At 39.1% G+C, this 72,089-nt stretch overlaps 1 protein-coding gene across 1 annotated transcript; it reads left to right on the top strand.

The window, feature by feature from the left end:
- Positions 1 to 4,845: 4,845 nt before the first annotated feature.
- On the top strand, positions 4,846 to 58,930 carry LGR5 (leucine-rich repeat containing G protein-coupled receptor 5). The gene is made up of 17 exons (XM_010011062.1): positions 4,846 to 4,910; positions 20,647 to 20,718; positions 22,343 to 22,414; positions 34,987 to 35,202; positions 37,918 to 37,989; positions 40,543 to 40,611; positions 43,390 to 43,461; positions 44,264 to 44,335; positions 44,443 to 44,511; positions 44,664 to 44,735; positions 47,072 to 47,137; positions 47,353 to 47,424; positions 48,325 to 48,396; positions 50,219 to 50,344; positions 54,847 to 54,992; positions 55,961 to 56,044; positions 57,840 to 58,930. Exons 1-17 carry the CDS (start codon positions 4,849 to 4,851, stop codon positions 58,928 to 58,930), a joined length of 2,505 nt encoding a protein of 834 aa, XP_010009364.1. The 5' UTR covers positions 4,846 to 4,848.
- The last annotated feature ends 13,159 nt before the right edge of the window (positions 58,931 to 72,089 follow it).

Here is a 72,089-nt window from a genome sequence, read left to right on the forward strand (position 1 = left end):
CTACAAATAAGACAGTGTCAAATTTTGCTGTAACTGAATTAAGGAAATTGTCTTAGTTAAGGAGCTGTTCTTAGCTGGGAAGAACTCAGGAACTGCATTCAGTCTGTTGGCAGTATTTTAATGTGAGCACTTCGTCTTTCAAAAACTTCCATAAAAATAATCATTAATATATCTTGTTGGGCTAAAGTAGGCCTAGAGGAATCATAACTAATAATCCTAATAATAAATCTTGATCTTTTTCTAAAAATCTAATAGGTTGCAACTGTTAAAAAAAGATAGGCTACAAAACTCATTATCTTTAAAATTCGATTATTGTGTTAGCCCTACAATGGGTAGACAGTTTGTACCATTCAGTATAATAGAAGTTTAGCATAGTAGTAGATTAACAGGTTGGTGAAAGCCAATAGAAGCCTTGCATGTATCCCAAGATAGATTTTTGTTCTACTTTAAAAGACATAAATATAATGTGGAAAACTGATCTTCCAAGATGAATTGTCACTGAAACATCTCTTGCAATAACAGCTAATAACAGGTTAGTAACATTGCCTCTAGACTTGTCTATTGTATGTTAAGAACTAGTTCATTTAACTTGTTTTTCTGGCTTCTGAGAATTCATTGTGAACTACTCACTTTTCAGATAGTAACTGAATATTTTCTCAGAATGTATATGCTCGGACAACAAAATTGGAGAGGAGAGAGACCTGTTGTGTTTGCCTTCTTGGACTCTGTTTTGCAAATGCTCAGAAATTGCCCATATAGTCATCAAGAAAAAACAGATGCATTGTGCACTTTGCAATATTTTCCGTTCTTCAAAGGTTTCATCACACATAGGATTGCTTTTGCAAGTCACCAGAGGCATGGCGCGGTGATTGATCAGCACAGAGTATAATTAAGATATCATTATAGTGAGCTGTGTTGGCATTGCAATCATTGAAGCAAAACTTTTTATCTTTTGAAAAGATGAAAGTTTCATTTGCACTTATGTTGCTTTTATAGTCAGCAGCTGGAAAGAGGCTGCAGGAATGCCAGTGGGACAACAGGTAGTATGTTCATCTGGTTGTTAAAAATTGTGTATCACCTTTCCAGTACAGTGTGTCAGCTCATGGTGCAGGTAGCTTTCATTAAGGCAGATCTGGTACTATTGCAGTTTACATTAGGAGCATTTTAAAACTCACAGTATACTCTTACAGTGCTGCTCCTACTGATATCAGTGGCTTTTGCATGTGCTTTGGTATTGGGATATAGGAGTAGTTCTGTTACACTACCTTATTTAAAGGTTTTCAATATTCTAGTAACTGTTCAGTTTTTCATCCCTGTAGCTTGTAAGAGTCTACCCAGTTTGACTAGAAATGTTTGCAGTTTCAGCTGGTTTCTTCCAAGTGTACATGCAGTGGCACACAAAGGAAATTGGGGAATGGATCTGATATAAAATCAGAACCATTCCAGTGAGGATAGTTAAAGATCTAGTACTTTGGTTTTAATATTTTTCAGCATTACACTATGAATTCTGATGTGCAAGCCATCTTTCATCCCCTTCTCTTTTCTAGAGAGAGCAAATTGCTGATTTTGACAGGCTAACACTGAAAGGAGAGATCAGAAAACCTGTTTGATGCACTTTTTGGAAAGAAACCATTGCAGGTACAACATACCCATTACAGTTGTTACTGTTCTTCACAGTAGGAATATATAAGCCTACAATTTACCGACTAGCTTTTTCTGGCTGTTAGCTGTGCTTGATCTAGCTAACAGCAATAAATCTAATCCTAGCTATGTCTTCTTGGCAATATGATCCAAAGGCTGACATATTTGCTGAGAATCACCTTTATTTGTCTCTGGAGAACTGTGAGGAATTTCTGCTCAGCAGCCCTAACTTTGCAGTATTGCTCACATGAGACCCAGTGACTGATTGCATTGCATTAACTCTTTTTGTTTATTTCACTTCTCCAAACATCCCCTCAGAATATCTCTGCTTCATGAGACTTCTCTCATAACTCCCTTAGCTACTACAGTGAACAAAAATTGGATTAAATGCATTCATGGCGATGGTGACCCAAAAGAGTATTCTGAATCTAAAACCTGTAAGCCCAGATGACCTGCTTTGCCAGTGAAAGCAATGTGAGTTTTTTTAGGGAGAAATAATGTCACCTCTTTAGCCAACTGGTACAGTTGGAAGAATTAGAGGGTTTTGATTTTTTGTGCCTGAAAGTTACTTAGTTTTTCTTTTTATCAGCTAGCCTTATCAGAGAGATTACCTCTCCCTACAGTAGTCTCCCTTACATTCTTGAACCCTTACAGCTACAACAGCAACACATCACAGACATAGACTGAAATGGCCTCTGTACTAGTTACTAGTGTGTTAAAAACTAGTTTGGAAAAATGTTATTGAACAAATTTGGAAATAATCCCTGGAGGTATTTAGAAGACGTGTAGTGGTTTAGTGACGGACTCAGGAGTATTAGGTTAACAGCTGGACTTGGTGATTGTGCGGGTCTTTGCCAACCTAAATGATTTTGTGATTCTATGAAATATGTGTAAGTAATGTTTATTAGTTCTGTTGCACAAAACCATCTTTGTGCTTTATATGCCAATAAAAGAATAATCTGGAAAAAAAGGAACCTATCTAGCAGAATGAGAGTATTTAACTGGTAGGTTTAGAAAGAGCTAGCAGTTGCTGCAATGTAAACTGGGGGAAAAAAAGAGGTTCTCCTCCATCATATGATATGGAGCACATACTTTGTCATGAATGGAGTCCAAAAAGGAGACTAGGATTTGGAGTTCACTGTTGGTAAATCCACCTGAGGGGTCTAAAGATCTTTCTAAGGAAAATGTGTGCATTACTTATTTTCTCAGTGTGCATTAAGGCATGTAACAAAAGCCACCTTCTCTTCTTCTGATCCTTTTAGAATACTGGGGTCTGGTTGGTAGATTGTTTGTGGCTTGGCGTCATCGTGGGGTCCCGTGGGTGATACAAGCAGACAAGTACTGCCTACTAGAAATATATATGCGAGAAAAACAGGCTTAAGGTTCCCCTGGTCAGCCAGAGCAGTGGTTAATGCTGGCTTTCTCTAGAAATGCCTAAATGTCTGTCTATCTGAAGATGTATCACTCCCATCTTCCACCAAGACTGGCTTTTTAAGTCTAAAATGTGATGTGGTATGTTTACAAAAAACCTTTAAGACATGTTGAAAATCTCACAATTAAAATGATACTGTTAAAATATTGAGCTTATCTTAATACTCAGTAGTACATGATACCCTACCTGGATGAGTTTTTTCTTTTGCCAAATAAATCCATGTTTTTGTTCCTTTGCCAGCATAAATCCTTTGCAGCTTTATCAAAGTGAAATGGTAATAACCTGCTAAACAGTATAAAAGAATTAGGTGATAAAGTATTACAGTAAAGAATGAATTTAATAAGTACACAGTTCTCAAATTATACCTTGATTTTGAAGTGAATGCAGAGACCTTGCCCAACAGTGATTTGATAATTGTTGTAAAGTATTAACACATTTCCTTTATTTCAAAATCACTACGTGAAGTATGTTTTTAAATTATACATTTAAAATTCAGCAAAAGATCAAACATCAAAATTAACTACACTGACTAAAAGCATATATTCTGTAATGTGAAACAGACTGTGAGTAATAGGAACTAGATGGAATAGGAATAAGATGTCTACCCACCACCATACAGATAACTTATTTACCTTGTAAGCTCTCAACAGCTGGAAGAAATAAAGTTATCTAAATACTACCCAAAGTAGCTGGAAGCTGTAAGTGCTGCTGCAAATATATATATATCTGTTTAAATAGTGGGGAGTTTTAAATTATCACATAATGTTTACATAAAATATGCAGGTCTCTGATGCTTCTATTTTAACAGTCTACAGGAATTTTGATGTAGTTGCATATATCATATTTTCCACTAGAATTTTGTTATGCAGTCTGTTCACATTTTTTACACTTAATGCAAAGCAATTATAGTGATACTGTGGGACATGGGGAAGACAATGGAAAACAATGAAAATGCATGTTAAGATTAAAAAGGTATTATATGAAATTTAGTCTCAAACATAGCTTGAACGAACCCTGACAGAGCTGATATGGCTGGTTGTTTCCTGTGCCAGGAACTACCGAGGAACCCCACCAGGAAGTGTGCTACAGAGCAGGATCACATTACACCCTTGTTTTATGGTTCATTTCACTTATTTAGTGCAATTTGAGTACCTGCAAAAAAAGAGCACTCTAAAAAGGGGATGTTTATTATTTGAAAATATGTGATTTCTTTCACTCAAGTAACTTGGGTTTTGGGGACACCTGATGTGCCTAATGTAAGGCAAGGCAAATCAGTACAACCATGCAGCAGGTTGTACAGCAAAAGCAACATGTTTCCATATTCATGAAATGTAAAGAATGATGAAGATAGTTTGTATCTGTACAATTCTGCCTCTCTACTTTAGTAAACTAACTGTGCTACAGTACAACAACAAAAATCGTAGTAGTTTTCCTTTACTATTCCAAGTAAATTTTAATACAGTACAGTGGTTTATTAAAATTATGCAGACTAAAAAGGTTGTTTGGTGTTCCAGCTGATTTATAGAGCATGATAAAACATTCCAAAATCCTTGGAAACAAGGAACATGCTACAGCCTGTATTTGCTTTGACAAAGCTGTGTTCATATGAAGGAAGAATATTTCATGTGCTAACCAGATAATGATTCATCAATTCTGGCAGAGGAACTAATTTTTGTTAATGTAGTACTTAAAAATGTGCGGAATGAACAGCTGGATACCACAGTTGTGGCATGCCATATTAAGTCTCTGTCTGTTTTCCCTATAGTGATCTCAGTATGAACAACATTACTAAGCTGCCCTCAAACCCCGTGCACAATCTCCGCTTCCTGGAAGAGCTGTAAGTATCATTGTATCCTTGATGGGCATAGTCAGCACTAGACACATTCCTGTGTTTGTCTCTCATACTTACTGTGGGAACCAGATAAAACGGTGCAGGAAAGCTGTCAGCCTGACACTTCTGGCACATGCGGAAACACTTAGTTGAAAAAAAAGCCAATTGCTTGTGATTCTGGAAATGAACTTATAAATGAGTTACCGTGAGGCTACAACTTCTCTAAGCAGAGACAGAGCCAAACAAATTAAAATTTTTAAACAAGGGCTGTTTAAAAGAGCTGGATTGCTTTTTGGAAATAGTTAAGCAGCAGGATATTAAAAGTTTGAATACTGGCTCATGTTTATTAAAATCTCAAGTAAAGCTATAATCAAAACCAAAACCTGCTGCCTCGTTCTGCCTGTGTCAAGGACAATTGAGTCCACATTTCATAGTATCAAGGCTTCTTGTCCTAATCACTTTTAATTACTGTTTCCTTACTCTTAAATTTAGCATCCCTGAAGGCTGACTGTAAAATGCAGAATCCTGCAAAAAGCCTAGTTAAGCTATCTAGTACGTTCACTGAGGGGAAAAAGTACACTGCAAAAACCAGCTAATCAAGCACAACATCAAAAGAGGAATGCTCGTTTGAAGTGATGGTGACTAACCAAAAGTGAAAAGTATTGTGCATTCATGAGACCTGGATTTGGCAGTGACCCTAGTTACAATGGCCCAGGCTTAAAAGAAAATTCAGGTTCCTGAGGAGTGACGGAAACTCTGTAACTGACGCACCATAGGTTGTGCGGGAAAAAGCTGGCACCCACGTTTGCATGAGTATCTCTAAAGTTGATTAAAAGAATTGTCTAGGCATCCAGCCTCTTCTGAAATGTGGTTTATAAGCTTTAAAAAGTGAAAGCGTCCTCTTTTTATGGCATGTTTAGCTCCTAACACACCATAAAACCGATGTAAGATATGCAAAGTCATTGTGCTGCCCTTCTTGCAGAAACATGGTCTATTTTAAGCAATGAATTGTGTACAGTCCTCTGTAATTTAGGTGGGTATTGCACTGACAGCTGTTGGTGTCCTTGCCAGTGCTCATTTGAATTTTGCTACCTGGTCTTTCCAGCTGGCATCTATGGGAATAAAAAAACCACCACATTTTGTAATGCTGTCTTTTTGCATTAGGAAATTGCCATTCCCTGTTTGCAAGCTGATTTTCCTTTCCTGTCTTAACTTTTGTTACTGGCGTCACCTGTACTTAGAAAGCATTGTTTCTTTGAGTTCTCTCTCTTCCTTTACTTACTTCTTTTCTTTGGTTATCATTGTCTGTATTTGTGTTGGTGCAACTTTCAGCATACAGATACAGACATAACAAGGAGAGGTACCACACACAAGTACTAACAGTATCAAGTGCTTATGAAATTAGTTATGCCACAAAGACCCTGCTTGTGGATTTTTCCATCATGTTCATGTTTGCTTGTCTAATCTCTTGTCAACTGTAATAAACCTACTAAAAACTTCCAAACCAAAGATTTCTCTCCAGCTATTAAAGAAGGGGGGGGAAAAAAAAAAGCAAACCCAAAATTTGGGCTTTTCCTGGGAGGAAATTCTAATAATCATTAAGCCAAGTTACAACTTACCTTCACTCTTTCATTTTACAGCCTAAACTTAGATGACCCAAATAAGTGAGACTTATGTCGCTGCTTGAGAAACTGTTTAGCAGTCGACTTCATCTTACTGATCAAGACCTTTGGCAGTGTTCTTACCTTATTCTTGGTTTGGGCCTACTTTCTTCACTAGAAGTATAAAAACACTATCCTTATAACCCTCTTCCAAATTAAGTAATTCCAGTCCTTCACTGCTGGTAGTACCACAAAAATATTTATTCACTATGTTTTATTTTACATATATGCAGTCAGCTCCTCCATTCATTTCACACAAGCCAATAATTTCCATTTCTCATTAATTGTGATGCTGTTTTATGAAACCCTTACAGTTTGTATTCACTTTTCAAATAAGCATAGGAAAATTAAGCCTTTGAAGAGGTGAGGCAATTGGTTATTTCAATATGATTCAAACCCATTGTGCTGAGAGATTCTTTGGTGTTCAGAGGCATGTAATACGTTTCAGTCTAGTATTACATAGAAAAAAGTATAGACAATGGAAAGAGAACGGATATTGAATTTTTAAGTAGGGGGTAACAGCCATTTCTAGTTCCTATGCTCCCCTATGTTGATTTCTGAGCAGAGATTGTACACATGAAAATTATTTTGCCACATGATTTTTATTCCTAGGTTACCTGGGAATTCATAGGACCATAGAATGGTTTGGGTTGGAAGGGACCTTAAAGGTCATCTAGTTCCAACCCCCTGCTGTGGGTAGGGACAACCTCTGTTGCTCCAAAGTTTGCTTCAGGTTGCTCCAAACCCCATCCAACCTGGCCTTGAACACTGCCAGGGATGGGGCAGCCACAGCTTCTCTGGGCAACTTATGCCAGTGTCTCACCAACCTTACAGTAAAGAACTTCATCCTAATACCTAGTCTAAATCTCCCCTCTTTCAGTTTAAGTTCATTACCCCTCGTCCTATCCCTACATTCCCTTGTAAAAAGTCCCTCTCTGGTTTTCTCGTAGGCCCCCTTTAGCTGCTGGAAGGCTGCTAGAAGGTCTCTCTGGAGCCTTCTGTTTCCAGGCTGAACAATCCAACTCTCTCAGCCTGTCTTCATAGGAGAGGTTCTCCATCCCTCTGATCATCTTTGTGGCCCTTCTCTGGACTTTCTCCAAAAATTCTGTGTTTTGCTTATGTGGCTTAGTTAAAGGCACCTATTGTAAAAGATAACTTGGCCCATAATGCTGACATTGTAAAATAAGATTTTACGAGATCTGTATACCAAAGTAATGTTTCCATGAAATTAAAATGCATCTTAGAAATGTCTATCTGCTTTCTGAAATATAACAACACTGGGAGCTTAAAATGCAATTTTTTTAGGATTTTTTAGTATTGAAAAAAGAGTTATTAATACTTTTATTGGAGGTCTGGTACAGAAACCTGATAAAAGCTAATGATTGATCCCACTGAGTTTTAGATTAGATCTTGTGTCCTAGATGCTTGGTTTGGCAATAATGATAAGTTATTACCCCAAAATAACTGGAATTTTATTAAGACAGTTAAACCAGTTGTTTTGACTCCAAAGCAAGGATGTATAAGCCACGTTCAGCCACTTCTGACCTTCTAAGCTGAATCTGATCCACTCTTCCAGGCAAGGTTAGATACCTTTACAAGCATCATTCTTGCAATCCTGATGATCATGCTTGGTATTTATCCTTAATCAAAGACTCTGATCACTGAGGTGCAACATATTGAAACTCTGCTGTATTTTTGAGGTGCAAGGTCCTCTAAAAACTTTGGAAAACCTCATGGTACTTTGAATACTGAACTGGTCTAGCTCCTAAAATGTTTAGTTTGGAGCAAGATCTTTTATTTGTGAAAATGATGGGGCTTTCAGGCCTAATTTTCTCTTAAAGTGCACATGATGGAACTCCCATCAAGAAAGAAATATGCTTCGGTTGCTTGATTATCAGCAAGTTCCTCTGCATGAACTTGTACAAGACCATTAAGTCAAATTCTTCATTATAAATTCAAAATAACTGCAGATATTTATCAGTATGACTGAGTCCAAGACTCAATCTCATATGGAGGATTTGTAGATATATGTCATTCTACAAAATGTGTAGAATGGCTGTATTAATAGAACAGTAAATTAGAGTAATGCATGAAAAAAAGGTTTTTAAAAAAAGAGTAGGGAATTACCTAGGGTGAGACTTCTAAGCTATTAAAAGGCAGCTACATGTGAGTGTAGACATATCATTTTGTGATTACCAACACTTCAAAGCAGTGCCTGAAACTGTTTTATTTTCTAAATTAATGTCTCTATCAGGAGCGAGGAAGAAAGCCAATAATAATTTAAAACTATTTGAATCAGACCAAACTGCAGATATCTCCAACTAGATATATTTCTACACATATATGCATATGCATATGCATAAATATATGTGTACACCCCCACACGTGCACATATATAAGGCTTTAGTTTTAATTTTAAACATGGGAAACTTCTACAGATAAGAAAAACTCCAAGCTATTTTTCAGCAACTGAAAATGGGTGTTTTAGTAAAACAGCAACAAAGGACTCTTTTATTACAATTCTTTTACCTACAGAGTAAACCAGTTCCAAATAACTTTCATTTCACAAAATCAAGCAATGAAGCCCCTTTAAATTAATTGTAACCTACATAGAGGTGCAAGAAAGTTTACCGACACCCATGTTATTTCTTAAAAGAACCTTGAAGGCAATTAAATGTATGTACAAAGTTTTTCAGATTGATCATGGTATTATTACAGCAGTTACTCAGGCAGAAGTGCCTTTAAAAGTGCATTTTACTACAACACTGAAGTGCAGAATTACAGATACAATACATACCAGATATATCATGTGAATCTCACCATGATTTGTGTGGAAATCCCTTTACACCACAGAAGTGGTCGAAAGGCCACTGTATACATGAAGTCCTAAACTACCAGGCATAATCCATTACCATCTCCTCTTTTTTATTGTTTTCACTTTACTTCTCTCTCTGCTTACTCTTCCTTCTTACAAAGAGGTTTTCAAAGCTGTTAATGGGAATTAGGTGTTCTTTTCCACACTGACTTTGAGCAGTAGGACTGAGCTCTCTGATCATTCACATCTTTGAAAACCAAGAGCATTAGCTCCTGGGGTCTTGTGCGGTCTTTATTTTTGTGCTGTTGCAGGCACATTATGGCTAGCACTGAAAACTGACTCTGTACTTTTTACTATTATGTAAGCTAGTAGAAAACATGGAAGTGCTGCAGCCATAGTCTAAAACTTTTTGGAGAAAGTAGGGAATTACTTTAAATTCCTTCAACAACCTTTAGACAGGATGCTTGATAACTAAAATCTTTCCCAAAGATTGATCTGTGTAAGTTTAAAAACCTCCAAGGCAAAAAAGTGCAACTCACATGCACAACAAAGGTAAAAATAGAGTATCATCTAGTGGTCTCAAACTGTCCACACATGCTTCCTTCCTGTATCACTGAAATACCCTTTTATGGTGCTTGCACTGCAGGTTTTGGTTCCCAGTGGAAATTTGCTTGTGCCACCTCCGTCACCTACAGTTTCAAGAACTTTCGCTGCTAAATGACTTACAATCCCATAGGGAATTTCAGAGCTGGGCACAATCTAATATATAGGTTGTGAATTTGATTTCTTCACATAAACTGTTAATTTGATTTCTTCATGCATGCATACATGTAGAGATGGTCTGTTCAGACTATGCCGCACTTGGCCTTTGTCAGTGTGAGGTACCTGCCAGGCAAGGGACCCATGGTACATTGTCAATTCTGTTGCTGTAAAACAGACTTTGTTGATAACTCAGGGCTGTGGCTCCCCGACTTTGCTTCAATATAGTCAGAAGTCCAGACAGAAGGAAATGCATTGGTCATCTTGAAATTTACCATACATCTGTAAAAACAGTGAGAAGATGTTTGTCTACTTAATCAGTTGGAAGCAACTAAGGTAGGTTTCTCCCCTAGTTTTTGCATACACAGTTAGGTTTACTAGAAAATTAAAACCCCAAATGTAGAATATTCCTGTACAAGGAATGTACAAGATAACAACTTGTAACCTTTACATTCACAAAAAAGGGTCCTGGTGTTCTGGAACTGTTACTGCCTTTGCTGCTGTTCCTTTTTGCCACCAAAGCAGGTTACAACAAAGAACTCTCCCACGTGGATGTGTCAGCCTGACACCCTCCAAACTGCCCTTTTTGCTGCCTTATCAAGAATGACAAGACGAGGAACAAATAAAAATGAGAAACAGCAGAGCAAGTGCCTTACTAAATCAGAGATACTTGCATTGCTTGTTGAATAGCTTGTGCTGACAGACAATTATTCTGGAAATGTTCATGCAAATTGCATGGAGCAACCTTAACGCTGGAACTGCTGTGCATCTGTGGTATGAAGTGGCAGAAGGGGAGAACATGGGGGAAAGAAAAAGATAGAAGTGAAAGGAGTAAGATATGCATGCAAGCGGAAACAATAAATGTTCTAGGTTGATATCCAAGAAACGTCAGTGCTGCTGCATTGCTCTTACTGAGCATGTGTTGAAGTTTATTTTTGGCTTGTAGCTTGTAAATGCTTTCTGGAACTTGTAATTTATTATCCAGCAATATTCGCTATGAACTAGTTTAGAATGTCAAAGGAAGAAGCTTTTTTGTTTTGCTATCAATCAGATAGTGACATTATATTTAATTAAACTAAGGCGAAATGATGCTTTATTAAACGTGCTATATATCTGTAGATCCTGAGGCAGGATTTTAATTTAAGTTATACACATTCTATGTGCATGGCAGTAGCAAGTACACAGAAATAATTTCCTTTTTTGTCAGTGGAAGTTCAGCCTGTTTGTAGACTGTGTGATCTCAGTGCAGTGAACACTTCTGATACCTGCACTGTTCAATTTTCCACTTGCTTAGGATTGTGGGTAATGAATTCAACCAATATCACATTTCGATCTGGTAGGTTCACAAGCACATAAACCCAACAACTTCTCTTTAAGTTGTTTTTTTTAATACCAGACAGGGGTGGCACTAATTTCTCACATATTTCTTTGATATTGCTTCACTGTACCACTCAGAAAACAGCAGTAGCCTTGAAACCTGTTATCTGCACAACTTATGTCCTTTGCATGTCACACAAGAATGACACGTTTTTCATTATTGACAGTTTGATCAAGGTGTGTTGTATTGCAGTACATTTCAGCCACCTGTTATCAATGATTATTATTTTTGGTTCTGACCCTTTACTGGCACTTCTGGGCTAAAACCAAACCCAGCATCAGAAGCATAAACGACGCTTGGAAGACCCAGCCTAGGAAACGTGATGTATACAATCCATCATTTGTTGCTCCATCTTGCTATAGCATTTAAACATTGAGAAAGGAATTTTAGCAAATTTCAGATTTTTCCGGGAGTAGTGATTTGGTGACAGCATTCTTCAAACACAGGAGTAAAGCTATGTCTCTTACTGGTTGTATGCTTGGGATGCACTGCTGGGAATCAGAGTGGGATCTCCTGGCCACTGTTGGAGAACCTCCTGACAGTCAGCCTTGCTGCAGTTAGAAGGCACGTACCTGGCTGCCTGCGTAGCAAAACGGCCTGTTGGAGCCCTTCTGCAGTGCTGAGAGCAAAATGGCTTGTTCTCAGAGCTGGCTGTGGGCAGCTTCACTGAAGGAGAGATCAGTTGGCTTTAGCAGTTACTGGATCACACTCATGCCATGTGCAGAAAGAGTCTCTGACTTTTATAAGTAGAGAAAGAAATAGTACATTTTAGACCATATCCTTAACTGACAAAAATCTATGATCTGTTCTATCAAAGCCAGCTGAAGATCAAATGCACACTGATTTCATTCCAACTGCTTGAGGTCAGTTGAAGTTATTTCAGTTTACCCCCTATGAGAATTTGGCACATGCCTTTTAAAAGGCAATTAGGCCCTAAAGCAAGATCAGTGTGTGTTATATTTGAATTTCCAACTAAACTGTAAATAGCAATAAATGTAATATACAGCACAATTACAACTTGCACACTCCCCTCCCCTTTTTTAAAGAAAGGATAATATCTTTACATTTTCTTCTTTGATCTGAGTATCAGAGTTTTTAATATATCATTTGACCCACATTTCTTTTTATATTATTATAATGATTACAATTTTAGTTAACATGACAGATTGAAATATAAAAAGATAATTAAAATACAGAATAACATTTGAATTCCTAGTCTAATAAAGTAATTCCTAAAAAAACATTTTTAAATACATATGTTGATATGATCCATTAATTAACTAATAATTAAAAAGTAATTAACCACCCATTAATTCATTTCTATTGCATTGGCCCAACAATAATTGCTAGTAAGTATCACATTAAACTCTTACCTCAAAATTTTAGTTGACTTTGGAAAAGTGCTTAATAAGTATCCCCATTTTCAAAGCTTTTCTGATATGCAAGAACATTTTGTGTAACCTATTTATAGATGTATATGTAAGCTGAAGAAAATTATGGTCATAGAAATATATAAATTATATATTGGCTATATATTTATGTAGCTGGACTAAATATATGTGTAGCTGTGTGCTCATGTATCTTTGATTAAGCCTGACAGGAACAAAAACTGAGCAAAAGGTTCAAGAACAGTAATTCTTATTTGAACAGAGGTGATTTTTTTATATCCACAAGTTGTTTTAGAAAGAGATTTGTAAATTTATGTTTTCCTGTTATAATTCCATGTTGTTCCTCCACAAACAGCCATTACCTTTATTAGAAATTGAGATAATAGTTTTGGGATTGGTACTAGTGCTATTGGTACAATGCCTCGGAGAAAAGATGGTAAGATGAGAAGAGTTGAGGTAGGGTGCAAATGAAAGCCCTATTTCTACTTGTGTCAGCACAAATATTTCCACAGACATCAATGAGACTAAGATTTCACCACGGATCTTTATCAGTTATTAAGAACAATTATGGCAGTTGGAGACGCAGATCAGGCTTTTAAGAAAGAAGTTTCAAATTACAAAAGAGAAATACTTATCTGTACCTGAGGTATAAAAGACACAATCTACAATTTCATGAATTTTAATGGAATTTTCTACATGGCACACTAGTGGTTTACCACCAAATTCAGGAAGGTTAGTACTATGTAACAGCAGAACTGTCCCCACTGTTGGGGTTTTTCACTGTCTCAGGCCTTCTGTACTTTCAATTTGTATTCACAAAAGCAAAGGTTTTTTTCATTGGTCTCTAGGTTCTTCTGTGTAATTCCTTTTCAATTACCTGTCTGGAGAGTTTGTTAGTTGCAGTATGTAATATAGAAAATGAAGAATAAAGCATCTGCTTTCCAAGAAAATATGCAAATATAAAACTGACTGAATTGTGGCATTGATGTTAACCTACTCATCTTTAAACTTGCATATATATATGCATATCCAAATCCATGATAGCATTCTCTTAGCATGTGCAGTCTTTGCTCTCATTCCTTAAGTAAAATTAGCAAACCAGTCAGTGAAGAGAAGTAAAATGCAGAGTCAAAGGGACATCAAGGCAAGGTAGTAGTTCAGGGAATTATTTTTGTAGAAATCCCTCAGTATCTTTGTGCTGTTGAAGGATGATTTCATAGTGCACTTACAATTACATTCTGTATAGGATATTACAGTACATGTGGACTGATTAAAAATAATGCAACACAAGTGATGCAATGATACACTAGCCTAGAAACATTGAGTCACTCTCATATTGCTACTATAGTTTACTGCCATAATAATGAGTCCAATATATTTACCATAATTTTGAGTGTAATGAATTTCTATTTAACTGTATCTGTTATGAAACAGAATTACAACAGATTTCACTGGATTTCCACTTCTCAATAGTGGAGCTTGACTCCTTTCACACTTTTATTCCTGTCATATGTTGAGCTACACCAGGATCCAAAGTGTTGTCTATTTTCCTACATTACAGCACCCTGCAAGATTTAATCAGTAGCTTGTTCCAGAAAATTCCATTGTGCTAATCCTATTAGAACATGGCATGAATATTAATGAATATAAACATACGCTTTTTCCCAAGGAGACTATTATCTTCCTTTCATGTCCTTCCTATAGGTTTGATGCTACCAGATTTTGAAATACATTTTTCAGATGCTTATTCAGCATTTACTAGACTAGATCTTACTCAAGCAAAGAAGGAAAGGAGCTACTATCCATATAGTACAGTCACTGCCTGCTGCAGATAATGAGGAGTAGCTGGGATAGATTTACCCCAGGTACTTTCCACAGGTAGTAGAGAGGCTTTTTATTAAATGCCACAGTTTTTTAGCTGTAGAGAGAAGACTTTTTAATGTTTCAAGTTCACCTTGCATCCCAGCAGGTAATGAGGGGATGCTTGGTAAAAGGCAAGGCTTGTCCTGATGCAGAAAAAACACATGCACAAAGCGGTTTTGAGTTGGTGAAGAAAAATTGTTGTATTAAAAATCTAAAGGAAATAGTTGACTGTGCTCAGTCACAACTTCATGTTTATTTGCTTTTCTCTGAGGAATGAAGTTTTTCTTTTCAGAGATATAGCAATCAAAGTAAAACAAAACTTTCTGATCATTTTTGTAGCTTTCTGTGGGTGTTTCCTTACTTGTGTTGTCTTTGGGAATGTTCTTCTGATTTGATGACCACAATTTCTCAGAACTATTGCACTGCAGGAGACGTCAGAATACACCAAAAGGGTAAAAACAGAATCACACAGTCACAGGATGTTTTGGGTTGGAAGGGACCTCTGGAGATCAGCTAGTCCAACACCCTTGCTAAAGCAGGTTCACCTAGAGCAGGTTGCATAGGGTTGCATCCAGGTGGGGTTTTAATATCTCAGGAGAAGGCGACTCCACAACATCTATGGGTGGCGTGTTCCAGTGCTCTGTCACCCTCAAAGTAAGGAATTTCTTCCTCATATTCAGATGGAACTTTCTCTGTTCCAATTTGTAGCCATTGCCCCTTAACCTGTCACTGACTACCTGCGAAAAGAGTCTGGACCCATCCTCTTGACACCTGCCTTTAAGATATTTGTATGCATTGGTAAGATCCCCTCTCAGTCATCTCTTCTTCTGGCTAAACCTGCTCAGCTCTCTCAGCCTTTCCTCACAAGAGAGATGGTCAAGTTCCCTAATCATCCTCATAGCCCCCACAAGAACCTGCGCCTGTGATCATGAGGCTACTTCCAGCTGTCTGTAAAAGGCCTCATCAACTTCCTCCTTCCAGTCAGCATGTAGTGAACACCCACAACAGTGTCACCCATGTTAGCCTTACCCTTAATTCTTACACATCAGCTCTCAACTCGTTCTTCATCCACCGCTAGGCAGAGCTTGACATACTCCACTTGCTCTCTCACATAAAGAGCAGCTTCACCTCCTTGCCTTGCTGCACTGCCTTCCCTAAAAAGTACATAGCCATAAACAGAAGGGCAACACTCAAGGAGCAAAGACACACCTTTTCTTAAATCTGACCATAAGCCATGAACCTGACCTGCAGCACTGCAGCTATTCCAGCAGTGAGCAGATTGCCAGCTGGGCTGAACTGCATTGAAACATACTTTATAAATTGCTGACATTTGAAAGGATGGAGGCAGCAGGCTTTTCCCTCAGCTCATTTATTGTACATCTTTTAGAAAGAAACATGCAGTAGTATATAAACTTAGCCTATGTTTAAGCCAAAAATATCCTAGTCTCTTGACTGGTGGCAAGTAAGTGGGTACGGAGGGAAGCATGTCATAACATTACCCGATAAACTTTTCCAGCCCCCATTAATTTGCAAGATTGTATGAAGCAGCGTAAGTAAAATTTAGTTCTAAAATAATATAACTCAAAAAATATCCAAAATCAGTGATGCTGTGTACTTTTCATTGCTTTTTCATTAAAGAGCTATGATACATTTGAGCCTAAATGTACTTAATGAGATATTTCTAAAATAGTCAGAAATGCTGGCAATAAATAACTTTTAAAAATTGAAATTGTTCAAACAATAAAAGCCAACCATTTGGTTGTGTAAGCACTATAAACAAGCTAGTTCTTTCCTGCCCTCAGAAAACATTAATTAAATGCTGAGCTAGAGAGACAGATAGTATATCCATCTTCATCTGTTCAGGGAAAGTAATATTTACACATACAGACTAAAATCACTACCCAAAGTCCATAGAAAGTTCACTAAAATACTGGGCAGCTTCCCTCAAATAATTTAGGGTAATGAAAAACAAAATCCCTGAAGTGGAGAAGAGTAAACCCTGATAGATACCTGACAGGTACTGTAGTGTCAACAAGGGGGTTAATATTCCCCTATGCCAAGACTTGACTAGAACGCAGTAGTAACACGAAAAAAAAAAAAAAAAAACCACAAGAAAAGCATTAGAAATGGTCAGGAACAAATAAACCAAAGTTAATGAGCTTTACATGCCTTAAATAACTGATGTGTTAACTTTAATCCAGGAATATTGAAAGAATTAGACAACAATCCCAATAAATAATTTTTGCTGACTTTTACCAAATACCACAATGCTGGGGGATTCTAAAGGTCTGGGAAGATGATACTGTTATGCCAGTGTTCAGAAGTGGTCTTATGGAGTGTCTTGGGAATAGATAGGTGGTTTGCCTGAAGTAAGTCCCACAGAAAGTCACAGAAAGGGCATCATGAGGAAGAATTTAATATGGTAACTGAAGGCCAGACAACATCATCACATAAAAAATAATTTTTGCCAGAAGTCTACCTTTTCTGATGTTGCCAGTTTACTTGGTATGAGAACTACATGGATGTACATGTATTTTGGCATTTGTGATACATTTGGTGTAGCCCTCTGCTGAAATATGTAGGTCTGCATCTGATGAGCATGATCTTCTGCTGCATAAGAAGAGGAATATGATATAAAATAGTATTAATCACTGTCTGCAAAATTAGTGAGAGCTCTTTCCAAACAGAAAAGTATTCAAAGCAGAATTTCAAGAATGACCTGAATTTGAAAAACTCATAAGGAGTAAATGCAGAAGCTGTGTCTACCAAAAAGAAGATTAACTTGTGGTTCCATCTCTCTGCAGTGTTTATATGAGGCGTATTTAATAATTGAGAAGTTATGATCTAAAAGAAAGAGAATCAGAATATAAAACAAGGGTTGGAATCTGAAACAAAACAAAGAGGAAAAAATACATCTCAGTTTAAAAGTGCTGGTAACTGTCACTTAGAACAACAGCTCAGGAACATGGCTCAGCATCCCTTGCTTACAACTAACCATCTGTCAGCTTTGGATATTCCTCTAAAAGGTGCTGAAGCTGGGGCCATGCAGAGGGGTCAGGCTTTTAGGATGGTATAACCATGTGTGGTCAGATAATTCGAATGGACCTTACAGTCAGAAAGACAGTAGTTTAATCTGGAAAACCTTCTCCTGAAATCACTTTGGCAGAAAACCTGGCCACAAAAGGAAACAGGGAAGAAAGTTACATGGAAAAGTTTTAGCCATCAGAGACTAGCTCAAATAGAGCCCATCGCAGTACAGTCTCACTGAAACCATCTTGAGTGTCATTGGGGTGTGTACTATGTAAATGTATAGGTGTGTCTCTGTGCTTAGGTATTTCTTTCTAAATATATTAGATATAGTTTACAGGTACTATAGAAATGTCTTAAAATTACAACACTCCATCTTCAAAAAATGCCAAATATTAAGGCTTACCACAGAAAGACACAATGATGCTCTGAAGCTGGGAAAAATGGATATTACACTTTGAAACAGAACTTGAAAGCTGCATAGTGTCCCAATTAAATTGCTGCAGTTCTGTCTTTGCAACAGGGAGGAGCATGCTTGGTAATTGCCAGAGCCTTTCTCCAGGAGCTTTTAAACAGGTCTGATTTTCTCAGCCCATTTTATGAAGAGCATTCCAGTTCAAAGAGGCAGTATTAACATGCATTGTGTTTGGCAGTTTGTATTGTGACGAGTATGAAAATTGCCACAACGCAGCCATCCTTAAGAAGGGATGGTGGCCTGAAAGCACACCAACTTATGTCTTTAGATGTGTGAGCTTAGTTCTCTGTTCTTTATCAAGCTTTCCAAATGACACACAAAGCTGTAACTTATATCTGTAAGTGAAAGCCTCAATACATGTACCAGCTTTTTTCCAGTAAGGTTTTGCAGACTCCTCACTTTCTGGTTCGTGCCAGGCTCATGTCCAAACTCATGTCCTGTCATGTAATTAAAATAACAGAGCAAAAGGATGCTGTGGGGATGAAGCAGTCATTAGTCTTTCCAACAAACTCTTATCATAAACTCAGATCAGCATTAGATAGGTCATGAGTCTCTACTAGTCAGTGATCCACAAATGGCATTTACTTTCAGGGACCCAGTCTGGTATAACCAACACATCTGCTTGATCCAGCAACAGCCCAAAAGTCATTGTGATTTTCGTTCAGAATGAAAGCTGAAGCTGGAGAAGCCCCTCAGATGAAAATAAGCTCAGCCTGTGAGTGCCTCACCTTGGAGCAAGAGTGAGCCAGGTTTGGTTCACTCATTTGCCTGCAGGAATTCAGGTGCACATGGCCAATTCTCAGATGTCTCAACATCAGACTGCAGTGTACTCCAAAATGAGAGACAAGTTCAGCAGCTCTGTCTGAAGCCGAGTGCCCCTGCAGAGCACAATTAAAATAATTGAACAGAGAGAGGAAGAGCTACTTGCTCAGAGTTACAGGTCACATCACTCAGCAGGTGTGTGTACAGGGAAGAGCCTTTTCCACACACTGAAAACAGTCTGAAAAGTTTTTGGATCTAGAATCATGTTCTCTTTCTGTCTAAAATTGTCTAAAGAGAAGGTGTGCTCAGGACCCTGTACTTAGCCTGGGGCACCTAAACTCCAGGAAGATGTTTAAGGGCTGGTCAGTGCTGGATCTTTGGGACTGCAGTCATAAGCAGGTGGTCTTTTTCACATAGTATTGGCAACTTTTGTGCCTTTTTCAGTGCTGTAGTTTCTTCTCTGGTAGCTTGGTACCTAAGGCATTTTCTGGATCTAGTCCTGTGGTCTTTTCTAAGGGGCCAGAGGCCAAATCAGATGTCGGCTCTTACAACATCAGCTGGTGTATGGTAACTGTCTGCAGTTTTGGCATGCAATGTCTTAGCTGATGGGAAGCATCAATTCTGTGTGGCTTAATTTAGTCTGCAAACAGGGTTACATCATATCAACCCACATTTGTTGCCAGCTACCAGCAGACACTGTATCTCTAGTGACACAAAGTAACTTGACTGGGAATCAGACCCCTAGCAGTCAGTTTCCTAGACAGGGCACACATACCATAGCACATTCACCCTAAACTGGGATGTCAGTAGGCTAAATACAAGATTCTCTGGAGTTCTGCTGTGCCATTATCTTCCAATAATGTGCTTTTACTTCAAATCAAATACAAACTCTCTTTCCTAGGCACAAACCTTACAGAATGCACTCTTTGTCAGAGTAACACACTTTACAGAGGTATTTGTTGTACTCACCTAGGTTTGTAAAGTATTTTCAGGTGTTCTGAGAAGAAAGATGCAATAGAAGTAGGGAAAAAAGCCCTACAAATTTTAGCAAATACACTTTATGCCAACCTTATGAACCTTATCTGTTCACAAGAAAAACTATGATTCCACCAGTGCAGCAGTTTTCTGTGTAGTTATTTTAAAATGAACTATGGTTATGAGTATGTGGATATATTTCAGTGCAAAGTTAGACGTTAAAATGTTAAATGAGTTAAATGTTAATGAACATCATACATGCACAATTCCAAAAGTGCATGCCTGTAAACCCAGTGATGCTAATTATTGTCAGTATATAGGTATTATAGTTGCTGAGATTGCTGTAATCTTTGAAAAGAACAATATGAAGAATTCAATGTACATTCTAAACCATAAGCTCAATTTGCAGTGAAATTGCATTTTGTCTCTGCAGTCCAGCTGTCAGTAAATCAACTGTACAGTTAAGGACTTCTCTTTTTTTTTTGCTTTTAAAAGTGTATTAATGACAAAACAAGGCTCTTAAACTACTGCCTCTGGCATCAGTCGCTCAAACATAGCTGTGTTCCACTTTTTAACAACCAAATTAATTCCACATGAAGAGAAAAAGTATTCACTCTTTTTCTTTTTCAAACTTTGCAGACGTCTTGCAGGAAACGGCTTGACATACATTCCTAAGGGAGCATTTGCTGGCCTTTTCAGTCTTAAAGTGCTGTAAGTAAACTGTGTGTTGTTTGATATATTTCTGATTTCCTAAATGCTCCAGGGAACTAATTAACCAGTGAAGTTTTGATCAGGTAAATTACATATTTTGATCAGCTCATTTTGAACAATTCAGCTGAAGTGAAGATACATATGAACATCATTAAATCTTTGTTTTTTCATATAGAAAATATCCTAAACAAAAAGGTTGGAAAACATTAATGACATTCTAAAAACAACTTGCTCATCAAGTAGATGTCTCTGTATAATATCAAAGGTAAAAATAGGTTCAGTTAATAGTTTCTTTAATTGTTCCAAAAGTTCTGATTTCAAGTCTAATAATCTTAATGTACATTTCATCATCACACAAAACTGGGGGTAAATTGCCTTTTTTCTTGAGAGCCAGGGCAAAAAAACGTTACCGTAGAACACCATGAAATTATAATACAGTTTGTATTTCATATCTTCTTCTTTGCTATGTAATTACTGAGGGGCAAATTATAAAAAATATGACAAAACCCTGTATTATTTGGAGTAATAGGACAGTATATATAGTTACTGAAATTATTAGCAGGCCACATCTCATAATATTTATACTAGAGGGGATCTTTGCCTATGTAAAGTTCACAGAAACTGTATTATTAGCAAGAACACCAGTCTCACAGGCAGCATCAAGTCAATCCAGATGCTACTGTAAGAGTATACAAAGCTCTACTGAAAAAAATACCTAAGTGGGAAAGAAGTATGAAGGGCTTCCCACTCCATCTATTCTTAAATTGGCCAGCTGTAGCTCTTGCTGGCCTAAGGGGATTTAGGCCTGCCAAAAGTGATTTCACTTCCAATGTCCCATCGAGTATGCCTCATTTTGAAGGCAGCATGTACTAGTTCAGTTTTACCCACATAGAATCCTTTTATATATGTAGGAGTTGGTCCAAACAGGGATATTAGGCAGTGTAAATTACACTGTATTCAAAGGGAGGAAAATATTATTTTGGAATGAAAAGTCATTTTTCAGTCTTCCAGTCTTTTTCAATCTTGTGAGCTAAATGGTGTGATATTTCAGAAAAGAGATTTGTCAGGTCATTGCTAGCAACCTTCTGTTCGAGAAAATCGATTTCTTTGGGAAAAATTCAGCAATTTTTACAAAGTCTTATTCAAATCAAGTCATAAACTCCTCATAGTGTTAAAAGTTGTGTTTGCCACAATAGCATTTTTCTGAGGAAGGATTTCAAGAGTCAATCCTCAGCTTTATCAGAATAAGAAATTGAAGCACTTCAGAAGGAAAACAGAAGCAGTACATGAGGATGACAATTTCAGAATCATTGCAGGCAATTAGGAGCTCAAGCCCTATTGAAAGCAAATTGGATTTATTCTTTTAACTTCCTCAGCTGCTTTGAAAATCCTTCTCAAAGCTGATGTGTAGCTGTTAACAAAGCTAATATGCTTCAGGTATTTGCTTTGAAAAGAGCTGGCATTTGACAGAGGCTGGGGGAACAGTGTATTTTTGTAGCTTTCCTTTGCTTGTAATCTTGCAGTAGAACCCATAGAAAGGAGGTAAGCTTGGAAAAAAATTTACAATAGAAAGAAATCATCTTTACTTTGTTGATTCTGGCTTTTTGTCCTACTCAAAATGTAGGATGCTGCAGAATAACCAACTACGCCAAGTCCCTACTGAAGCACTCCAGAACTTGCGCAGCCTGCAGTCTCTGTGAGTATACGTGATAAATCAACTTGTAACCTTGCATGAACAATAATACATGATTACCTATTAACTACCTGTTAAAATCACTTAATAATATGCTGAATCGGCTTTTTCTTTTAACTCTCTTTGAGCTGTTTTTCAACAGAATTGTACACTCAATTAAGCATCAAAGTAACTTATTTCATTCCAGTAATTTCATGACACTGGCAGCGTTATAAACTGGTTCACCGTCTGAGAAGACATGCCTTGCCCTGCAACGCTTTCTGTCTGTCAAGAAGAATATGGTCCCTTAAATACTGGTCTTTCCTGTGGTTTATTGTTGAGATTCTTTACCAGTGAAAAGAAAGGATACCAAATGACTCCCTTGGTTTTTCGCATTTGGTGCATTTTTTTTTCTTCTTAAGCAGTATGGAAAACAATATTAACTCATGAAACAAAATGTACTGGAGAATGCTTAATTATAATCTGTGCTTCAGGCAGGTCTCTGTATTTATAGTTCTTGACTGTGCTGTGCTGACTCAGTCCATGAGCTTCAGTTTTAACAGAACTCCTGCCAAAACTGCTAGACCAGGAGTGAGGATTGGCTGCTTCGAGGTATGAATGAAATTATTTTTATGTGCTTCTGCCCCATAACATAAGGATGGTTGTACCAGGTTGTGCTAAAAGCTGACCTAGCCCAGTATCCAGCCTTCAACAGCAGGAAAACTGGAAGGTCTGGCAAAGAATATAAAATACTCTTCTGGTAAACTGTCCCAGCTGCTGGAAGTTTTCACTCAGGGACTCACTGAGCCTATTGTGGCTTCTTTGAATTTCATAGCTCTTAAAGAATTTTCTTCTATGTTTTTGTACGATTGTTTTTTGAGCCGCTATAATACTCATGTTTTTTTGTGGCAGCATATCTGCTTATCGGCTAGCCCTGTGTAGCATGGGGAAGTACCCCTGTTATTTACTTGGAACTTCCCACCACATTTGATGTCCCTTAAGTGCAGCATCAGGAGAAAGTGGAAACAGCAATTCCTTATTGATCAGATTCATAGACCTCTGTTATATCTCCATGAGTCATGTTTTTCAGGCGTAGGCTGTTAAGATTGTTTTTCATCTGGGAGCTATTCCCTTCCTCTGGTCATCCTTGTCACTCTTACTGAACTTTTTTCAGTTCTCATGTATTTGATTTGCGACAAGTCAAGGAGTGATCAGACCTTCACAGCATGTTTAAAGTTTTTGCACAAGATGGATTTATAGAGTGGAATTACGGATGCTTTTCTGTTTGCTTTCCTATTAACTTCCCCAAAATTTATTTTGCTTAATTATTTTAACCTTTACTGAAAATAGAAATTTTATTTTCATGCTTACTAGAACTGCTGGACCTCTTTCTAGCATATTGGTAGCTACTCACAAGTTTGTCATGTGAAGTTTGAATTGCCTTTTCCCTAAGTGCCTCACTTGACACCTATCTATACTGAAACTCATCTGCTATGTTCTTGTGAGTCATTTGAGTATCATGAGTTCCTTCTGCTGTACTTGCAGTTAACATTTTGCAACCACAAGGCCACTCTTGCTGTCTCAATGCCATGCATAGTTAATAGAATATGTTTTGAAATTATCCACAGAATTCCATTGTCACCCAATAGGGGGAATAAAAAAAAAAAAAAAGACTAAATTTTCTGAAGGATCTACTGAATATGCAGCATAAAATATCTAAATGATTTAAGATAGGCATGCAGGTTCTTTGGACAAAAGAATCTGAATCTTCTCGGTACTTTAGTTCACCACCTTATATTTTAACAGAATTACTTTGAAGTAAAGTTATTTTCCTAAACAGTTCCAATATCCAATGTGGAAGTAAATCTGGAAGTTCAAATGACAAATCACAGAAAATGTTGCTACAGTGTGCACTGATCACTAGCGTCACTGATAAAAGTAAATTACAAGGATAGAGTGAGTATCCATACTAAGCTCTAAAGTCTGGTTAGAGTTAAGATGTATTCATTGAGAAATAACTGTGTTGGACATGGTCTTCTTTTTTGGGGTATAAAGAAGTTCCACTAGAAGATTAACAACTTTTGCATACATTCAATTCAGCCAAAATCTGAAGAACAGAGTTAATTAAATGAATTGATTTTCAGCAAAATCATGTTATCTGTGTATAACTTGCCACTACACAGACACACATTATGTTGCATTACCTCCCAGGTTCTTATGTCTGTCTTGAACAACATTTACCTTCTTACCATACAAAGCATTTGTTAAGGTTTCTAAAGGTGAAACAGCCCTAAGAATTAATTATCTTATAATTGTTATTTGGTCAGTGCCTTTTTTCTTTATTGACCAGACACAGACTGAAATATCTCAGCCATACACTTTTGAGGTTACAGTTCTTTCCTTTGATCTTTGAAAAGTCATGAGAAAATGCTGGTCTAGTGACTGTATTAGATTTTCTTTCTGCTAAACAAACAAAAAAAATCTTGCTGAGATCACATCACTCTATACACATTCTGAACCAAAACACGATAAGCCAAGCAAACAAGAGTTCCTTTGTTGCTCTGAAAGAGACTGTTGAATTTTCATCACAGTTTCTAAACAAAATGACAGTCTCACTCAGGCTTTGTTGCAAATATTTTTTTCCTTGGGTGAAGAATTTGAAGAAGTAAACCAAACATCATTTGTGCAGTCTATGTAAAGGATGGATATTTTGTGACAGAATTAAAAGAGAGGGAGAATAGGAGTGGTCAGTAGAAACCTTTAGACAGCTGTGTAGCAGGCCCAAGATGGAATGATACGGGTTTGTACAGAAAAGCTACTATCACCTGAAAGACGATCATCAGCAAAAGAGACCTCTTTGAGGAAAAGAAAACTATTATTCTTTTGTTTGCTTAAACAAGGTTGTGCCTGTCAGATAAAGGTGTGCACAGATTCAGTTTCTTGTTTCATATAGTCTAGGAATTTTCTGTTCTCAAGGTGGCTCTTGCATTGGTTTCTGATTTACAATAAGAATTGTTTCTTGAAACCTTTGAAATAGCAGTCTTTTCAAAAGTGTAATAAGAGGTTAAAAGCCTTCACAAAGGCAATTCCTATAGGATAGCAACTTCTTGTACTTAACTAAGTTTAACTATGCACGTGGCATGATTTCTGAAAGCCTCATTAACCCTTTGCTTTAACTTAGCATAGATGCAGAAAACTGATGACAGGAATCAAATCTCTGCCTTTTGTGGTTTTACACTAGAAAGGCAGTCAGGTAGAGAGGCAAGCCATACTACCTGCCTTGCTGCCTTAGTCAATGTGAGGAGGATTATGTTTAAATCATTTTTGTATCAGCATACATATATAGTTGTGTGTATACACACAATATATGTGTATATTGTGGAGAACAGAAGTTCTCCATGTTCACTTGTAATACAAATCCATCACAAATTTTTTGCACAAAAGGGTATTTCTAGGTTATATGCTTTCCTTATTATCTAGTTCCAGGGTGAAAAATGACAGTGTAAACATCAATATTGACAGATACATTAACTGATGTTAAATGGCCTGTCGCCCACAAAAGAGAACTGATGTATTACAGGAACAAGTAACAATTTGTTTCACTTACTTGTCCAAGTCTGGCATGCAGAATGGCATAACAAGTTTGAGTGATAAATATTCCTAAATTTCTTAAGTGTTGACCTACTTCTAGAATAGATAGTCTTCTTCAGACATCAGATATTATTCAATAAATACTATCAAATGAGAAGTGGACACCAAAAAATAACAAAGACCCCCTAAGATTTGTGCATTCCATCTTCAACAGCAAAAGTCTGTGAGAAAACCTTTGTACTGTTGCCTCAAAACAAACAGCATGTTTTTTTCTGTCACTAAAGCAAAAAATAAGTTTAAACAACACTAAGATCTTCTCCAATTTTATAAAAGTGTTTGTGGTTTGATAGTCAACAACAGTGCTACTTTGATTAATAAATCAGTTTAGCTACTAGAGCTTGGTAGGACTCCAGTTCCTTTTGTGGCAAGAGGATTTATGGAAGTAACAAGAACGTGTTGATTTTGAGATACAGTTTTCATCTCCAAGTTCAGCAGAAGGTTATCTTCAACTTATTATACGGGCTATCATTTTCCTCTGAAATCTAGTGTGAATACAAATTATCTGGATTACTATTCCTAACAATTCAAATGGCATTTATTTCTGTTAAGCCAGCAAGAGGAAAACATGTTCACAGGTACCATGACTGAAAAGGAGGAACACACAGCCAGTGGCGTGTCACAACTTAGATCTTGGCAGCAGGACTTGGTGTCAGTCATGAGCTGTCTTCTCTGTTTTGCACCTTGTGCAAATATATTTCTTTAGAACCAGCTATTAGCAGATGGTCTCTGGATTTTGTTTTTCTGCAGCATCAGTATCTCCAGTCTGCTTTTAAATCCAGCAGCCTTTTAGTGATTTCAACTATAACTGTATAGTCTGAAAACCTTTTACATGTGTCTATTGATTCGTTCTTTAAGTACCATTGTCAGAGGCAGAAATTTTCAAAATCCAGAACAGATCGGGTGCTATCTCACTGCCCATGCCAAACCAGTTGTGAAGGACGTTGAAAAGCAAGCCTTTTTTACTGCATCACCTGCTTTCCTTCCTGTAAAAATTAAGAGGACTTCTACTTTAGTAGTAGAGAATAGGGCAGAATACAACATAGCCCATCTTCCAAATCACTGGAAACAGTTGGTAGGGAAAAAAAAAGAAACCATCTTTTCTCCCTTGACAATCTGCAAAACTGCAATTTAGTGAGGAAAATTAATTTGACTTTACAAGTAACAATAAAATAGTATCTATTACATTGGTTTTAATTTTCCTAAAGGAATTTGTAAATTGCATAAATTTTATTTTTGAGGTATTTTAGTATTTGTGGAGCATCTGATGGTTACACTGAGTTTTACATAAAAGATTATCTAGAAATCATCTTAGATGTTCTTAATAATTGGCTGGTTGGAACAGGTCAGCAAATCCCTCTAAATATTAGACATTTCAAGAGAAGTTTCCATTCTTAATCCAAACAAAGAGTTGAAGACTTTGAGGGCTCAGTATTCTGAAAGGCTTCCAGTTTAAGTTTGAAATTAAAAAGTCTTTTCTTCAGAAATGTTAACTTCAAACATTTTTTTTTTCCAGTTTCATGCTTGTTTTACTAATCCTGATTTTTAGTTAAGAGGCAAAACAACTTTGATGAGATCACATTCTTCTGAGAGAACTGTTTTCATGAAAAGACAGGAGCTTTAGTTGTGGTTTTCCATGTCACACCCCATGATAATGAAGCCTACAGAAGACTTCATCCTCTTAGGAAACCTGGTACCTCAACAGGTACCCACCAACTCCCTGAGGAGGAGTTTCCCACAGTTTAAATCAAGGCTGTGTGTACCCATGCAGCTGTCTGTACACATACACAAAGATGTCTCAAAATTCACCACTGCAGTGTTCTCATTATTACCACCTGAGCTACTGGAGCCCTGGGGTGTGCTGGTGTCCTGGGTTCAGCTACAGCAGTCATTTTTTCTCCTTCTTAGTAGCTGGTGCAGTGCTGTGTTTCTTGACTTTCAGTCTGGGAACGACACTGATAACACCGATGTTTTTAGTTGTTGCTCAGTAATGTTTACTCTGACCAAGGACTTTCTCAGTCTCATGCTCTGCCAGAGAGGAGGGGAAGCCAGGAGGAAGCAGAGGCAGGACACCTGACCCAAACTGGCCAAAGGGGTATTCCATACCACAGCACGTCATGCCCAGTATAGAAACTGGGGGGGAGTCACCCGGAAGGCCCAGATCGCTGCTCGGGTCGGGCTGGGTATTGGTCGGCGGGTGGTGAGCGGTTGTGTCCTCTCCCCTTGTTATTCCTCTTAGAACTATTATTGGTAGCAGTAGTGGTTTGTATTATACCTTAGTTACTGGAGAGCTGTTATCTCAACTCGTGGGAGTTACATTCCTCCAATTCTCCTCCCCATCCCTCCAGGAGCGGGGGGAGGAAGAAAAAGGGGGGGGGAGTGAGCGAGTGGCTGCGTGGTTCCAAGTTGCCAGCTGGGCTTGAACCACGACAGCTAGGTAACAGAAGAGTGACCGAAAATGAAGCAAGTCATAGTACAATATCAGACCACCCCTGTCAGTCACAGACACTTTTCTAGCTTGATAAGCAGCTGGGAGGAAGATAGAGGTGCAAGGTTGCCTAAAATGCATGTGCTACTATTTTTCTGAGATGCAGTCCCTGACTCAACCAGCTGCAGAGCCAGTTGTTTTCAAAGTGTGGTGCAAATAGGCTGGATAGATCAGCAATTCCAGGACACTGGGTGATAGGTTTTTTCATCCAGTAGAAGCTACTGGGCATCTAGGCTCTCTTCTGTCTTCCGTGTAATTTCAAAAGAGGGGGGGTTTAATTGCATTTGTAAAGGACAGACAAATTTCTCAACCTCAGAACTGCTAGCCAAAAATCATCCTGCATGGCTGAAGGTGACCAGGATGTACACCATGTGGGAGGAGTACAAGAAGCCACTGTTGGAGTGGCTATCAGTACAGGGGCTCACACTAGATTTCTGAGATCTTTCTGGGCACCATACAGTGACAGTGTGGCTACAACCAGCCTAGCAAAGCAAAGTGCTTTTGTACTCCCAGGCACTGGCCATGACCGTCTGTCCTGCTTTACTGTTAACGAGGTCCTGGGCGCACTTCTGACCTATGCCAACTAGTATTTGCCTGAACTGTTCCCCAGGGCCATCTGGCAGTACGCATGCCACTGGGACTGTCCCCAGTAGGAGTTCTGCATACAGCCACCTCGCCTGGGAGGCTAGGCTCCAGCTGGCTACAGGACCTGGGAGCGTTCCCAGCCACGCCAGATGTGCTGGTCTAGCTGTGGACTCCTGACCTGAGTCTGCAGGCAGATTCCTAGGATAACCCAAAAACTGCTGCTGGCCCCCACTTTTTCCCATCTGTGGGGATTGAAGGATTACCAAGTATCGGGGCCAGTCTTTGTATAAACATAGCACTGCACTTCGCTGTTTCGCTTTATGCAGTCAGCTGGCATCCTGACCTACTGACTTGAATGAAGCATGTTTGGATATGAAGAGAAACACTACAGGTTGAAACTCCCAGAGCTGCAGAGACCTCCTCATGGAAAACTGAGCAGTGGGACAGACACAAATGCTTCTCAACTGTGACTTGTGACTTTTCTTTTTTGGTCTTGCTATTACCACACAGGGTTTTCTACATCAGTTCTGTAGAAACCCATACGAGGGCAGAGCTGAAAGTGAGCTGTGGGAACTGCTGTGCTGGTGTGTTGTACTTAACCTTTTACAATAGTCCTATCATTTTCCCTTGTGGACTGAAAGGGATATGCTGCGTTAAGGGCCATGTTTGAAAAACATGGCTCACAATAGCCAGCTGTATTTTCATTACATCCACTTTTCAGACAGTTTCAATGTCACCTGCCACTACTAAAATGAGGCTTTAGTCAAACTCATGTGAACAAACCATTGAGAGGGCCTGTTACTGCATACTAGCAAAGACGCTTGGGCTGCAGGTGGCCCCTCCTTCCTGTTATACCCTCCCCAGACAGGCCCTGTCCCCATGCCTTGTGGAGAGGCTTGGCTGTGGCTTCCTGCATAACAGGGCCAGGTCAGGAGGAGTGGAAGGTGGTAGGAGAGGGAGGAGAGAACCTCTTATTTCATCTACCAAGCCCAATGTGTGCTCTCAGTTCTCTGCCTCCCCTACCTGTTACTTATAGCTCCTTTTCATTTGTTTTTACCTCTCCTGTTTAAAACTTAAACATCAGAAGGATCATTTTGAACGTGACTTCTTTATCTGTCTTTGTAGCTCTCCTCTTCTCTGGTCCCTTCATTGTATTCAGGCCTTCATCCATTGCAAGAAGAGGCAATCCATGTAATGGCTGTTCATTTCAGAGGGGAGAATGACCTGGGAGAAATCTCCTTCCTGATCCCATACCTAGCATTTCATTTAACCCTGAATGAATAAGCAGGACACTCCAACAAGACATTAAGGAATTTCTTGATCACAAGGTACAACCTGGTTGTAGCTGGGCTTGCTCTTGAGAGAAGATTCAGAAAAGGAAAAAAAAGTATACATTACTTCAGAAACCTACCAGTGGCATAAAACTTAAGTATCCAGTCATACTGAATTGATAAAAAAATGCAAATCAAGTCTTTTTCACCCATTTTAGAGTACCAGTAAATTAGTCCTGTTTACAATGAATAAGATCTTTTCATAATTTATGCACATGGTTGTAGCATTCACAGTATGTCACAAGAAACACCAGTGGGATACAGTCCACATAGCTCAAGCATTTGCTTTGAAAGGTTTAGACATTTTAAGTGAGCTCATGGTGAATTTCATACTGGCTGCTTTATTTACATGCTGCCTATCAGAAGAAATCAAGTATTTGTTTCCCTAAATTGGCTCTCTCTGGAATATAATAGCAGCTTTCAAACTCAGCACATGTTATCTATATATTTTCAATTATAAGTAGGGTCATGTTTGTGAGTTAATGGGTTTAGTTCTTGAAGTGCCAAAACTTTGATCAACACATGTAAAACAATTGACTGAAAACAGCGATTTTGATCAATGCTTTATACATCAGTGTGCATTACCTACAGTATGACAGGAAACTTAACCACTGCTGAAACCTTTTAATATCAGCAAGAGGGAAAATGGCACTTGGAAATTTAAAAAAGATTAGATAACAAAAGAGCACTTGAGGCAGTACTTCTTACAAGCTCTTGCAGGATATGTAATGCAGTTACAGGACCTGCAGCACAAATAAGTGTAGCTGCCTGATTTCCTCCAAGCTTTATTTAAACAATAATTCATAGAATCATAGAACTATAGAATGGTTTGGGTTGGAAGGGACCTTAAAGATCACCCAGTTCCAACCCCCTGCCATGGGTAGACACACCTTCCACTAGGCCAGGTTGCTCCAACCCCCGTCCAGCCTGGCTTTGAACACTGCCAGGGATGAGGCAGCCACAGCTTCTCTGGGCAATCTGTGCCAGTGTCTCACCACCCTCACAGTAAAGAATTTTGTCCTAATACCTAGTCTAAATCTCCTCTCTTTCAGTTTAAGGCCATTACCCATCTTATCCCTACAAGCCCTTGTAAAATGCCCCTCCCCATATTTTTTTGTAGGCCCCCTTTAGGTACTGGAAGCTGCTCTAAGGTCTCCCCAGAGCCTTCTCTTCTCCAGGCTGAACAACCCCAGCGCTCTCAACCAGTCTTCATACCTCTTTAGAAGAGGTGCTCCATCCCTCTGATCATCTTCATGACCCTCCTCTGTATTTGCTCCAACAGGTCCACATCCTTCTTACACTGAGGGCCTCAGAGCTGGATGCAGTACTTCAAGGTGGGGTCTCGACAGCAGAGTAGAGGGGGAGAATTACCTGCTTCTTTTGATGCAGCCCAGCACACAGTTGGCTTTCTGGGCTGCAAGTGCACATTGCCAGCTGATGTTGAGTTTCTTATCAACCAACACCCCAAGTCCTTCTCCACAGGGCTGCTCTGAATCTCTTCTCCATCCAGCCTGTAGCTGTGCCTGGGATTGCCCCAACCCGGGTGCAGGATCTTGCACTTCACTCTGTTGAACTTCATGAGGTTGGCATGGGTCCACCCACAAACACGTCAAGGTCCCTCTCTGGATGGCATCCCTTCTTTCCCGCCTATCAACTGGACCACAGAGCTTGGCTTCATCAGCAAACTTGCTGAGGGCACACTCAATCCCACTGTCCATGTCACCAACAAAGATGTTAAACAGCACTGATCCCCATACCGACCCCTGGAGAATGCCACTCATCACTGATCTCCACTTAGACATCGAGCTGTTGACTGCAACTCTTTGAGTGTGGACATCCAGCTAATTACTTATCCACCAAGTGGTCCATCCATCAAATCCATGTTTCTCCAGTTTGCAGACAAAGATGTCTTGCAGGACAGCATCAAATGCTTTGCACAAGTCCAGGTAAATGACATCAGTCACTCTTCTCTTATCCACCAATACTGTAACCCTGTTGTAGAAGGCCACCAAATCAGTCAGGCATGATTGCCACTAGTGAAGCCATGTTGGCTGTCACCAATCACCCTCTTATTGTTCCTGTGCCTTAGCATAGTTTCTAGGAAGATCTGCTCCATGATCTTGGCAGGCACCAACTGGCCTGTAGTGCCCTGGGTTCTCCTTTTTTCCCCTTTTTAAAAATGAGAGTCATGTTTCCCTTTTTCCAGTCAGTGGGAACTTCACTGAACTGCCAGGACTTCTCAGATATGATGGATGGTGGCTTAGTCACTTCATGTGACAATTGTCTCAGGACCCACAGATGCATGGACTTGTGCACCTTCAGGTTCCTTAGGTGGTCTTGAAACTGATCTTCTTCTACAGTGGGCAGCTCTCCATTCTCCCAGTCCTTGCTTTTGCCTTCTGTGTCTTGGATGGTGTGGCTGGAGCACTTGCTGGTGGAGATTGTGGCAAAAAGGTCATTGAGTACCTCAGCTTTCTCCATGTCCTGCATAACATGGTCTCTGGTTTCTTTCCGGAGACGGCCCATATTTTCCCTACCTATTTTCAAGTACCTAGAATTTCATGTATATTACAGCACTCCTGGTTTTCTGTTGTGTATTTTGTTTACATAGCCAGTGCTGGGTTTGTATTTGGAAGCTTCAGCTATTAAAAAAGTCAGTTCCTTGATTTGCTACCAAATATCAGAAAGATAAAAGTCTCGGTCTCCCTGATGACAGCAGAAATAGTGCCATTTCAACCATAGGATCACATAGAAACAACTGACTTTTGGCTTCACCACGCAGCCAGGGATCCTGTGAGTAACTCCTGTGGAGTCACCAGGGACGTCAGAGCTGCGCAGGCAGGCTTCCTATTGAACACGATGTTAACTGTAATACAGTAACAGTATAAACTGAATAAAGCCTTCATTCTTTAATCAGTGTAACTGTCAAACTAAGGTAACTGTGACTTCTTAGTTTACATACCAGCATCACCCAGGGAAGAAATTTACTTCTGACTAAACACAAAGAAACCTCATCTACTCGTTCAAATTAAACCTTCTCTGAAAACACAGGCGTAGCATGGTTGTTGCCTGGAGAAGGGGGGGGAGGTACAGCACAAGTATTTCTAAACATTTCCAGCCTCACCCATTTGTTGACAGACCCTTGAGTTTTTTTGGAAGCTCTGTCTCTGCTGCCAGCCATGTCAGTTATTATATCCAAAATTTAATTGTACAGGGGCTTTGACACTGAACTTTATAAATTTGTTGCAACTGACCTTGTCTCAGTTATTTGTCAGCCTGGCACAGAGCCTTAGCAGTCATTATTTGTTCTCATTCAGAAGGTAGGAGCAGCATGGAGCAGGAGATAGAATGGACCTGACATTTTACATGACTGTAAATGAGGAAGCAGCTTTAAATAAAGAGATTAGTATGCCTGCCACAAAGAGTATTGCACTTCTCTCAAGCAGACCAAATTTAGGTTGTACAGAATTACTTCTTTGTACCCTGGGTGTGGTTGTTTGTTCTGTAGTGTTTTCAAACATCTATTTACATTTCTGTTTCACCATTCACTTAATTACTCCTCTGTACAGACATCTTCAAGGAGAGTTTTAGAATGTGGCTTTCATGTTCTGAGCAAGGTGCAAGTCACTACAACACATTAAAAGTGTTTCGGAGTACAGCTCACCAGCTGAGTGTTTTACGTAGTTTCAGAAAGGTGAAGCACACTTTTAAATCTTTCCCTGAAAGCATCACCATGGGAAAGCAAAACAGGGCAAAAGCAAAAGCCAGTGAATACATGACATAATATTTCTAGCACCACATCTGCAAGAGGTACAGTAGATTTCGTCCTTATTTACACAAACGTGAGAGCAAGATATCACCTGCAGACTGGAGAGGCACAACGTGCAAAATTGAGCTCCCTCTGTTGGCTCTGCAGCGACTGAAGTGTATTTAATAACTTCGTTCTCAAAATAAATACATTGCATTAGCAGTACTAATCTATTTTTAAAACATTTTGCTCCACTACTAAAAAATGTGAACTTCGGTGCTCATTATAATCATTGGAATAAACATTTTACATGAAAGGTAAAATGGGAACAGAGACTCAGAAGTGAGTTTTATTTTTGGCTCTTAGAATGAGTGTCTAATATACGGAAACCCATCTTGCAGCTCAGTGATTTATAGGTTCTGAAAGAGAAACTCTTGCTCAGTTTCTTGCACTTTTTTGTTCCATACTTTCAAATGATTGGGAAAGGAAACAAATTTATACCTGGTCTGTAGAGAGGCTCTGCCCAAAAATGATTGGTGTGTGCTCTCAGTGAGCTGATGGCTCCAAAGGAGAGCTGTCTGTGAGAGCCAGCTGACAAGGAGACTTGTAAACATAATGTGGTGAGTCAGGGCTGAGGCTGCAAGCAAGATGGAAATGTAAGATCTCCAGAAAAATGGATGTGGCCACACATGTCCATCCTTTGGGGTTGTGTTGTTGCTGACAACTTCTGATAGTCATTATGGAAGTCCACTGTTCTTTTCTCAGAGTCAATTTTCTCTGTTTCTTTTTCTTCTAGACGTCTGGATGCCAACCACATCAACTATGTGCCCCCCAACTGCTTCAATGGCTTGGTCTCCCTTAGACACCTGTGGCTAGACGATAATTCTTTGACAGAAATTCCCGTCCAAGCTTTTAGAAGTTTACCAGCACTTCAGGCAATGACATTGGCATTGAATAAAATTCATTACATCCCAGACTATGCTTTTGGAAACCTGTCTAGTTTGGTAGTTCTGTAAGTTTTATTGATTGCTTTTTAGACACAATCTCAGCTTCTTTGCAGGGCTTTGTCCTCTTTGAGATAAAGAACTTGAAGATGCTATGTTTAATTTTTAAGTTGCTTGAGACAAATGGCAAATGATAGGTAAATAGGTATATCCCTGGGTTAATTAAACATCCGTTTTGTCTTGCACTCTGAATATTAAATTGATATCTTAAGGCTATGAATCTGCAATTTCCCTTCTACGTTTGCACTAGGCTTAGTGATATTCCTTTACCAAGAGGTCAGTTTTGTTTGTTGCAGAAAATGTTCCTTTTGAAATATAGATTACTTTTTCTGAATTGCATATGAACAGCACACTGAAATTTTAAAAAATTAGCTTGAAGAAGCAGACTTTTTTACATCTTCCTACAATTGAACTGGCATTTGCTAAATCACTTGTTTTGATCTAGCTTAAAAGTTTCCATCACCAATGAAGAACTACGTAAGGGAATTAAACAATCACCCTATCTGGTCAGCAGAGCAGACAGGAAGAGATGAATCGTGTATCCTCTAAGACTCCAAGGCTAAATTAGGGAAGATTAGAAACAGGAAATGAACTGAAAGCTTTCTGGATGACTTGGAAAGAATGCTGTCCAGTAGAAAAAGTATGCATTTCCCTTCACAGAAAGAATATGTAGTTTTGTATTTGGTTATGTTTGCATAACAGTTTAACTAAATGAAATATGCATAGCTTGCTCCAAAATCCAGAGGGTATACTGTGAAGCACAGTTTCAGCTTTTTATCTTCTGGGAATGTACCAAATGGAAAAAAACGTGGACTGGCTGGAGAAACTGAGGTGGAGAAGTTATTTCAGGGCACTTTGGAAAATGTTACACTATTAAAGAGAGAATAATATATTCGAGCTTTACAAGCTGTCCAAAACCATAGTCACAAAGCTAAGACACTTAGCATATGTTAGCATATTGTAGCCCCAGTGTAAGCACTGAACCTGGCACACGCCAGGGTTCTTTTGTTGACAGTTAAAATCACCATCTCTGCCTAGTTTTTAATGTATTCATATAAGCATATAGGGCACCAAAAATGAGAGGTAACAGCAGCCTTGTGCTGCAAAACTTTTGTCTTCTGTTTGTTTACGTTAAGTATCAAACCAAATCAAGTTAAAGACTGGATGAACTTGTAGTTTAACTGAGCTTCTAGACTTAATAATGCTAAAGGCAAGAGACTCCCTTGAACATTGTGCTCTAGTTCCCAACCAAAAATGTAATGATAAGAGAAGGGTTAAGAAATTCAGGAGAAAATTAATTCTTTTCATGCCTTGGTTACTTCTGTTCAGTTAGGTTTCCTTGGTTTAGATCTGCCTTGCTTATTTCTAATCTTCTGGGCTTATATTGATTAATAATTGAATCATTCTTCATGATCTACAACATTTAAATTTTTGGCTTATCAGAATCTTTGTGTGTGGTTCTGCTTTCTTTTGTTTGCTACTCTATACAGTCTGGCAAAGTTTCAACTCAGTGCAAAAATGCATGGTCAATTGGAGCAGGTTTGAAGCTCTATCATTAAATATCCAAACATAATTGCAAATTGGATATGCGCTCTTCATGCTAACTAAAGTATTAAAGGTCAGTGTAGTCATTAAGAAAAATAGTTGATTAGGTTTCTTCCTGGGAAAGGAAAAACTCACAGAAGATTTGCATTTTGCCATCAGAATCCCTGCCTTTTATGGACAGATAAACTCAATTTCTGTAGGTTCTGCTGAACTTTCAGGGACCCTCTGATTTTCAACATTATTTTCAAAACAGAATGAAGTATTGAAGGGAAAGTGCCTGGCAGCCCCTTATTCACAGCCCTTCTTTTCTTTTAAAGGGCTACTCCCATAGTTTCACTCCACTTTAGGGGTACAGTCAAGAATAAAATAAAAGGAAAAATCTGCTGGGAAAAAGGCATCCTTTTTAAAAAACAGCCTGAAGTGGCTCCAGGTTTTATCTGCTCACATTAACAAGCTTCACATAGGGGGGGGGTTACCATGTTAGTCTAAAAATATTAGAAATAGTCAGCACTCTGAGCCTGTGTGTGGGAAGTCGGTTGAAATATATAACAAAATTACTTTCAACTGCTAAACAGAGAAAGCAGTTGTTGGTTTTTATAGTTTCAAAGGAAGGCAATTTACAGTTCTTTTGAGATGGCTTAGCTTACTCGTATCAGTGAAGCTATGACTTTTTGTCCTATGGCTCTGTGTCTTCTTTCATTCTGCAAGCCTAATGCCCCTTTCCTATCTGCTGTGTTACCCATCTCCTCACCTGCTCCTGTTCTGTGTCATACCCTCTGACACCCTTTGAATATACATCTTCCTTATACACCTCATGTCCTACACACAGTTTTTAAGACAACATGTTAATTAATCACCACTGAGAATATCTCTAGAATTTCTCAATATTTGATGTGCAACCCTCAACCTGGAACTCTGGGATATGCCCTTTTTAAACAATCTAGGTGATTTAAAACAAATCCCTTCTAAATGGAAGCCTTCATGGGTGGGGAGATACAGGAGAATGGGGGGAAGTTGGTCGAGGTGCCTTCTATACATGCTCTTGCAAAAGCATGACTTGCATATAATCAGTGCATGCCTGGAAATAAGTTGCTTTTGATTTAACCATCAAAATGTTTTGCTTAAGTCCACTGTGTGCAGTGTACTTTTCTGACTGTGTGCTTAATGTTCCCCTCCAGACATCTCCATAACAATAGAATCTACTCCCTGGGAAAGAAATGCTTTGATGGGCTCCACAGCCTAGAGACTTTGTGAGTTGACCTCTTATTTGTTTCCCGTTTTTTAGAGTGTTTTCATTAATATTCTGAAAGAATAAAAATAGCCTAAAAGCCAAATGTGGGTTTTGGTTTGCCTAATCGCTTACAGGATCTAAGTGGTGGTTTACAATGACTCTACGTAGCAAATCCTATTTTTGACTATAAAATTACTTTGCCTTTTTAATAAGCATTGTCAATTGATAAATTGAAGAACAGCTGAAAACTATACTGGGCATTGAAAAAGAAGTGGCTATTCATGAACAGTTATGTTTGCCTAGTTTAGTACTATTTGTTTGTCTTGTTTAATCAGTAAAGCAAATAGCTAGATTGGGTAATTGTCACAATGAAAAACTGTCTCACCATAGAGGAGTGTTATAAAATGGGGCTTTTTATCCCTGGAAAAGGCAAAAGTGCCAGGTAGCCAAATTATGCATGTTTTTTTACAAGGGAGGAAGAAGAGTGTTTCAGTTCTATCCAAGTTTTTGTATTTCAAGAACTCTGATAAAGAATAGCACTGGTACAGACAGAAATTTCACCAAGTTTCCACTGTAGTTCCGTTCAGACCTATTCAAATTTTCCCGAGTTTTCTAACAAAGAATAATTCTACAGAAGAATGACAAACAGGAATGCAGTGCTGATGGTGCTAAAAGTATTTCACTCCAGAGTTATTTGAATAAAAGTGGTGTCTGCTGGCGTAGGCCACAAACCCCCAAAATGCTACAGGAACAGTAAAAACTTGCATATCCTTCGCGGGGCACCTGCCACAGTCAACTGCATCATTTTCAGAGATTTTTGATATTTCACCCAACCAGGACAGAGGCTAAAATGCCAGTTATGAGGAACAAATAATTTCAAATATGAATAATGCTAGTCTAAAGGTGACTCTTTGCTTTCTCATCCACAGAACAATGTATTGCCCACTTTCATGTTTCATTAAGAGCAGAAAGCAAGAAGTTCTTGGGCTTTTTTTTTTTTTTTTACCACTAGTTTTGATTACATTGATCCCTTGCCACTGAATTGCAGTTTTGCAATTTTACAATTTTGACTCTTAGCCGGCTGTGAGTTGAGAGGAAGTCCCTTAGTGTAGCACCGGAAAGGGGGACAGGAAAGGGAGAAGGAAAATGTAATTGTTTGTTTTGTTTTTTTAAGTGATATTCACATGGCACTTGGTCAAAAATGGGGAAAAACAGAACAATAGAATAAGTAATTGCAAACCCAGTCCCAGCCACCTGGCATGAGAGAGATGAGAACATAAAGGACAGTCAAGAACCTGGGAATAAGTGTAGGTGCAGCCGCTTGACTGCAGCAAGAGAATATAGCACTTGCCTGAAGCACAGTAACTGCATTCTGTATAGACCAGTTTCCAGATAGTTTCAAGATAATCTAAAGAGATCTCAGTGTAAATGATGGATGCCAGCTTTAAGATCATTTGTTTGCATCAATGCATAGGTCTGGAAATCACATGTCACTGGAGGGCAAAACCAAACTGTACATGCCTGTAATCTCTTTTTGTCAATAAGCAGGAGAGAGAGATTTACAAGCAGGAAGGAAAGCCTTGTTGAGTTCAGACAGCAGTTTCCTGCCTGCATTACTTCAGCCTGATACTATTTCAATTTCAATCTATTGTAAACTGTGATTTGTGTTTTGCTTGTTCAAAAAGGCTTTTGCTCAAGTTTTTCAGACTAAATTCTTCACAAAGTGGTGCCAGAGAACATCACAGTAACTTAGCATATCTCAATTTTAGTTTCACGTGTCTCCTGGATGCTAGAGGATGCGCATGTCATGCTGAGGGCCAAAGAAGGCTTATAGTCCATTCTGCATACCTGAATAAAGTCTAATCACCACTGCAGCACGAGCAGTTCTTAAAGCAGAAGTCCCTATCTTAGCTAAACTACTGTTTTTGCAATTTGTGTAGTTAGAAACATTCTCTGTATGAACATTGACAAATCTTGAAATTAACAATACAGATAATGGCAACATTGAACTTATTGTATGTTTTCCCACTTATTTAAGCTAGAAGAAGATTTCTACCAATCATTTTTACCCTTCAAACTCCAGTGTCTCTTATTTTTACCACTTAACCACAAATAAAACAAACAGAAAGACTGATACAACTAAACAGTGAATCGGAGGCAAATGAAACCTTTATAATAAGATGTATTAGCCATGTGAAAAACAGCTCACTGTATAAAGTTGCTGAATATTCTCTTTGAAAGATTTTTTCCCCATTAATACTTTCAAGTAATGAAAAGGATGGGTAATTTGAAAAACAGCAAATCCCGTAATAGTGTCTGAATCCACTTACATTTTATTCATTGCAGAATAGCTAAGATATAACTAAAAATAGGACCCTGACAAAAAATAGAAATGATGATGTGCCCTAAACAGAGTTTATTGGAGAACATCCATATACTTTCAAGGATATCCTGGCTTTTGTCTGTATGTATTTATTCAATGCATGGAAGATGATACTTCATGACAAAAATTCTATGTATGTTATCCGCTATGCAGTGCATAACCTAAATAATAAAATCTATTTTCACACAGAGATTTAAATTACAACAGTCTGGACGAGTTCCCCACTGCTATCAGGACACTAACAAACCTAAAAGAACTGTAAGTACAGAGCTCCTATTAGGCAGGAGGATGTTTTGTCTAGTACATGATTTTTTATTTTTTTTTTTTAAATGCTGGTGATTTTATCAGTAATCCTTAAAAACTGATATCCTAAGAAAACTAATAAACATGCCAACTTGCATAAAAGATCATTTTCAACACAGAGTGTAGAGCATTCAAGTTCTGACAGCTTTTACTTGTATACTGCACTGTGCGGTGGGTTTTTTTTTCCGAGGAACTTCATCCCTGGAATACAGTAAATAATAAACACAATTAATTCACTTTGAATCCCAGACACAACAGCTGGATTTTGCAAACAGTCCAGTATGTCACAGTCTCCTAGTGTAAGAAGAAGGAGACATTAGTCCATCAGGTTTAAATGTGTAACCTTCTTCCCTCCATCCTCCACATTAAATTAAAGCATTTTCTTTTCAGTGTAAATAGTTCTCTGTAATGATGTAAGTAAAACACTTCTGTATACACAGACACAGTTTGCATTAAAAAAATAATCATAAATTGAAAGAAGTGAGCCAAATTTATTGTAAGAAACAGATGAATTATCAAAAAAATAAGGAAATTAAATTCACACATCATACACACAATTGTACACATCAATGCGTATGTTGAGAATTCTTTTCCTTTGAATTATTTAACATGTTATTGGTACCATTAGCATAGAGTTTTGAAAAAAACAAGTAATCATATACTAGTTGGACATGGTTGTACCCCTCCTACATCACAAACTGACCTTAAAGCCACTTTAAATAGCTACATGGACTTTTTTCCAAAGCAGGGATCCTCAGGCGGTGCTGACTCCAGCTCAGCACCTCCAGTGTTGGCAGAGTGTGGCTCTGGAGGAGGGAGTGGGGCCACAAGTTTTGCAGCCCAGTTGTTCTCAGCTTGTTGGCATAATAATTGGTATGAAATCCAGTGGCCTTGAAGGACTGCCTTTTTGCTGACCTCTGGAGTCAGTAGCCAAACATGGATAACCCTGCAAAGTGCCTGATGTGCTTGAGATTACGTGCTGGCCCCCATAGGACTTCGCCTCTAAGTTATCACACTTACATTTCAGATAAGCTTGTAGGTGCAAGAAATCTCTGGAGCATGAAATTGCAACCTGACATCCCAAATCTAGCACAGACCATGAGACCATGTGCTTCAGTATTTTGTTTGGGCCCTGGAAAGCTTATCTTAAATGCACAAGGTGTTCCCACAAGGTTGTGCGTGCACTACTGTCTTCACCCAAGTGGGAGCCTAGGCCCACAGAGGTTCATCTCATTGTAGGGCCACCTTAGTAAGGGTGTTTCTGAGTGGGATCTCATTTCTCTCTCAGAAGTTATGCCTGGCCTGAAAACACAGACTATGGCATTTGTCTCCAGCTTGGAGGCATCCAAGGCAGCAAGTCAGAGCTGGATTTCTGCTGGCAAGTGGCCAGCAACTCAAAGCTGTATCTGTGTGATGCTACGGGGACACCCTTGTCCCAGATGCTCTGCACTTCAAGGTCTCAGCTGCAGGAGTAGTTACCTCTCCAAAGTAAATGGGTATAGCTGTTACCCAAAGTTGAAGTATATGTAATGTTTTACAGACTGGATTTTGAAGGTAACTGTAGAAGCATTTTTCCCAGTGTGGCATTAATATAGTCTTTTTACCCAGGGGGCGCACATAGATTTTACTGCCCTTTTGCTCATTATGTGAACTGACAGGCAATGAGGTGCCTTAAGTTCAGGCAGGTTTTTTCACTTGGGTGTAGCCTCCAGGACACAGGCTACAGCCGTGAGCATGCTCTCTTGTGACCAGCTCAGAAGTGATTCAGGCTTTTCTGTGCATAAATGCATTGGAGTCTGCTCTGGGCTTCTGATGAGGCTGCTCTCTGACTCAAGCCAGAATAGCGACATGGGCCAGATATTGCGCTGGGAAATAGTCACGCTGTTTCCTTAGCTTTTCTGTCATGTATTGAATCCCATTCAATGCAGCCACAAAACTGTTCTAGATAAAAGAGCATCCTCATATTGCTTAGGGTCTGCATCTGAGTGGATGCAGTTCTTACTGCATGCAAAAAAGCTAGGGATTTAGAGCCTTGCTGTGTAGCTCATCAGCAGTAGCATAATGCCTAAACAAGTAAAACCCATAATGTGGGACCTGTTCAAGTAATGGCCAAGTGTGCTTGCATCAGTGAACAATTTGAGGCTTTCTAAATGCATAAATTTAAGCTGGAAAGCCTTTTTCATACCCGACTGAACTAACGGGAGTTTCCCACACAAATCATCATTGTTCTTTTGAAATCTTAGTTGTTTCTTTTGTTTTTCACAATGGAGAATTACTCATATGAATAAAATCCAGTAATTAATGATGAGACAAAAATTGGGTCTTCTAACTACATTGGATAGTTTGTTCATGTCCACATTTAAAATATTTCAACAAAACAATGGTTGTGGGACGCTCAACATATTACAACATAATGTAAAAATCACTTACTTGATAAACTTGTGCAATCCATTTTTATCCCAGCAAAAGAAATAGTTGCAGTTTAACAAGTACAGGAGGAAATATATATATACACTACTGTATTGGTTTTGTTCTTTTAGAAAAGTGTAGAATTCCACCTATTTCATTGTTTTTCTTTTCTTTTGCCTTTTTCAGTCTGTCTTATTCCTGAAAACAAGGACATACCTTTACATACAGATACTTTCCTTATTACAAGCAAAAAAAAAAAAAAAGGTGTGCCTTGTGAATACAGATTTTTTTTACTTACTGTGTAAACCTTTTTTCCTTTTGTAGGGGATTTCATAGCAATAACATCAAGTCAATACCTGAGCGTGCATTTGTGGGTAATCCATCACTTATTACAATGTAAGTGATAAGAGTCTTTTCCATGACTCTTCTTATTAGCGAACGTGGAACCAAGTATCATATTTATGGCTAATTGTCAAATAGCTCTTCTTGTGAATGTAGTGTGTAGCACATCATTATACACGCAAACAAGCTCATATCTTTCCAATTTTGTGGAAAGAATGACAGTTTGTATGCCCTGTTTAAGGGAAGTGAGTAGTGGTCTCTGGCCTTTAACCTTTGCTTTGAACTGTTCCTTCTAAGTCTCTCAGTGTTACTGACAATGTAGAAGCTAGCAAAACTTACTCTTTATGGATTCCAGTCTGAGTTCCCATTGTCTTATATGACAATGCATTTAATGGGCAAACCTGAAAATTAGATACTGTAAAATAAATTTAAGAAAAACATTCATTCATCTTGAGCAATGTTATTCTAGGATCAAAAGCAGCATGACTTTAGAAGTGCAAGGGAACCTCTTCTGAGTAGGTGAAGATCTGACTTCTTCACCCACTAACCTTAAATTTGTCCCAGGTCATAACGTATTTCTTCATATGTGGATTTCTATCTTTGCAAACTTGGGAGGAAGAGGGAATATTTTGTTGACTGACTTCTGTCTTTAAAACCAAGAAAACAATGACTACATCAGTATTCAAAGTGTGAAATGGGGTTTATAGATATAGATTAGTGGGTGCTACAACCAGAGGTGCACAGTCTGGGGTTCATCGTAGAGAGTTTACTAATTTGCTTATAGTATGATCATGTAATATATTTAGAATCTTTTTTAATTATTTTTCATAAAATATCCTTTATCCTCTATTTGCAGACATTTTTATGACAACCCTATCCAGCTTGTTGGAAAGTCTGCTTTTCAACACTTACCAGAACTCAGAACTCTGTATGTGCTTACTTTTTTATCTTAATTGCCTTTATATATTGCAATATTAGAGTCGTCCCACACTTCCCTCACCACAATTGTATTGAAATGATGTTTTTGTATTCTAGGACTTTAAATGGTGCTTCACAGATAACAGAGTTTCCTGATCTGACAGGGACTACAAGTCTGGAGAGTCTGTAAGTGAGAGAAGATTTCTGCTTTGGTTTTGGTTGGGTTTTTTTTTTTGATACTAACTTATTCTAAAGAATGTCCTAAAAATACATTTATTTTGCAATCTTTAAGAAGTAATCTTTTTTTTTTCTTTTTTTTAAATAAATATTTTCAACAGGACACTCACAGGAGCACAGATCACCTCTCTCCCCAGATCAGCTTGTGACCAGTTACCTAATCTCCAAGTGCTGTACGTTTCAGTAAGATTATTAACATTACATTAATGCAAGAGATTAATGGACAAATGAAATAATTGTGATTTCAAAATTACCCAATTGCTGCTATTACTGTGTATCATGTTAATTCTTAGGAATTCAGTTCAGGGAGCAGGCCCCTGTGTTACTCAAAAGGTTCACAACCCCCTTATCAGTCTGGATTTCCCATATGTTGGCAAAAAAGATAATTACTTCGCATATTTTTAGGAAAGGGTAAAATGGTTTTTAATTTGTTTCAAAGACAACAGAACTACCATACTTTCATTCATTCTGTCTCTGCTACAGTAGTCTGGGGTTTTTTTCCTCACTGAGGCAGATAATTCAGTGAAGTGAATGGAAAATATAACTGAGAGAAGAGTGCAGTTTTGAGTCCTTGTCATGCTCCTCTTTTGGTTTCTTTTCTGACCAGACATAAGTAGCTGACTGAAATTTTAACAGACTATTGCTTGGCATAGTTGGGGCATAGTTTTTATACTACATATCCAATGTTATTTTAGCCTGGAAATTTCCTTGGAGTTTGCGTAATCACTAATGAAAGTAATCATTGTGTCTGCTTCTTTGAGAATGAGCCAACAGCACTTTCCTCTATGTATTACATCACTAGGAATGTATTTGGTATTAGTCCTTTGGCCAACATTGAAATAGCACTAATTATAACACATTATTTGAATACCAGCATGGATGTCCTGAACATTTCCAGAAAAAATTAAGTCTTAGGTGATGGAATCAATATAATCATTTCCAGAATGATAAAAGACGGAAAACAGAGCCTGTTGCCACAGGGAAGTCTGCATGCTGTTTAAATATGTCCTGCATTCACAGAATCATAGAGTGGTTTGGGCTCAAAGGACCTTAAGGTCATCTAGTTCCAACCATCTAGTTCCCTGCCATGGGCAGGGATGCCTCACACTAGACTCTGTCGCCCAAGACTCTGTCGCCCAAGTCTCTGTCCAACCTGGCCTTGAACACTGCCAGGGATGGAGCATTCACAGCTTCCTTGGGCAACCTGTTCCAGTGCCTCACCACCCTCACTGTGAAGTGAAAGTTCCCAATATCTAAGTTGAATCCTCCCCCACTGAAGTTTGAACCCCCCCTTGACCTGTACAGTCCCCGATGAAGAGTCCGTCTCTGGCATCCTTGTAGGCCCCATTCAGATTATTCAAAAACGACAAATAACCTCAAAACAGAAGGCAAATAAATACTAAAGTAATTAATAACTCATACATTTCATAGTAGAGTTGGACTGTTCATTGGAAATTCACTTTTTTTTAATTTTATGTAGATTAGTCTAAAAGTCCCTGTTGGGATAGGAACAGTGAAAATGAAATTTTACCAAGGAAGTAAATGGGTGGATATGAACCAGTTTTGAAGAATTTGAAACAGGTTTGGAAAGAGATTACTCCTTTACGTGATAATATTGGATAACTCTGGAAAAGGATATTTTTCCTAATTATAGGCATAAGCTTTTTTTTGTATATTTTTTCACTAGCACATTACCCATTCATTTCTCCCTGAGCAACATGTATATATATAAGATGAGACTGTTGCATGGTGGGGGTGAGTGTTTGGTTCTTTTATTTTTTTTTCCTCCAATTTCTGCAAATTGCCTGGGCTTGGTTTTGATTAGCTACATTATACTATAAATCAGTCCAGATGTTTCAGTTATTCTGTAATTTGTTGAGTTTTGGCTCAAGTCTGTTAAAGAGGTTTTTTCCCCCATGTAGTGATTGATTTCAATGTTAGTTAGCTCCAATATTTTTTTTTTGACCATTTCCCTCAGTTACAAGATGTAAAGATCAGAGTCATAGTGCTTAATTAGAAGTGTAGAATGGACAGCTGATTACAGTCCCTTGTGATTATTACCAGAAAAATACAGGATCTTCTCTGAAAAAAATAGGAATGTATATCTATTTAGCAGATTATTTTAAATGGTTCAAATATTCCTTAGAATTTAAGCATGATGAATATGAAGTCTGTGAGGTAAATCAAAAATTTCCTATGAGCAGATGGCCTGTATCATTACTATAAAACACTCAGCATAAGTCTGTACTTCAGGCAGGAAATCGGCAGACAATGAAAGGAATTTACAAACATAGGATATGGAGTTAATACATCTTGCTTTTCCCGTTCTCTCTGCTCCTCAGTTAGAAATGAAAATTGAACAGATGAGAGATGATAAGTGAGTTTGCACATTTCTATTCTTCTGTGAGCGGGATAAAAACACGTTATCTTAAATTGAGCGTGAAGGTAGACAATGAAAGATCTTTTAATGTCACTTTGATGCTTATCTTTTATTTACTTGTGTATACAGGGATCTGTCTTATAACCTGCTGCAAGAGTTACCTTGTTTTACTGCCTGCAAAAAACTTCAAAAAATGTAAGTGTCAAACTACCCTAAAAAGTCTAAGAAGAAGCATCTATATACAAATGTGTTTCAGCATCATCAACTTGGTTATTGATCTGGCATGTCCCAAATACATACCCTTACACTATATTGAATTTTGATTTATTGTATGATAAACACAATCCAAAACACTCTGAAGCGTCCTCCAAGTGCCTTTGAAACTGAGGAGATTCTTATTGCTGTTTCAGTGACTTGCATCATAATGAAATCGGTGAAATCAAAGCAGACACGTTTCGGCAGCTGGTTGTTCTTCGGTCTCTGTGAGTACAGCCCTAACAGCCATTCACCCAGGTTCTCAAAAGCATGAGGTCTATACTGTCTGCTCACTATATGCCCCAAAACATCATTGTTTCTGTTCTCCCTCGCTTTGATCTTCCACCCATTAGGTCATAACTATGAAAGGAGAGCAAACATTGTGAATTTTAGCATCTGCAGCAATGAATTCAAAGACATTAATTTATAGCTATAAAAGCTATTACTTTTAAATGTTTCTGATAGAGTTGGAGAGAGATGCTGAGCCAGAGCTGGTACGTGATGGCAGGTTCACCTAATAATCAGCTCTAGGGAGCATGAAATCTTTTAATAGAGAACAGTGTCTTAAGAAATAGAGTCTGGTTACGTGTGGATTTCTAGTTTTCACACAGACACATGTGCTAATGGAGTAATTTTGTCAAGAAATTACGCATGGTTGTTAAGTTTCAGAACTTGCAGAATCAAACCCATACATTCTTTTCAGAGTTGCTTTCAGTCTTTGATTTTTCAGGGGCAGTGAAGATTGAGATTAGGAAGTTAAGCCTGTTGGCAACGGACTTTCTGTTCCTAGTCACATCATGAGGACTTCTTAGAAGTAATCCATATACCCCACCCTTGTTTCTGCTGCCTTAGGAAGCTATGACTGAGACTGAAAATAACTGCCTTTTAGACTGTAGAAGGAGTTAAGACATTTTTTAGAAGTTGTCAGTTTCATAACTAACACCATTAACTGACTAATATAATTTAAAAATAGAAAAAAGATTTTGCACTATGAGATATGCAGAAGTTTATTGAAAATATTTGCATGTAAATAATACCTTTTCTATATTTAGGCATCCTTATCAAGTGTATGAAAACTTCCATGTTCAGTCAGTGGGTATGTAATTTTCCACTCACTTTTCTTGTAGGGATTTAGCTTGGAACAAAATTAAAATTATTCACCCCAATGCCTTCTCCTCTTTACCATCTCTGATCAAACTGTAAGTATTTGTGTATCTTTTACATTTCAAATGTTCACATTTGTCTTGCAAGAGCATGCAAGAATTTAATAACTTTGTGCCCCAGCAGAAATCGAAGCTTTCTTTATTCTAATCTTCTGGTCTGTTGAATCCATATCTAAATGCCTGCTTTGTTGTACTTCACCAACCCCCGTAACTATTATGTTATATAATCAGAATGATTTGGGGTTCATGAAGCAATCAGTGCCTCTGCCTTTCTTCATTTATTTGTTAGCAGTTTAGTCTCTTGTAGCAGTGAGGAATATTTCATTTTAGTTGTGTTTCAGGACTAAGGAATTGGATTAAAATTTAAATAAGAAACGTTTTTCAGTACGCATTTTTGTTTCATCATTCCTCATTTGATGGAATAGTTTTTCTTCTGTAGTAAATTCAAAACAGCAGGAGCCAGTTTTGCAGGCCTTGATCAGAGCACTTCTCAGTCCTTACTTTTTCCTACTTCCCACTGTCATTATAATGTCTCTTTAAGTGAGTCCCTGAGGCAGTGGGTATATGGGAAAAACATTCCCCTGGAGTCATCCTGCTGCATGATTGTCACAAAAATACACTGCTGGGCATTTGCTCACAGATAATCCAGTTGCTGCTGGGAAACCTAAACTTGAAAGGTGTACTCATTTCTGTCGATGTGCAAAGCCTTCTGAAGAGTCCATAAAGACAGTATTGTCTATGACATCCCTTTTGGAACCCTCCTCAAACTTTCCTACTTTGTGAGGTAAGTAATAAGTTGTGCCTTTGGTCAGAAGCAAGAACAGGCAGAGAGGGTTAAAGAAAAAAGCCCTTTAACACACACACAGTGATAGTGCATTGGTGTTCCCTGAAATGCTGGTCTCTAACCCTGGTCCGACTGAAGTCAGTGGTCATTTTTATCATTGCAGTAGGACCAGAATTTCACCTTTGGTATTTAACTGTGGTGTGAGCAAGAGGACACACATTAAATCAGATAGGTAGAACACCATAACTTTTTTATGTCTAACTCTTAGATTTCAGTAGATAGTCCAAGAGATAGGAACTTTGCTGTTCAGCCTTGGGCAAAAAAGCATTTCAGCAACATCAGACTCCCCTTCTTCCTTGTTCTTGACTGTTGACCATCTGAAGAATTGCAGTGTAAATAATTGTTAAAAGGACTGAAAAGGCTCATAGAATAAATGGAAGGGAGAGGGAAAAATAGAGAAAAGAATACCTCTGGACTTCCCCCTCTGAATACTTGACTATATCACTTTTTTGTTCACCTATTTTAGTTTTCCCAAGTTACTTATCTGTGTTTATCTGCGCTATCTTCCCTCAGCTCTTCAGACAAACCTCAGCTAAGAACTGTCACTTTCATGTGCTCCAGCCCAGACCCATCCCTACCCTGAAACACATCTTCCCCATATACCTGACCTGCTGCCTCTGGAGCTTTCAGGGCAGCCATGCCCTCTAGCATCCCACTGAATCTTTTAAACTGTGAAAAGCTGTTCTGGTACTGGCTTTCTTTAATTCAAACAACCTAATGAGCGGATTTTAAATACATTTGCTAGTCTCAAAACTGGAACTGATTTTTGGAGTCAAAATTAGGCAACAGAGACTTAGCTAACTGCTAGATGCTTACTGTTAGCTTCCTGCTGGACGCTTAGGTGCGTACTCCTGAGTGGTGCTGCAGCTTTGCTCTGCTGACTGGGGCCTTGGTTTAATGCAGTCATTTTTGATTGAGTTAGAAAAGTCTAACCTGTTTGTCCAACATGACACTTATAGAGTTAAAGAAAAAGGATGAAAACCCTTAAGCTGATTTTTATTTGCTGTTATTCAGGGATGTGTCATCCAACCTTTTGTCCTCTTTTCCTGTGACGGGTCTACATGGTCTAACTCATTTAAAATTAACAGGAAATCATGCCCTACAAAGTTTGATATCATCTGAAAATTTTCCAGAACTCAAGTGAGTATATCATTAAAACTAATAAGCCACATTCGTGTTGATGTGCAATGGAAGGTGTGTCAGTGTGCAATGTATGTTACTTCGTATTGTCAGTCTTTGATCTGTGCTATTAAAACTAAAGCAAATATGATAAAAATGATAGACTTCTTTTATTATGCTCAGTTTTAACTGAAGAGACTATGAAGAGTTTTGAAATATTAACCCAATACTTGCTTAATACGAGCCACATCTGCTTCCTGGTGATATGTTTCTAAAGCTGTTAAAACAATATTGCTATCAGCTTAGTGATACGTCCTTCTACTGGCTTGTGCTTACAGAACTGCCATTATATTTAATGACACCACAGCAAATACTAAGGGAAGAATATACTCCTGGAGTTCCAAAATATTTGACCTCTCTTGTTTCACTGTGGGTTTTTTTCTGTTATCTTTTGATTAAGATTCAGATAATACTCTGCCATTATTACTAAAATATTTTGATGCTAGTAATTTTCTGCTGAATGCTCTGCGATACAGGAAGGAAATGTTCTCTAGAGATTGTCTGCAGCTCTGCCTGTCACTGGATGACCATAGAGAAATCACCATAAAGAGAACTTTGCCTCTGACTTCAGGGCTTTAGGGAGCATTCCGTAATTCTCCCTTGATTTTTACATTTTAATTAGAGGATGTCAAGTGCAGCATGTATTTTTTTCACGCTTTACTGTAAAATGTTTGCTATCATAAAATTTGAAACAATCTGTGCACATAGTTATAGAATCACAGAATGGTTGAGGTTGGAAGGGATCTCAGGAGGTCATCTTGTCCAACCTGACCTACTCAAGCAGGGTCACCTGGAGCCAGTTGCCCTGGACCATGCTCAAACAGCTTTTGAATGTCATCAAGGAGGGAGACTCCATCCTTATGTCTTCACTAGGTTTGCCTTTTGCACTGGAAAAGTCCCATGAGCCTTAGCAGGCAGACAACTCAAGGGGATGTTACCACTAATGAAAAGGACTGGAGTGGTTGGAATTGTCAGTAAGGGTGTCATGAGCAGGAGCGTGGAGCTGATTAAAATTCTGTGTACAGCACTGGGGGATCCACAATAGAACACTTGCATGCTGACATATTAATATAAACTGAGAGAAGAGCTGCAAAATGTGGTTCCAAGGTTAGAAAATAATGCCTTAAAAGTCTTAATAAACCAAATACTTGTAGTTTGTAACAGAGGAGATTGGGCATTGACTTCACCTCAGTGTATGAAACTACTTCATAACGTAATCATTCAAAGAACTAGCAGTTAACAAGGATGTGTCAGGCAGTAGCTTAAGTCTTAAAAAAGAAGATATAAAAAGAATAATTAATATATCTAGAGATGATTGACATCTGTAAAGAACAAATTATATCCAATAAAAGAGAGAATGGGGTAAAATCCTGGCCTGGAGCCTGCAGGACTTTTACCATAAATCAAAATGAGGCCAGGACTTCACACAGGATCACAACACACACAATGCATGAAGCGCCAAACTTGAACAGCGATCTCAAACAAAATGAAATTTCAACTCCCTTTGTAATTGTTGGAACTACACAGTGGTTAGAACAGTAAAGACAAATTCCTATGTAAAAGCTTCCTGCTCGTCTAAATGGGTCTTTGCTGCTAAATACACAGGCTCATCGAAGAGCTGAGCATCCTCTTGCCCCACTTTCAGCAATGGCACAAGAATACTCTGCAGAGCTGAGCCCAGCCTGTTGTGGCAAGCTTTGAGGAAGTAAAATCAGGCTGCCATCCACTCCCTCCTTCTTGACCTGATGCTTTGATTCAGCGCTGTAAAGAACTCAGTGTTTGCTTCATTCATCATAACTGTAACTTCCCATTCACCATCAACCCCACACCTTTGTGATGTGGAAAATTACCTTGTGTTCTCTGCTGCTCAATTGAGAATAAAAAGGTATTCCTTGCTGTGGAAAAATTATCAAAGATACAGATACCATCAGTAAGATAAGCAGGAGAGAGAAATAAATTCAGCCAGTGTTTCTAAAAGAGTTTAATTTGACAGAGTCCAAATTTAATCACCCACAGCAAAAAAGCACCAGCCATTAAAAGGGTCACTTCCAGCACTGTATGGCTGAGAGTTGCTTCTTTCTTCTTGTTTGTTTTTTGGTTGGGGATATTGTTTGTTTGTTTATTAGTTTGTTAAGTATATCTTTTGTGAGAAAGAAATTTCTCTGTCACCGAGAAAAGCTGATACTAATTTCTCTGCATTGCAAAGTATGTTTTGTCTTCTGTGTTCTGGGTGCCAGTCCTTCTATGCAATTACGCCTTGCACACGCATCAGAAGCGCTCGCCAATTTGAGGTCTATATGTATATCCTAGTAACTTGGAGGGGGGAGGGACCAGGGGGGAGAAACCAAAAACTGTTCAGGTTTAAGAAAGGATGCTAGAAAAACAGACAGGATAAGAAACGGGAATCTTGCTCTTTAAAGATAATTTACAAGCAGTTGGGGTTTTTTGGCTATTTCATCAAAGTAGTGGACCAGTATAGTGTAAGAGGTCCACATTTTCAATGTAAGGCAGGCCAGCAGGCTGGTAGAAGCACAACAGCTTCTAGAAATCTGCCATTATTAAGCACATAGATCTGTTTGAATAACGAGAAACCACATTTGTTAGTCCCTTGAGCCTAAAATATCCACTAGCTGTTCATTTCCCCAGGTGTACCAATGTCTTCTAAAAGGTCAGAAGCCACAAGTTGCAGTGATCACCTTGCAGAACTGTCAGTGTTTCTTTTGACAAGTTTTTGTTTATTTGTTTGTTTGTGGGGAATATTTGTTTTATTTCCAGAAAAGGGGCATTTCTAGTTGGGGATTGAGTTTGGGTTTAGCCCAGGTGACTAGCTATGGATTAGTCTAGTAATCTATGAGTTTAATAACAGTTTATTTAAGAAGGGTATCTGGGAAATGTGTTCAAAAATGTTCAATTGAGATTATCTTCTTATTTTAAAAGATAGCATGCACAGAAATGAGTTAGAAATTAAGTATTTAAATCTGCTGGCATGAGGCTGCGTAATAGTTGGATCTTGGTTATCTTGAACTTTTCTTGGAGTACCTTAAAAATATCTTACAAAGCTTATTGTATTTGGGTACAAGGGTACATATTTTTGTTGCTAGTTCCTAACAGAAATGTAAGTATATACAATCTGAATGCCCCAAAATGCACTAATTTAAAATCACTTTAGAGCTTAGGGTTCCAATTGCTCCCTTTGTACCAGGCTTTTGGCTAGCGCACAAGTTTAAGTCCTGTTGGCACTGGGCCTGAATCAGACTGATTTCTTTGCAGATTTCCCAGGGGGTTAGAGGTTGCTTGGAATGCTCATTATGTTAATTCACATGATTAACTTGTTGAAAGTAATCTGATAGGAGGATCTAGTTCTATTTTATTCCTTTTAAGTTAAGTCAGAATAACTTTGCTTCTTTATCTTTGAATTTTTTCATTTAGTGGGCTTTTGGAATTAAGGTGACTTGTTAGGTTTTACTTTGTACTATTGGCAAACTGTGCAAACTAAATACCTCTGCTTCCAAAGTGTAAAATTATCGAGGGAGTAGAAGTAGTCTGTAGAACCTGAATACATTCAGTTCTTCCATACTACTCCAGATTTTGCACATCCCTAAAGGAATTAGATTCAAAACATACCAAAAATGAGCAGTTTTCTGACAAAAGAAGCCCTCAGAATCATTGAAACTCAGACCTATCCTCAGTGATGTGTTAGAGATACCAATGATCTTCAAAGAGTTAGGAATAAACATCCAGTGTCCTGCAATGACCATGCTGGTTTCTGAGACAATTAGTAAAGTAAAACCTGTTCCTCGCTAACACCTGTTTTCACACACAGTGCTTTTCTGATTCATTCGCCTTTTGGTTTAGAGCAGTGCTTTCTTCATTTGTACACAAAAAACATTTTTGCCATTTTTGCCATTTTACTGTGAAAAGAGTTGGATATGGGAAGAGGTGTATAAAGTTTGAATTCCAAAAGATCTCATTCTCCCCAAACTAGAGAAATTCCATTTGAGAAGTAATGTTTTAGTTTTTTCTGTTAGGCAGGTAGATGCAGCTGTGATATTTGGATCCACTTTTTTTAAAGAAACTATTAAGAAAGTAACATGGAGAAACTGGTGAGTTAGTTACACTGTAAAATCATTCAAAACCATAAAATAATAATACAGCCCTAAGAGTAACATTCACTCAGTGGCAAGGCAGGTATCTTCCAGCTTCATATCTCCCATGGAAATGCATAAGAAAATTTCATTGTGCCCTTCCTAAAATTAGCCTAGAAATCATTTGCATTTCTGTTGTGGAATTTATTTGCGAGCCCTCATTTTGTATTATCATGACTGATTTTTACCCATAGATATTTTTGCTTTCAGTCATGGCTATTTAAACAAGTTCCTCTATGCTAATAGTAGAGGAGCAGTAAAATCCAGTAACCCTGCTGCTAAATCAGTATCATGGCATGCTTCTTTATTCTTCTACAGGGTCATGGAAATGCCTTATGCTTACCAGTGCTGTGCCTTCGGAGCTTGTGAGAGCCACTACAAAATCTCCAGCCAATGGAACAAAGATGAGAATAGCAGCATTGATGATTTCCACAGGAAGGATGTGGGATTGTTACAAATTCAAGGTAATCACCATCTTTGGCTTTTCAATCTACCTGAAAGCTGTGAGCAGTCTCTGATGTCTAGCACTCTTTTACAGTCGCAGATGCAGCCTCTTCCTGACTTGTGCAGTTTTATGGTGTTCAAGCATTCCTGTGCTTAGCAAACTCATTTTTTCAGGTTTGTCTGTCACAAATCTCACTCGCTCATCTTTCTGTCCAAATAATAATAAAATAAAGTGGGAAGTGAAATCTTCCCTTTATGTGTGAGACAGGGAAGTGATGCTGGTATGTAACTTCGTACAAGAGCAGGCCAGCAAAGATCAGGTTTCTCGCCAGCCTTGGAAGCAGCAACACATCTTTGGCTCTCCTGCTGTGCACATGCTTCAGGATGACTCACAGAGCTTACATGGCTACTTTGGCATACCTGCTGATATATTTCCCAGCACTTCCAGGGTACCAGAGAGTGCATCTGCTCTCCAGGACAGAAGACTACTGTATTTTTCTTCCCCTTCAGCACAAGGTCTGTAACTTGGCCTGTTACCTGTTACGTAGGTGCACATATACATGTTACACCATCCTGCTGCTTTCTGTGCTATCTCCACTCCTGCAAACCAGTAAGTCTCAGAGTTCAGGGCTAGTGCCAGTAAGAATACACCCAAGAATGCACAGTGATGATTTAAGAAACGGAAAAACTTGAGTTAATTCTTATCTAGCCTGGCACAGCAGCAGAATTTGTATTTTAAACTCCTCCCTAGGCAGTCGTCACATTGCTAACTGGGTAATAGAGAATGTGATTATTTTCAGAGAAGTGATTGTGCCAACTTTTTAAATAATCCTGAGTACAGTAATTCAAAACCAACTAGGCATGTGTCTGCTTCTGCTCACAGTTTGGCAGGGAAAAGGGCAAGACCAGGCCTTAAATACCACAGACATTTCTGCAATTTGTACTAAAAGAAGTTTGCCTGAAAATCTGGGTATTTTCTCCCCCACAGATGAGCGTGATTTTGAAGACTTTTTTCTTGACTTTGAAGAAGATTTGAAAGCTCATCATTCAGTGCAATGCTCACCTTCTCCAGGTATGAAACTGCCAGACAGACAGGAATCCAAGCACAGTATTACCAGATATTCTAGATGCAGAACAAACTCTGAATCTAATACTAGTACAGTAACATGATATTTTGCAATAAAGAGGTGAGATTAATACAAATATATTGCACAATAATAGAAAATTTTGCATTGAAGTGCAGAAAAATATTCAGGTATTAAATTCACCTATGAGTGTTTTACCCAGTCCTGAATCAGATCCTCACTCCAGGTCCGTTTCACCAGAACTGATCCCCCTTATCAAGGGAATGAGAGAGCAAAAGCGCTGTTCTACCAAGACACAGATGATAAAGGGGAGCAGAATCTTTGTTCACTCAGTCTTTTGCAAAGCTAAAGTAATTCTTCTGAACTTCCCTGTGTTATTCTACACGAGCTTCTCAAGCAACACACATTTTAGTTCAATGTCTAGGAAATACTAAACACTACTGTACTGCTGCACACAGTCTATCGCAAAGGACCCTCAGAACTGTCATTTCTTTTGTACGATAGTGCATGCTTGGCTTGGCAGTGTGGCAGAAAGGAAAAATAAATACATTGATTGAATTGCAAGGGTACAGGCCACCAGTTCCGCTGAAAGTTTCCCTTAAGGCAAGGAAAGTAACGTGTCTTTGGAAGGTTGCTTCCAGCTTTAAGAGCTGTGGTTTTAAGTTTTGCTTGCTTGATTCAGCATTTTCCCTAACCATTCTTTCATTGTGAAACATAAACAAAAATACCCAAGTGACAACTAGTACTTCAGCATATATTCCAAGCCAAGATTCCTTTTTGTAACAGAAAATAATAATAGATTTTTTAAAGTTATGTAGTAGAAAAGGCAAGAAGCCAAAGAATTTAGAACCATTTGACCATCACATATTCTCTTATGGCCTAAATATAACTACTATGTTCGCAAAAATGTTGCTGTCTTCAAGGTAAGGTATCACCAGACCCGAGAGAAAATTCAGCTTCCATGCTGTTCTTTCAAATGGTATCTTAGAAAAACTTGACACAAGAGATACTTATGCCTTTTTAGTCATAGGGAGAGCAACTGAGCTGCAGGGTTAGTGTCTTCATGGAGAAGCACAGACCACTGTAAAGGACTTGCTTCAAGAGAATAGAGCTGGCTTGTACCAAGATATGTACCAAATAATGTTTCTCAGACTGCAGAACGTTCAGCTTCAACTGCCCAGCATATGCATCTCAGTTTATGAGAATACACACCAGGCTTTGATCATAACGACCTGACTTCAGCCACAGGTCATCAGAAGCCCATTCAAAAAGGCAGCATTTTGAAATGCAAAGACAGCCTCAATTTTCTTGGTCCGTGTAATGACGTGTTTTAAGATAACCAAAGTGCATCTGCTGATATCCATTACACCACACTTCACCGGGATTCATTAGCAACTTGCCCTAGTTTAGTGAGAGGCATCACTTTCAGCTTTTTTCCCACACTGACAAACTTCACAGCATTCCTTGAAACTACCAGCTGGACATTCACATTGCATTAGTACTGCTACGCACAAAAGGAAACCCATAGACTTTGGCTTGAGGGACAAAGACTCATGTGCTCCAGTAACACAACATGCAACATACATTTAGCAGAATGTTATCAGGGTCTCAGATTACTGCAAAGGAAGAGCAAATTCACAGGTCTCCTTTCAAACTGAAACTCACTGCTTGGCTGTGCGGAGAACCTGCATGAAGCAATGAAATCTTTGCACTTTAGGAAGTGCAAAATTATGCTTTAGTTCACTTGGTTTTTCCATGACCTTTTTATTTTTGTCATTTCAGGTCCCTTCAAACCATGTGACCATCTGTTTGGTAGCTGGCTGATCCGAATTGGAGTGTGGACCATAGTGGGTTTGACCTTTATTTGCAACGCACTGGTGTCTGCTACAGTTTTCAGATCTCCATTGTATATGTCCTCCATAAAACTGTTGATCAGTTTAATAGCTATTGTAAATGCCTTGATGGGTCTGGCCAGCGGCGTACTGGCTAGTGTGGATGCGTCAACTTTTGGTAGCTTTGCTCAGTATGGAGCACGGTGGGAAAGTGGAATTGGTTGCCAAATAACTGGTCTTCTCTCCATTTTTGCTTCAGAAGCTTCCATTTTCCTCCTTACCCTAGCTGCACTTGAACGTGCCTTCTCTGTAAAACACGCTACAAAGTTTGAAACAAAATCCTCCATTGCTAGCATAAAAATTGCCATTTTCTTTTGCTTTATGTTGGCACTGATAATTGCAATGATACCCCTCCTCACTGGGAGTGAGTATGGGGTTTCTCCACTATGTTTACCACTACCTTTTGGAGAACCCACTGCTATGGGCTATATGGTAGCACTGGTATTGCTGAACTCCCTTTGTTTTCTGGTAATGACTATTGCTTATACAAAGCTCTACTGTAGTTTAGAAAAGGGAGAACTAGACAACATTTGGGATTGCTCTATGGTCAAACATGTAGCCTTGTTACTTTTTACTAATTGCATCCTTTATTGCCCTGTGGCATTCTTATCTTTTTCCTCCTTACTAAACCTTACTTTTATCAGCCCAGAAGTGATTAAGTCAATACTGCTGGTGATTGTCCCACTGCCTGCATGTCTAAACCCACTCCTTTATATACTTTTCAATCCACACTTTAAAGAGGATTTGGGAAGCCTGCGAAAGCAAACTTTGTTATGGAGGAGATCAAAACATGCCAGTCTGATCTCTGTGAATTCCGAAGACATAGAAAAACAATCTTGTGACTCAACACAAGCATTAGTAACCTTCACAAGTGCCAGCATCTCATACGATATGCCTACCAGCAATTCACTAATGCCATCATCTTATCAAATGACAGAAAGCTGCAATCTTTCATCAGTCGCATTTGTTCCATGTCACTAGTTTCAGTGGCATTCCAGAAAATATCTATGTTTACAAAATTTTTAATCCCAAAAGTGAGTATGGATGTGTGTATACAAGCTAGAGAGTGCCTCTGAATTATTGTTACACACGTCAGAAAACAGACCGTGACAAAACTTGCAGCAGGCTGAAAATTGAATACTTGAGCCTTCTCAGCCTGCTTCCAAAATGCTGGGGTGAAGAGAGAAACTGGAAGTTGCTGCAGTGTGTGCAGTTGTATCAGCTGCTCTCTTTTAAAATAGCACTACTCAGAAAGGCATCAGTTGGGCAAGAGCAAAAACAGCACATTAAATTGATAAGCTGTTTTTTCAGAGCATCACCTGATAGAGTCTAATGAGCTTGGGTTTCCCCCACACACACTCCCCATTATTGTAATTTGGGTTTAATAATAGTTTTTCAGTGCCGTGGTAGTTTTTATAAGCATCTGTGTATGGCCCTCGTTCAGCAAGGTATCTAAATGGAAGAGTAGTCCTATTAAGCCCCTAAAGGTTTCTGCAGAACAGACTTTGATGGAGTTCCATGTTTGATAAAGGTGATTTAATAGTTTAACTGGCATTGGATTTTGGTTTTAGAAGTCATCTGACTTGAAAAGCATTTTTAATTGTCAGTTGAAGATTTAGAGGCCACTGTGCCCTTTTGGCTAAGGACAAAATAGCCAGTATCCTTAGCCAAAGCAGTATCAAGTAGAAGTGAAAAGGTTGTATGATCTGTGTTCTTACCACTGGTGCAAGCACTACTAGGATATTTCAAAGAGTTCTTTGCATTCGCATGCTGTGAAGAACACTGTGAAATTGAAAAGGATATTAATGTAAATTTAAAGCAGCTTAAGAAAGAAATGATGTGATCACGCTTTATAAGTAGCTTCTTTTGGGAAACAGAAGTTTGAGAGCAGAGGACTACTCGTTCAAGAGAGAAGAATCTGGTAGGATCAACTGGAAGTTGACACTAGGGATATGCAGCATAGAAATAAAGGTGCGTATTATTGACAGTGATGGTCATTAGATAATGGTACTAGCTATCACCAAAATCTCTAAATTCAAATTGGCTATATTGCCAAAAAAAGCAGAGCAGCTATTGGAATTCAGGGACTTCTGATGGCTTTAGTTCAGGAAAAGATTAGATTAGATTAGATTAGATTAGATTAATAGCCATTATATGGCTCTAAATCTGCTAACACTTTGCTGAATCAAGGCATGTATGTTTACACATTAGAAGTATCCCAGTTAGAGATGAAAGACTTCAGGCCTTTGCCAAGTCTACTGTGAAAATATCTCAGACCACAAAGCCACCTTCACTTCCCTAGGATATCAGTCTTTGACCTTGGCCAAGCCACCAGGGGATATTCCAGTATTCTTTTCTCAGAGCTAGCACCTTTTGCTTGAGTGAGCTGATCATTTAAGACATACAAGTGCACAAATCTAATCTTTTTTTGTTGTTAAAAATAGCTCCCTGAGGAGTAGCATTTAATAGCCTAGTGCTCACTGCTCAGTTAACGGCCACTCAACCTCCAGGTGAATTAGACTAATTTTTGACATTACCAAGGTTAGGCTAGCCCAGTAATTATGGTAATCAGTTACAGATGATCTCTGTTGTTCATCTGTTACTGTATATAAAACTTGCTGGGACTCAAAGGATGGATTTTTCACAATGAAGAATTTGTTGCCAACAATGGATATGCCTCGATTTTCTCGTCCGTTCTCACTGGCATGTTTTCAGTTCTGCAGTTACAGATGGCATAGGTTGACTTTGGCTGACATGTCCATCCTGCAGGAAAAAAAATGAACCAATGCTAAAATTATGTGCGATAAAGTCAGCTGAGAACTTATCTTAATCCTTTATCTCTTGTGGGTTTTGAAGCAGTGCAGCATACAGCTGTAGAAGGATGCCTGAAACCACTTTGGATTAAACAGAGGATCAGTCAACCATTGCACAATACCTATTACCATGTTTACTTAGCTTTAATTTAACTGGGGTCCATCTGTGCTGCTCTGCTTAATGTCAGTGAAATTCCTTTCAGCTCACTATATTTAAGAAGTTTGTAAAGTGATTGAGAAGCAAAATAATGTTATACTTCTAAAGACTCATTAAAGAAAGCTTCTTTTATCAGAACTTTTTTAGCTTGCAGAAAGTCCTAAAGGCTTCATGTCTTATTTTTATAAGCATGTTTGAAATATTTTGATCAGATATTTTAAACTTGAAATTGTTAAAATTCATTTAATAGATTTTTAAAGTAAAATGTGTAAATATAGAACTGTATTTATTATTACAGTGAAATGCAACTACAGTAAAGGACATGAGATTAAGTCCTGTACAGTTTCATATTGATATTTGCTCTATTTTCTGCTCATATATATTACTAAATTCATTATCTGTAAATAATATAATGTAAATGTGTAGTGATTGTAAATAGGTGATGTGGTTTCTTTTCTATCAGTGTTCCAAACATATGTAAGTTGTAATAAAATGTGACTACACAGTAAAGAGCATTTAATCAGGATCTAACACCTCACAAAATGGTGCGCATTCTCAATTAATCCTTCCCAAGTTGTTGTAATACTTACACTAACCTCCCAAATGTCAGAAATTCTTGGCAAAGTATAAATGACTGGTCGCCTGCTCTCATTAGGTGCCCAGGGAGGGGAAAAAAGAGAGAGAGAAGAATGTTTTATTTCAACACAAAGTCTTTGACCAAAACTTCCCTCACAGACCCTTACGAACAGATCCTGCTCCCTGTGCACGCTGTCCACATCTCAGTGATGACCTCTCACAACTGCCACGTGCAAGACTGGCTCCTCCGACTGTGTGACAAGGGCGTGCATCAGGTCAGGTGGTGAATGTTACCAGCAGACTATACTGGACCACATGAGGGAGGAGGTTCTGCTGCATTAGGCTGTTGCTTCTGGTGAGACTGCAAGTTCTCCCACGTGTCGTGATTTTCTCTGCGGTCCCTTATGTAGCAGACAAAACAGGTCAGGGGATTACCAAACAGCTGGAAATTCATCTGATACATACAGAGAGGCAGTAGCACCATCACTTTTTCAGCTTTACAGTATTGGGCATCACTTATTTCCTCTGACCGTTGTATGAAACACTGGAACAATCATCTCATAATCGCCCCTTTCTCTGTCATCAGTTTAGGGTGCTATATGAAAGTGAAGGTCTTGCTGAAAACCTCATGATACAATCACTTAAAAGAGGCTCAAATGATTAAAAATGTTTGTAGCAAAATTAACGTTCTTCCTTTAGGAAGACAAGGAAGTGGAGAGTAAGAACATGAATAGGGAAGTTAGGAAATCTAACTGTAGAAGACCAGAACTAGGATCACAGCAGCAACAACAGTGTTTGAAAAATCATTTACAGATCCATGGAGCACAGTGATTGTGCAGATGCTCAAGTGCTGTGGTAGAGCACAGCTCAAACTCCAGCAGAGGTGCACTGCTTCCACCAGCAAAGGATGGACCAGCATCTCCACCAACCACATTAAACACTTCATGTTCTCTTTCAGTAACAAAGGGACAAACCAAGGGACAAACCTGTCATTCTGCAACAGTGTTATTGTAAAAATAATGTGGGTGTTATTGTGTATTATCTAAACTAAGCCTAGGAAATTGATTCAATCAGGTCTTTATTTGTCTTTACTTGAAGAGTCCCAGCTACATGAGACTAGAAGTGTTTAAGAAAAATACAAATTTTACCCATGCTAATAAATAAAGTAGAAGGAACTCCATGTATTATACCTAACACTTGCAAGCATACTGGGAAGTAAAGGCAGTATCAACATTACAAACATCTTGTTCACATAATGAGAATCACAGGCTTGTGCTCCAGTGACTCTGGAGACATAGGAAATATGAGTATGTTCTCTTCATAAAACAATTTGTTGTGGCATTGTCAGAATTATCTAAGGATCCGATCTCAGTCGTAGGAAAAAACAAACACCGAGAATATTCCTCTTGAGAGCTGGCCCACAGCCAGGATTTCTAAGTGTCTCAGTCGCAGACAGAGTCCACTCAAAATCCCTATTTAATCTTTTCACACGCGGCAACGTTTTCCACTTGTCAGGCAAAAAATATGCTTCATTAACAAGGGAACAAACTGTCCATCTGTGAATCTAAAGATTTCCACTAAGTATTATGTGTACATGTACCAAGAGTCTTCTCCAATTGGCCCTGAAGGTCTCAGGACTCTAATACTCAAAGGAAATTTCAAACATCTCCTTTTTCGTCTGGTGTCATTCTTGATATGTAATCACTGTTTTGACAGGTGTCTGCAGTTATTAATTTGGTTCCATGCATAACAACAGCTTCTCAGGACTATCTACAGATGTCACTGCAGTTATGATCAGCATTTCCAGTTCATGAAGTTTCCTGAAGAGCTCTCCCAGCCTTCCAAGAAGAAAGTAACTGGGGAGATTGTTCTACTAGAAACAGAGGTTTCGTCTCCTGTAGGAAGTACCACAGCTGCTTGTGAAATCCTCCTAGGCCTCTTTTCTGATTAACTCTGAAAATGAATCCGAAAGTTTCTGTGGCCAGAGCATGAATTCTAGGATATGAAATCAGTCTTAAATCTGCAATGTTAACAAATGCCTCAGTATTCCTCTGCCTGAACGTCGTCATCAAACAGCAAACGAAAGAGGATCCAAGATCATTGTTCCAGGGAAGTACATAGAAGAGATGGTTGATGAGAACGTGTCTAAACCATGGCAAACTAACCTAGTGGAAAAGCCAGCCATCGGCATCTTAATTCATGAACTGGGAAAACAGTTCCCTGACAGAATGCCCTGCTGTGAATGCAAAGTATGAGGAGGTTCACTTTGATACACCCTTGTCCCAGTATACAGGCAATCCTCCATATTGTTGGATTTTCCAGTGGGTGGGTTGGTTGGTTTTGTTGGGGGGGAGGGGTGTAGGCTTGGGCAGCTGTTCAGCCACAGATTTACCCAAACACTGTTACCTTCCTGTTCATACAAAACCTGCTTCTCTGGGTGATGCCGGTACTTCCTCACTGCCATCTCTACCTGCCTCTTTGTTCCACTCTCCTCATGCTTCTGGCTAAGTAATACTCAAGATGTGCCTCTGGGATTCCAGAAAGGTTTGCAGTTTTGGGGACATGTGCTCTTGCGTGCATTTATCTGATGAAGGGAACTCTCTATCACCTCCTGGTTTCAAGTAACTTTCTTCTCAAACTACAGAATAACAATACGAATTACTAGAGCTGTTGCTGTTACAGGCTACGTACCATATAGCCAGGTCTGTACTACTAAGTCTTGGTGTCCTGCACTCATGGAATTGGTACCATCAAGTCAGAATAGGCTGATGCAGAGGCAGTGACAGGAATAACCCAATCACGCATTGCACTGATATGCAACAACTGCAGAAACAAAGCATTTCCATGGAAAAAATAATTTTAAAACCACCTTTATACAAGAGTCAGTAGCAAACAAACAAACAATAAATGACTGTGTTTTATTGGGTTCAGCAAGTGTTAAGTTTGGTGAGCTGACAAGCTATTCAAATGTCAAATACTTCTTTTCTTCTATTCACTCCACTTAAATAAATCAGGGATCCTTGCTTGTACAGAACTGAAACAAAGGTCAAAGAAAACTACCAGTATAAATTATTTAGTTCTGTCCCTGAGTACTGCCTTTCTATCTACAAGAATTGATAGGCTTTCCTCTGAAATAAATCCTCTCTCCTTTTCCTATCCTTTTGACATTATTCTTTACACAACATTGCTGGTGTACGCAGGCGTTTCCAGTTCTTAAAACACTTTTTCCATCCCTGGAGAGCAGTAAGAAATCCATTTTGAGAGCTGTAGGTGAACTGTTCTCAGTATTGATCTCTCCCTACTTTTATTATTATCTGTGTTGGGAGAGCACTTTGGAGCTTTGGTCATGGACCAGCATTCCCACTGCTCTAAGCGCTGTATAAATACAAAAGGAAAAAGGCTTCTTGAAAGCTCTCAGAGATAACTCTGAATCTGTATAAAGAAACAGGAAAAAAATGGGTAAGAAAGCCCACAGGCCTTTCCAGTGTGGAATTCAGAGGCTTTGGAAGGAGCCTTTTGCACTCAGTGGATTTCAGCAAGTTTTGATTTCCATACCAAATACTCCTTTTTGCATAGTGGAACTTGTCATGTTTATAGGCAGTGAACTACAGCATAGTCCTAAAAACTGTTACTTTATGGTAGAGCAAAGCATTTCTCATCAAACCGGACCTCATAAATGACACACCAGGTCTGATGGGTTTTTTTAGAAGGTAAATAAGTGACACACAATAGAGCCGTTGTCCACCGAGCACCATTCTTACACCAAGAGTCTTTCAAAATGACAGCAGCATCATAAAAGTGCTTTGATCTACGAAGGATCAAATATCTTTGTTTCCTATTAACATAACTTTCTTTCCCAACAGAGCACAGAGCATTTCTGATAATGGCACTCTATTACGATAATTAGAAAAAGATTGTCCAGCTCTGTTTCCCCCTTAGAGCTCCCTGGCAAATTTCTCCCTTTGTGTCATTCCAATTTTCTACCCCAAATACCTCTGTCATAAGGAAAAAATTTAAAAGTTCCACATTTTATGGCTCCAAAGTTTCGGCTGCCAATGTGATGTTGAGCAGCCATTAAAAGATTCTGAAGGAGGACCCAGGCTGCAAATTGAGCCACCACCTTTTAAACAACCAATGTTTTTCTTTTAATGTGAGCAAGATTTTCAGTTACTGTGCCACAGATCTTTTAATAAGTCAGCAGCAACGTGCCCTGGGTTTGTTTGCAAGGGAGGCATGAGAAAGCATTACAGGAAAAGCTTGTCCCAAGGGACGTGCAGCTGTAATATGACCAGAAGCAGAATTCGTATGACAGATGACAGAAGGAGGAAGACACTTGCTAAGAGAGTATTCCCAGACATCCTACTGCAAACCTGTGTTCCCCACTTTGCCTCGCCATGCGGTGCTCAGGCTTTTGCCTTTTCCATCAGAGATGTACGTCTGAGGTGGCTCGTTTTGCCATGCACCTAGTGCCACCATGTGCCCAAGTGAGCCTCACCGCTGCTGTGAAACGCTTCCTTCCCTTTCCTGTTTCTGGTTCCGTGAGTCATCCCTCTTCCGCAAAGCTCAGAAAGGCAATTTGAGGAAAATCCCTCTGCAGATTTTGGGAATTCTGGTGAAAGGAACGCTCCCAGGCTCTCCCTTGCTAGTGGTGGTGGAGACAAGCACAAGGCAGGCAATGGGAGCCCTTAGGATTCAATGGTTTTGCATCCGAAACACAGCATCCTTGATCAGCAAGATGGTTTCTTCAATGAAGGGACCAACTGATAAAACGGATCAAAGGGCTCCAGCATTGTAAAATTAAAGGACCTCATCAGCCACACTGAGGAAAATTACAGCAGGAGAGCCAAAGGCACAGAAAACAGACCCCAACCAAGCAGACCTGGCAATACAGGGACTAGGAAATCATGGAGGACTCTCATGTCCGTACAGAAGAATTACCAGGAAATCAAGGAAACTGAGTGTATTGGGATTTACTTTTGTTCGTATCTATACATTTATTATTCTGTAAAAATCACATGTTCCTGTTTGCTTCAGCTATCTGAAAAAGTAAGCTTTAAACCCAGAGTATTCGGAGGGCTGGATCTGAGACAGGGGTGTTGTGAGCCTGTAGAAGTGTTACAGTTCCTGATTTCAAACTCTTAAGGCAGGTAGGACACTAGAAATTGTGCTGGAGACACCAAGAAAATGGTCAGTACTGCAGACCACTTTGACAACCCACATGAGGAACCTAAATGCTTTGGCCCCAAAAGGTCTACAGTCTTACACTCCCTCCAATCCCTCTTTCCATCAAATCAGAGTGGTCTTATCCGTAAAGATAAGACCTGTGTCTGGCCTACATTAATTCACCAAACAAGACCTGTATGGTCCAAAATGATGCCAGAGAGCTTGCCAATAGCAGGTTGAACTTTTAGCCTGTGCTTGAGTCCATATCTTGCCCAATCCCATGAATATAACCAATGTTTCTACAGTTTCTGGCACAAATCAGGTGGTTCAGAGGGACAGAGTCCAGGGTTTAAACTTAGAATTCTATCAGTGTGTCCAGCAAACCTGGAAGTATCATATGCCAGGCAACTGGGTTGACTTCTGGCTTTGCTTAAAGCCTTCCCAATCTGCTCCATTGTCCAATTGCCTGTGATCTACCAAATCCAAAAAGCAATTTTGGATAAGGCCCTGTAGCCCATCAGTGGGTGCTCTGTGGCTTCTTGACTCCAAGTTTCTATGGACAAATTCTCTTTGCAGCCCTTTGTCCCAGTTATGATTTAGGACCTCCACTACATCAGAAATCGGAGTGTGCACCATACAGGGAGTGAGCTCAGGTCCCGGTGGTGTATCTCCATGTTCTCCACCCATCCACGTGCTGGTGAGAAAAGGCCAGGCTGAAACAGTTTTCATTGCTCCATTTCAACAAATGTTTGTTGTAACTTAAATCCTCTGGACTGCCAAGTAGAATGGGACAGAAAAAAAGGCAGAAACATACACAAATATAATATCAAGCCTAACCTTTGATGTAGGTTGATGTGATAAGGCCCTGGCACAGGGCCTTCAAAAACAACTCAACATAGCACTCTAAAAGGATTATGCTGAACAACTGATAAAGCAGAGGTTTTGTGTTCATTGGCACTTCACAGACACTGACCCACTCACCCGCTGATTTCAGACACAAACTTTGACTTTTTGCCTCCCAGACGAATTCTGTTGGTCATTTTCCTATCTCCCATCATACAATTATCAACCCACTTACATTATTTACGGTGCAATTATGTTCTCTCTCCACATTGCTCTCCAGACAATCCATCGGATTATACTGGGGCTTTACAACCAGAATACATGTGGAAGCAGAATTTCCTAATTACTAATTCCCCTAATTATCGAGTTAAACTACTCGATTCAGAGCTGGTGCAGAAGCACCACATGCCAGTCCCGTTGCTCAGCTGGAGCAAACAGACGCACTATAAAAACAAGGAGCAGAAGTTCTTTGCAGTCTAAACAAGATTGCTGCCCACAGTTCAGCCTTTGGCTTTATCCAAGCTTCCCACATTTGGCTTCTGACAATGTAGCAGGAAATATGCCCTGAATTGCTGGCTGAAAATCATTTTACAGGCAAAAGAGTCCTGCCTCTTTTTAATATATCCAGGGAAGGTAAGGAAAAGAAAGGGAAATAAACCCCAAACACCTAACCCCTTTCTTGGAGAGAGTTACTGTCACCAACCTATGCTTGATGTTGTCCACCTTCTGCTTAAAGAAGCTATGCATCTACACAATATTCTTCCAGTTAGTGCCTTGTATACTCAACAGTGCTTTTATCATATATTTGTGCTGGAGGGGGCACAGTAACACACCATGAAAACCTTTGGTTTCAGACCAACAGGGAATGAATGCTCCACAAACTCCCCCAAAATCCTCTGGATAATAAAAAGAACATTATCTTCTGCAAATAAGCTGAGCCCTCATCGGTGGACGGGGAATGCTGAACACTGTTGGGAATGACTGTTACCAGTGTAGCACATGTATCTCAAAGCCCTACTCTGTTTAGTCTGACGTTTGTTATAGGTTTCTGAATCCATACTGGGTGCTTCTCCCAAAGACAGCATACACTGTGCTGTTGACTGGTGACAGCAAAGGCATGGATACTGACCTCTCCAGGCTCCTTCTGTAGTAGCAGAGACATACAGGGAATTCTTTAACGAGTGCCTCAGAGTACCCAGGCATATCAGAGTTCTCTGCCCACTACCTTCTATTGGACACTTTGGCTTAGGAGGTGAAGAGGTGTCTGTGCCGTCCACACAGTGCTGGAGTATGTCTCTGCCACAGAATCTGGTCTTGCTATACCCCGTCTCCTGTATCCATCATCAAACCTTCAGCACACCCTGCACTGGTGTCTTTAAGCAAAGCCCCAGCTATCTTAAGACTTTTGTGAATATCATTTTACAAACCACTGAGTTTGTTCTCCATTTAGGCAGATTTTCAGGTGATCCTCCCTCAATCTCGTACCTGCAAACACACAGTTTAGAGCCACTGCTCTTTTGAAAGCCGGTTCAGACTTGTTGGTCTACCTAGTGCCATGTAAGGAATGCACTGCCACTCACTCCTTCCTGTGGTCCCAACAAGAGATGGTAGACAAAGTTGGGCATTTCGTGACCTTCCTACCAAAATCTACCCAACCACTCCTGGCAGAGAAAAGTGCCTTAACATCTCTTCTGGAAGAGAAAGGAAGTTCACAGAAGGTTTCAGAGGGAGAAGGAAGCCTTGGGGGAAAGGGGTAAGGCAAATGAGAAAGGCAGATGTGATTACAAGGGGTACGGGATGAAAAATACGGGCTATTCCCGCATCACGTCATCATAACTAAAATTTCCTCATGCAAGCTTGTAGGAGCCGTTCCTATGCCTCCTACTCATGCTGTGTTAACTCTGGTCAATGCAAGAGAAACCATTGTTGCCCTTAAGACTCGTACTTAGACGTCCCACAACCACTTTTCCCCAGCCATGCAGTTTTCTCAAACTGACAGGCAAAGGGACTGACCTAACTACAAGGGTCACAAATGAGAATGAGATCAACAGTTGTCACGAAAATAGACAGCAGATACAGAAATCAATGAGGTTTGTCATCTCAAAGAGCAAACGTTCCCCACAGATCACCTGCGGCCATCACATGCTGTGGGAGCAGTGAGAAATCACTTTAAAATCATTCCCTTTTTCAAAGATGCAGAGTTTTTTCCCAGCTCAGGCTCTTTGAAGCAAGTCCCTTACGTGACGGCACCACTATTTTCTATGCTATCTTCTGCTCAAGAAGACCCTGCTGTCTGCACCGAAACTCCTCCCCATTTACTCTTCGTCAACGCTTTACTGAGCCACGACACGGTCACTCCTGCCAGTACCCCAGGTGCAGCACCACAAGCTTTATGATTGGATTTTATGCTCCCGCTAACAGAGAGCAAACAGATACACAGATAATGCGCTGCCAATGCATGGATACTTTTACAAGGTTAAGTTTCAGTTACAAGCCATGCTCTGATTTATTACCTGCTACTCAGGCAGGACAACAACAAACAGTGTTTGCAATAAAAAAGAAAAGCAGCAGTTAACGTCTATATCCTCTCTTAAGCCAAATTTTGATCTCGGGTTGTTTGCAAACATTAAGTCACTTTACAGATAAGGATAAGCTAACACCCCTGCTCTGTTCTTACAGCAACAGATATCCTCTGCATGAAATACTGGCCGACTGTGTAAAACAGACTTTTTCTACTCTCATTTCATTCCTGACCACTCCCTAAAACCAATGGTAGGATGACCCCCGGGCTCAGGTGAAATGGCAGGACATGTAAGGACATCCTCACCCGAGCATAGGTAAGATACAGTGCATTTCTGTGCACTCGAACTACCTTAGTAACCTACTTCTAATTCCCAAAGGATTTGGAAGATGCTGAAAAATGCTGAGGTCAATGCTGTACCTCTCTATACTCTCCCAACTCATTAGGAGCATCACCACATCCACAACTATACCCCCATTATAGGACAGAGATATAACTCGTAGATTGTATATGCGAGATAAATAGGTAGAGATATTCAACTAGGAGTCTTTTAATTGGGTACATAACCCATGAAATTATTATCTTGTAAGTAAATACCAAGACATAAATGCTTACATTCAACTCACTTAGAAACTATCTTTGACATCTTTCAGCGGCAAAGATGTGACATGGCATCTAGCAAAACTATTCAGATTATTTCCTTTTGAGATTGGGAAGTTTAGATTAGATGTAAGGAAGTTCTTCACAGTGAGGGTGGTGAGGCACTGGAATGGGTTGCCCAAGGAAGTTGTGAATGCTCCAACCCTGGAGGTGTTCAAGGCCAGGTTGGACAGAGCCTTGGGTGACAGAGTTTAGTGCGAGGTGTCCCTGCTCATGGCAGGGGGGTTGGAACTAAATGATCTTAAGGTCCTTCCCAACCGAAACCATTCTATGACTCCCAGCACTGAGAAAATACATTACTTTATTAGCTGGATGTTGATTTTAAGAAACAACTGGCAAGGAAATTCCAGAAACATAAATGGGCTTGATTACACGCTGTTTGGTGAAAATTCTGCATTAATAAACCACGCATTCTCCCTACTCCACCACAATCAGTGTCAGTAAAACAGCCTGTGATTTTTTGTGGATATACAAACGGTGTCCTTCAAACCACGAGGATGGAGCTTGGTTTGTTCCACAACGATTTGGGAAGTTAATGGCTATCACAGGAAAAAAAGGAAGACAAAACCAAAGCACAGAAAGGTATCTAGCAGAGATGTGACCAGAGTCAATCAACATAAAACTGCAAAGGGAAATGGGTTTGCAATTGCTGTGACTGTCTGCCCATCTCTTGGGAACTTTATATTTGAAATCTGAAGAAATATCACTAGTGGGGAGAAATTACACCATGAATCAAATTGTGCTTCCATGTTCATAGGGAAGACATCTGCTCATAAGCTAAAAAGCTGATCAGGTAACTGATGCAGTCATCTCTCAGCTGAATTGTTCCCTGACATAGATTTGGGTGATCAGACTTCTCATTTATTCACATAAATCAGAAACTTTGTTGCACTGTGGTTCTGAATGACATTTTATGGGACACGAACTCAAATTACCTGTGAGGAGAAAGGGGAATCCATCCACAGACCTAGTGCTGGGCAAGGCAAGAACTATTCTTTTTCATCTATCAGAAAATTCATTCAAGTTGATCCCATTAAATGATTAAATAAATAAATATAATCTGGTTTTATGATTTCCAAATCTTGAGGTTGTCTTTACGGATCAAAGGTAAAACAAAACCAGGCAACATCCCAAATTGCTAGAAGAGAGCATAACTAACAGTGGGCCAGGCCAAGTGGTTCTCAGGAACACAAAGAAACAAGCTTTTGCAAGGAAGATGTTTTTTTTTGTGATAGTTTTCTGCCTTCACTAACGATTAACCTGCCTCCAAGGGGCAACTTTCTGTTATTTGTGCTTGATTATGGTGCATGTTGCCTATATTGCTCCTCCTCACTAGAGGCCAGAGTCTCCGATAGTCCTCTCTGCGTGAAGGACTCCTCCATTTTAATCATCCTGGGAGTATCTGAG

This window comes from Nestor notabilis, unplaced genomic scaffold (assembly GCF_000696875.1).
Source record: "Nestor notabilis isolate BGI_N333 unplaced genomic scaffold, ASM69687v1 scaffold103, whole genome shotgun sequence".
NCBI classification, from domain to species: domain Eukaryota; kingdom Metazoa; phylum Chordata; class Aves; order Psittaciformes; family Psittacidae; genus Nestor; species Nestor notabilis.

Coding starts and splice junctions, on each gene's coding strand:
- LGR5 (XM_010011062.1), top strand. CDS start 4,849: ATGAACAACATTACTAAGCTGCCCTCAAACCCCGTGCACAATCTCCGC. Junction 37,990..40,542: donor CTCCACAGCCTAGAGACTTT/GTGAGTTGACCT, acceptor ATTTTCACACAG/AGATTTAAATTACAACAGTC. Junction 47,138..47,352: donor TGCAAAAAACTTCAAAAAAT/GTAAGTGTCAAA, acceptor TTGCTGTTTCAG/TGACTTGCATCATAATGAAA.